Source organism: Lissotriton vulgaris, chromosome 3_1, assembly GCF_964263255.1.
Source record: "Lissotriton vulgaris chromosome 3_1, aLisVul1.2, whole genome shotgun sequence".
NCBI lineage: Eukaryota > Metazoa > Chordata > Amphibia > Caudata > Salamandridae > Lissotriton > Lissotriton vulgaris.
In genome coordinates, this window is record NC_141689.1 from 602,267,003 (window position 1) to 602,339,091 (window position 72,089).

The window sequence follows — 72,089 nt, forward strand, 5'->3', positions numbered from 1 at the left end:
AATGTGTGGCACTTGTGTTTTTCGTACTTCTTTTAACCCAAAATACATCTCTGCTTAAAAAATGGACACAAGGGTGCATTTTTCTCTAAAATATGGTGCCAAATGTCAGTTTTACATTTCTCATAATTTCTTTTATTTAGCGTGGTTTTCCAGAAAGTTTGCATAATTATGAAAAGCAAATTATGCAAACTTCACACGCCTATTCTTTTTAACCAATTTCTTGTACTCCATTCGCATACATATCCTTAAATAAGCTGTTTATTTCAAGCAGGGCCATAGATTCCCCGTATGTCTCTTGCAATCTCCGAATATTCGATGCCACACAGACATTAGTCATCAAAAGTTTAACTAAAGATGATGTCCACCTACCATTAAACCAGAGGAAGCTACCCCTTAGACTTTACAGGGAGGGGGTATGTGCAAGACTTAAAAAGACCTGGTCCCTGTCGCGTTCTATTGCACAAAGTATTATTCACTAACAGAAGGAAAACCTACTGTATGTTAGAGCAGGCAGGAAAACATTAAGCAAAACAAGCAATCTCGAATATTATTCTTTGGGTCACGACACATTATACAATCACATCTAGAAGAATTGATAAAAACTTTTTATTCTTGTTAATGAATCATGTGCCTGGGGCCTCCCTAATGGTTACAAACTAAAAAGAAATTAAAACACTTTGCTCTCTTGAATGAGATCAGTACACGAGGTTAAAAAAAGTCGACGCGGTGTTTCAGTGTACAGTTGTTTCCACCTTCATCAGGACGTTACACTTTCTTTATTAAAATCTAGAAATGAAAAACAATACTTTTAGCGGACTAACATATGTTGTGGACCCTATCTTGTCTTTGCTTGTGTAATTGATTCTAAAATTGCCTGTCAATTGTTATCCTGGCCTGCAACCCTTGCTTGAACCATCAATTTCATTTTTACTTTGTAATAGATATTTAGAACTAAAGGGCTTCAGGGATTTGTCATGGAGCTACAGGACTACTTGGATTTATTATAGATCCTATAGACATTGCCCTATTCAACACATAATTGGATTATCATGCTCTTAATGGTAGATATAATGTTCCATACCTCATTTTATTTAGACGGTTATGTCTCATCAATGTCATAGTCCTTAATGTACTTCAATAAGTCACTTTCAATGTCGATGTTGAAGGTGGTGCCTTTTTCATCGATAAAAAAATTAAAATTAAAAAAATGCTATTGGTAATAGCTTAATAACAAATACCAAGATAAAGTTAGTACATCATTGATATGATACCTTCTGATGTTGGCCCGCACCTCTTAGTATACGTTGGAGCCACTGTCTTACGATATCTAGGTAATCAATTGGGTTTTCAGCTAAAAAAGTAAAATGACATACATAGCTGTATCAAGATCTGTCTATTGAAAAACCTTTTTCACTAATTAGTAGCCTTATCTGAATTTGGCTTACCACTGCGGATCGGTTTAAGTCTTATTCATAGGACTTTGTAATGCCTCTTGATATTGTTCATCTGATTATGGTTGGTCTACTCATCCATTTAGACCTCAGTAGCTGTAAAGATAAAAAGCGGGGGGATTCAAAATTTCGCTCTTCTAGTTTGTGACTTAGGGTTCGGTGTCCGGAGTACCCATCATAGATATTTACTCATTAGCGCTCCATACCCAAGGTTTAGCTTATTTGTTAGATGCACACTATATATATTTTTGTCATAGCGTGAAAAAATGGGCGTCTGCTTAGCGGGAATATTATAAAGGCCCGTGTGCGCACAGTATGGCGACGAAAGACCGTTTCCACTACTTTTTTTTCGTATTTTTTTCGAAACACTGAACAGTATATTTAGGTTTCCCCATTCAGATTTCTTAAACATGTTTAAGGTAAAGGATCACCGTACAAGTGAATGCAGTCTGACATTATGGAAAAGACTGCTTCTAGACATGTTTAATAGCAACAATGTTCAGTCAATTTCAGAATTTATTATATCAACCGTCCAGATTTCTTGAACACGTTTAAGGTAAAGAATCACCGTACAGATAAAAGCAGTCTGCCTCTATGTAAGAGACTTCTTCTAGTCATATTTTGTAGCAGCAATGTTTAGTCAATATCAGAATTCCTTATGACAGCAGCCTCTAGATGGTTAAGTTTATCGGGCATGCTGCTCGCAAACTTTGAAGCGCTATAGTACGGTAGTAAATTATAGTATCCCCGTACGTACCTCCTGTGTAGTTCTTGGCCTCCCTGCTCCAACATATAACCCGGAAGTCTTCAAAAGAAACACTTCCGCCTATGCGTGCTATGTATTTCCCCTGTTTTAAAAATCACCCGGAAGTATTTGGACTAAAATACCGGCAAACATTTCATGTGTTATTATCTTATTAATTGAATCATATCAGATTCCACATTTCTAATGTATTTATCTCCGATTTCCCATTCAGTTGCTAGGTTATAAACCTTTCTTTAATTGTACCCGAACTATATCGGGTAGACACCCATTGCAAAGTCGCGGCCATTTTGGAACAGGAAAAAGGGTTTCAAACTCCGATTGGTGATTGTTTCTCATCACTATTTTAGAGGTTACATAATACATTCTAAATATGATACTAGGGACTAATATTCTACATCCTATAAATAAATATTAAGTTCAATAGGTAGTGCAAGTATGTCTGGAACAATTTAACACATATGTGATAAAAACAAAATACATGAAAAAAGCGGTCTACATTATTGCTCCTCAATATCTAGATGTTGTGATACAATATGGCATTACATGTCTGACTTATACCATAAGTGTAACATACAATGTAACATATATTTTCCATTTTCTATTGGGGCCATACAGTTCCATTCTAATGTACATTTCATTATGATACACAATAGTTGAGAGCTGGGGTTCCTATTTATTCTTTTAACAGATCCTTAATACATTGTCTTTTTGGTTAGATTATAATATGCATTCATTTCCTTACGATATGGTCTAGAGCCAGTTCGATTATTACGAGTGAAGTCTAGTACATAGTTATATGTCAACTAGTGCCTCCATGTAGGCCTTTATAAAAACTTCTTTGATACATATAATAGAATGGTTACAACACATTTCTGTGGTTGCCATGTGAATAATTATTGTGCAGAAACACTTATAGTTTCTATCCATTTCTAGTATAAATTCCATATTTTATATGATAACCCACTGTAGATCATAATCATAAATTTTTCACATCCTACATTTTGAAGAGAAAGTGATAGTTCCTTACTATATTACTGAATTGGTATTTTAATGAATTAATCTTTCCCATTCTTCTTTATTGTTGAGCCCATTTTTGTACGTATTGAAGTAGGACATATAAAATTGTTTGCGTTTTTTCCTTTTAAAACAAAGCTATTCCCTCCTCTCATCCTGTGTTCCAATACTTCGATCCCGCACCACTTGAGCTCATCTATTGTGTGATTGTTTGAAATCCAATGTTCTACAAGGGGTGCTGTATGTTTTTTAGTTCTTATCGCTGATTTGTGTTCTGTAATTCTTGTCTTAAGTTCTCGTGATGTTTCCCCGATATAACCTTTCTTGCAGGGGCATATAATTAGATAGATAGCATACTTTGTTTTGCAATTGATGAAGTGCTTTACCTTGTGTGTCACGTCATTATATGTGACCACATCTCCTTTTATCAAATTATTGCCTACTGGGAGAGTGGCATCGTTGATACTTGACTGTCTCAGTCCTTTCTCTTCCCTATAGGTATATACTAGTCTGTTCCTAATGGTCCTATTTCATCTGAAGCTGAACATTGGTTTGGCTTGGTGCTCCCTTATCTTTCTCATTCAGTAGTTGCCAGTTTCTGTTGAATATATTCTTCACTTGGTTACTGGCACTACTGAAATTAGTGACAAAGATTAGTTGTTGCTCATTTTTTGCTTTACTATCAGTTTTTCTACTGAACAAGGAGTCTCTATTATAATATTTGGCTCTCTTGTAGGCTTGTCTTATTAATTTTCTTGGGTAGCCTCTATTCTGTAATTTCTTTGTTAAAACATCAGCATGTCAATTAAAATCTTTGATGTCAGTGCTGTTTTGGCGTATACTTAAATATTGACCGAAGGGAATATTATTCTTTTGGCTATTGGGGTGATTACTCCTATAGTGGAGAATTGTATTAAGGTCAGTGGGTTTAGTGTACAATTCTACTCTTCATTGTCCTTCCGTATGTTTGATTTTAATATCTAAGAAGTCCACACTTTCCTTAGCATAATTCAAAGTAAATTTAAGATTGACATCCCCCAGGTTCAGCCAATTTATAAAATTATTCAGGTCCTCAGTGGTCCCTATCCATAGGAAGAAAACGTTGTCAATATAACGGGACCAACACGAGATATTCTTATAGAATGGCGCTGCAGTGTTGAAGATATGTTTGTCTACGAATGCCAACATATACAGACATGCCAGACTGGGAGCACAGGTGGCTCCCATGCTCGTTCTTGTGTATCCAAGAAGGTTACTCGCTTCTTTGGGTAATTTCTCCAAGGTTGTTGCCAATTATTACGAGTATAGGTATCTTCCCTGGGTCTATCAAAGAAATCTTTCTGTGTGTAGGGATATACAAATTACAGATTGTAATTAGTTACATCTTGAGTGAAAATGGGGAAGATTTGTCCTCTCATTCAAAGTTCATTGTGGAATGCGTGGAAATCATATTAAAAAACAACATATTCATGTTTAGGAGTGACTACTACAGACAGGTCAAAGGCACGAGCATGGGAGCCACCTATGCTCCCAGCCTGGCATGTCTGTATGTCTGTCTATGACAAACATATCTTCAACACTGCGGCGCCATTCTACTAGAATATCTTGTGTTGGTCCTGGTATATTGACAATGTTTTCTTCCTATGGACAGGGACCACTGAGGACGTGAATAGTTTTATAAATTGGCTGAATCTGGGGGATGTCAATATTAAATTCACTTTGAATTATCCTTAGGAAAGTGTGGACTTCTTAGATATTAAAATCAAACATACAGAAGGACAATTAACAGTAGAATTGTACACTAAACCCACTGACCGTAATACAATGCTCCACTACAAGAGTTATCGCCCCAATAGCCAAAAGAATATTATTCCCTTTGGTCAATATTTAAGGATACGCCGAAACTGCACTGACATCAAAGATTTTAATTGACTTGCTGATGTTTTAACAAAGAAATGACAGAATAGAGGCTACCCAAGAACATTAATAAGACAAGCCTACAAGAGAGCCAAGTATTATAATAGAGACTCCTTGTTCAGTGGAAAAACTGATAGTAAAGCAAAAAATGAGCAACAACTAATCTTTGTCACTAATTTCAGTAGTGCCAGTAACCAAGTGAAGAATATAATCAACAGAAACTGGCAACTACTGAATGAGAAAGATAAGGGAGCACCAGCCAAACCAATATTTAGCTTCAGACGAAATAGGACCATTAGGAACAGACTAGTATATACCTATAGGGAAGAGAAAGGACTGAGACAGTCAAGTATCAACAATGCCCCTCTCCCAGTAGGCAACTTTGCCTCTTGCATGTGCAAAAATTGCAATCATTTGATAAAAGGAGATGTGGTCACATACAATGACGTGACACACAAGGTAAAGCACTTCATCAATTGTAAAACAAAGGATGTGATCTATCTAATTATATGCCCCTGCAAGAAAGGTTATATCGGGGAAACAACACGAGAAATTAAGACAAGAATTACAGAACACAAATCAGCGATAAGAACTAAAAAACATACAGTACCCCTTGTAGAACATTGGATTTCCAACAATCACACAATAGATGAGCTCAAGTTGTGCGGGATCGAAGTATTGGAACACAGCACGAGAGGAGGGAATTATTTTTTTTAAAAGGAAAAAACAATAAAGAATGGGAAAGATTAATTCATTAAAATACCAATTCAATAATATAGTAAGGTACCAGTACTTTCCCTTTAAAATGTAGGATGTGAAAAATTGATAATTATGATCTACAGTGGGTTATCATATAAAATATGGAATGTATACTAGAAATGGAAAGAAACGATAAGTGTTTCTGCAAAATAATTATTCCCATGGCAACCACAGAAATGTTTTGTAAACATTCTATTATATGTATCAAAGAAGTTTGTATAAAGGCCTACATGGGGTTACTAGTTGACATATAACTATGTACTAGACTTCACTCGTAATCATTGAACTGGTTCTAGACCATATCGTAAGGAAATGAATGCATATTATAATCTAACCAAAAAGACAATGTATTAAGGATCTGTTAAAAGAATAAATAGGAACCCTAGCTCTTAACTATTGTGTATCATAATGAAATGTACATTCGAATGGAACTGTATGGCCCCAATAGAAAATGGAAAATATATGTTACACTGTATGTTACACTTATGGTATAAGCCAGAGATGTAATGCCATATTGTATCACAACATCTAGATATTGAGGAGCAGTAACGTAGACAGCTTTTTTATGTATTTGTATGTATTTTGTTTTTATGACATATGTGTTAAACTGTTCCAGACATACTTGCACTACCTATTGAACTTAATATTTAATTATAGGATGTAGAATATTAGTCGCTAGTATCAAATTTAGAATGTAATATGTAACCTCTAAAATAGCGATGAGAAACAATCACCAATCGGAGTACGAAACCCTTTTTCCCGTTCCAAGATGGCAGCGACTTTGCAATGGGCATCTACCTGATATAGTTTGGGTACAGTTAAAGAAAGTTTTATAACCTAGCAACTTAACGGGAAATCGGAGATAAATACATAAGAAATGTGGAATCTGATATGATTCGATTAATAAGATAATAACATATGAAATGTTCGCCGGTATTTTAGTCCAAATACTTCCGGGTGATTTTCAACACGGGGGAAATAAATAGAACGCATAGGCGGAAGTGTTTCTTTTGAAAACTTCCGGGTTATACTTTGGACCAGGGAGGCTGAGAACTACACAGGAGGTACGTACGGGGATACTATACTTTACTACCGTACTATAGCGCTTCAAAGTTTGCGAGCAGCATGCCAGATAAACTTAGTTCAAGTTCAAGTACAAGTTCAAAAATTTGTATAGCGCACTACTCACCCAGAGGGTCTCAAGGCGCTTGAGGGAGGGGGGGTATTTTACTTATCGAATATCCAAGTTTTTAGTGGCTTTCTGAAGGAGAGGTGGTTCTGTGTAAGGCGGAGGTGGGTCGGGAGAGAATTCCAAGTTTTGGCCGCTAAGAAGGAGAAGGATCTACCCCCCATGGTGGATCTATGGATGCGCGGAATTGCGGCGAGGGCTTGATTGGACGATCGCAGTTGTCGGGTGGGGGTGTAAAAGGACAGGCGCGTGTTGAGGCATTCGGGTCCTAGGTCGTAGAGGGCTTTGTGTGCATGGGTGAGGAGACGGAACGTTATTCTCTTGTTGACAGGGAGCCAGTGGAGGTCTTTCAGGTGACCGGAAATGTGATCTTGGCAGGGGATGTCTAGTATGAGTCTGGCTGAGGCGTTTTGGATGCGTTGGAGTTTTTTCTGTAGTTTAGCTGTGGTTTCGGCGTAAAGGGTGTTTCCGTAATCCAGTCGGCTAGTGACCAGTGCGTGGGTGACCGTTTTTCTTGTTTCGATGGGGATCCAATGAAAGATTTTTTTGAGCATGCGTAGGATGTTGAAGCATGATGATGAGACGGCGTTGACTTGTCTGGTCATCGAGAGGGAGGAGTCCAGGATGAAGCTCAGGTTACGTGCGTGGTCCGTTGGTATGGGTGCGGTTCCCAGGGCCGGTGGCCACCATGAGTCGTCCCAAGCAGAGGGGGATGAGCCTAAGATGAGGACTTCCGTTTTGTCCGAGTTCAGTTTTAAACGGCTGTTCTTCATCCACTCGGCTACATCTTTCATTCCTTCGTGTAAGTTAGTTTTGGCGGTGTTTGGGTCTTTGGTCAGGGAGAGGATCAGCTGGGTGTCGTCAGCGTAGGAGATGATGTTGAGGTTGTGTTAAAGCGCGATGGATGCGAGGGGACTCATGTATACGTTGAAGAGGGTGAGACTGAATGATGATCCTTGTGGTACGCCGCAGATGACTTCGGTGGCCTCTGATCTAAAAGGGGGTTCTACCGGCGAGGAACGAGATTATCCAGTCCAATGCTTTTCCTTGTATTCTGACGTTGCTGAGGCGTTGTATGAGGGTGCTATGACAGACTGTGTCGAAGGCTGCGGAGAGGTCAAGTAGGATGAGGGCAACTGTTTCTCCGTTGTCCAGTAGTGTTCGAATGTCGTCTGTTGCTGCGATGAGGCCGGTTTCGGTGCTGTGTTTGGCTCGGAAGCCGGACTGTGAGGGGCCGAGGGATTTTTGGATTCGAGGAAGGCGGCGAGCTGACTGTTGACGGCTTTCTCAATGACTTTGGCAGGGAATGGGAGGAGCGAGATGGGGCGGTAGTTCTTAAGTTCAGTGGGGTCTGCTGTGGGTTTCTTCAGAAGGGTGCTGAGTTCGGCATGTTTCCAGCTTTCCGGGAAGGTGGCGGAGTTGAGGGAGCAGTTGATGACGTCTCGGAGATGGGGTGCGATGATGGAGTCTGCTTTGTTGAAGATGTGGTGGGGACATGGGTCGTTTGGCGATCCTGAGTGGATGGAGTTCATCAGGCGGATGGTGTTTTCAGTGGTGATTGGGTTCCAGGCGCAAAGGTTGTTAGAGGGGGGTTTTGGTTCGCGGGTGGGTGGAGCGGACTGGTCTCCGGGCTGGTTTTCAAAGCTGTTATGTATGTTAGTGATTTTGTTGTGGAAGAATAAGGCTAGGGAGTCGCAGAGGTCTTGGGAGGGAGTGATGTCATTGGTGCCGGCGGTGGGGTTGGTAAATTCTTTGACGATGTTGAATAGTTCCTTGCTGTTGTGGGCGTTGTTGTCAAGTCGATTCTTGAATGCTGATTTCTTGGTGGATCGAATCAGTTGGTGGTATTTGCGGGTGGCGTTCTTGAAGGTGGTCAGGTTGTCAGTGGTTGGATTTTTTCTCCAGGCTTTCTCGAGGGTGCGACAGAACTTCTTGGATTTCTTAAGGTCATCGTTGAACCAGGGGGCTTTTTTGCTACCTTGCTTGAATTGATGGTTTTTCAAGGGTGCTAGTTTGTCGCCGCTGTGGATGATCCGTTGGGTGAGGTTAGTGGCCGCTTAGTTTGGGTCCAATGATTTGGCAGGAGGGTTTTGGTGGAGCGATGTGAAGAGCTGGTCGGTGGTCATTTTGTTCCAGTTTCTTCGGGGAACTGGTTGTGGGAGGTTGTGGGTTGTGGTCTTTTTGTAGTTGAAGTGAACGCAGCTGTGGTCTGTCCAATGGAGAGATGTGGTGTGGTTGCAGGAGATGTGCTTGCTGGAGGTGAAGATTGGGTCGAGTGTGTGTCTGGCATAGTGGGTGGGGGTATCAACAAGTTGTTCGAGTCCGAGGTTGGCCAGGTTGGCCAGAAGGGTGGTGGTGTTGCTGTCGCTTTTCTTTTCAAGGTGGAAGTTGAGGTCTCCCAGTAGAATGTAGTCCTTGGAGGGGAGGGCGTGTGGGCTGATGAAGTCAGTGATGTCTTCGCTGAATTGTGTGTGGGGTCCTGGTGGCCTGTAGATGAGGGTGCCTCTGAGTGTGGCCTTGGGGTCGGTGTGGATCTGGAAGTGAAGGTGTTCGTCGGTTGTGAGGTTGTCGTCGGAACTGGTCGTGATGCGGATGGTGTTCTTATGGACGATGGCGATGCCTCCCCCTGTTTGGTTGGTGCAGTCCTTTTGGATGATCTTGTAGCCGTCCGGGATGGCTATGGCGATGTCTGGAGCTCCAGGTTTCTTTAAGGAAGGCGACGTCCGGCGATGTAGTGTCGAGTAGGTTCCAAAGGTCAATGGCGTGTCTGTGGACCGAACAGGTGTTGAGTAGGATGCATTTCAGGTGGTTAGTGTTGGAGCTCTGTTTGGAGTTAGTGGATTTGGTGTGGGTCCTGATGCTGTCGAATTCGCAGGAGCGGCAGGTCCTTGGGTGTGTCCTGGGGCGGCTTGGTAGCAGTTTGGGAATCGGCCGGGGTTAAGTGCTGAGAGGGTAACGGCGTCGTACGTTATGCGGGCAGAGTGGAATTTGCAGGGAACAGGGGGTCTGGCGCAGGGCGCGATCCAGGCGCGGACGGGCGTAGACGGGCTTACCTTTGGCGCACCTTCGGCGCGCATGGGGCATGTTCGCTGCGCGTGAACGCTGCGCGCAAAAGCGTCTGTCATAAGTGGATAGTGGAAGGGGTTGGGGCGAGGGAGGAGCTGTGGGAGGCGGGAGCTGGGTGGAGGGACGGGCTGGGAGGCAAACAAACAACAAAATGGCATCAGCAACAAGCAACAAAAGCGAAACCAAGCGCAGCAAACACTCAGGCAATGCGATATAGCGCTACGATATAGCGCTATGATGTGGCACAATTTAAATGAAGGCAATATTACAGTCCAGCGCAGCGCTACGATACCAATCTGGCACGATATGAATCAGGCAATGTAGCAGTCCAGCGCTACAAGATCAGGGAGCGTGGGGAGCGACCACCTCTGCAGGAGTCAGGATGGTCACAGCGCTGGGGGAGGCAGGACGATTCCTATGCTATCTGTGGGAGGGAGGATCAGCTGGGAGGCAGGAACGGGGTGGAGGGACGGGCTGAGAGGCAAACAAACAACAAAATGGCATCAGCAACAAGCAACAAAAGCGAAACAAGGCATAGCAAACACTCAGGCAATGCGATATAGCGCTACGATATAGCGCTACGATGTGGCACAATTTAAATGCAGGCAATATTACAGTCCAGAGCAGTGCTACGATACCAATCTGGCGCAATATGAATAAGGCAATGTAGCAGTCCAGCGCTACGAGATCAGGGAGCGTGGGGAGCGACCACATCTGCAGGAGTCAGGTTGGTCACAGCGCTGGGGGAGGCAGGACGATTCCTATGCTATCTGTGGGAGGGAGGAGCAGCTGGGAGGCGGGAGCGGGGTGGAGGGATGGGCTGAGAGGCAAACAAACAACAAAATGGCATCAGCAACAAGCAACAAAAGCGAAACAAGGCATAGCAAACACTCAGGCAATGCGATATAGCGCTACGATATAGCGCTACGATGTGGCACAATTTAAATGCAGGCAATATTACAGTCCAGAGCAGTGCTACGATACCAATCTGGCGCAATATGAATAAGGCAATGTAGCAGTCCAGCGCTACGAGATCAGGGAGCGTGGGGAGCGACCACATCTGCAGGAGTCAGGTTGGTCACAGCGCTGGGGGAGGCAGGACGATTCCTATGCTATCTGTGGGAGGGAGGAGCAGCTGGGAGGCGGGAACGGGGTGGAGGGACGGGCTGAGAGGCAAACAAACAACAAAATGGCATCAGCAACAAGCAACAAAAGCGAAACAAGGCATAGCAAACACTCAGGCAATGCGATATAGCGCTACGATATAGCGCTACGATGTGGCACAATTTAAATGCAGGCAATATTACAGTCCAGCGCAGTGCTACGATACCAATCTGGCACGATATGAATAAGGCAATGTAGCAGTCCAGCGCTACGAGATCAGGGAGCGTGGGGAGCGACCACATCTGCAGGAGTCAGGTTGGTCACAGCGCTGGGGGAGGCAGGACGATTCCTATGCTATCTGTGGGAGGGAGGAGCAGTGGGAGGCGGGAGCTGGGTGGAGGGACGGGCTGGGAGGCAAACAAAAAACAAAATGGCATCAGCAACAAGCAACAAAAGCGAAACCAAGCGCAGCAAACACTCAGGCAATGCGATATAGCGCTACAATATAGCGCTACGATGTGGCACAATTTAAATGCAGGCAATATTACAGTCCAGCACAGCGCTATGATACCAATCTGGCACAATATGAATCAGGCAATGTACCAGTCCAGCGCTACGAGATCAGGGAGCGTGGGGAGCGACTACCTCTGCAGGAGTCAGGATGGTCACTTAACTTAACCATCTAGAGGCTGCTGTCATAAGGAATTCTAATATTGACTAAACATTGCTGCTACAAAATATAACTAGAAGCAGTCTCTTACATAATGGCAGACTGCTTTTATCTGTACGGTGATTCTTTACCTTAAACGTGTTCAAGAAATCTGGACGGGTGATATAATCAATTCTGAAATTCACTAAACATTGTTGCTATTAAATATGTCTTGAAGCAGTCTTTTCCATAATGGCAGACTGTGTACGGTGATCCTTTACCTTAAACGTGTTTAAGAAATCTGAACGGGGAAAATTAAATATACTGTTCAGTGTTTCGAAAATAATACGAAAAAAAAGTAGCGCAAACGGTCTTTCGCCTGCATACCGTGTGCACACGGGCCTTTATAATATTGCCGCTAAGCAAACGCCCATGTTTTCACGCTACGACAAAAAATATATAGTGTGCATCTAACAAATAAGCTAAACCTTGGGTATATAGCGCTAATGAATAAATATCTATGATGGGTAGTCCGGACACCAAACCCTAAGACACAAACTAGAAGAGCGAAATTTTTAACCCCCCGCTTTTTATCTTTACAGCTACTGATGCCTAAATGGATGAATAGACACACCATAATCAGATGAACAAGATCAAGAGGCATTACAAAGTCGTATGAATAAGACTTAAACCGATCCCCAGCGGTAAGCCAAATTCAGATAATGCTTCTAATTAGTGAAAAAAGGTTTATTAATAGACAAATCTTGATACAGCTATGTATGTCATTTTACTTTTTTAGCTAAAAACTCAATTGATTACCTAGATATCGTAAGACTGTGACTCCAAAGTATACTCATAAGTGCGGGCCAACATCAGAAGGTATCATATCAATGATGTACTAACTTTATCTTGGTATTTGTTTTTAAGCTATTACTAATAGCATTTTTTTAATTTAAATTTTTTTGCCCATGAAAAAGGCACCCACTTCAACATCGACATTGAAAGTGACTTTTTGAAGTACATTTAGGACTATGAAATTGATGAGACATACAGCCTTATTCATGAAGGGGCCGTTTTGCGAGCCCCTAATAGCGAATCATAGCGATTCGCTATTAAGGACTCGCAAAACGGTAATCATGTAGGAATCGCATAATAAAATGCGATTCCTACTGATTCCTTATTTGCGATTAGCAAATTGCTAATCGCAAATAAGGAATAACTCGCGATTCATTCCTATGGGCCAAAAGGCCCATAGGAATGAATGGGGAGTATTCCTTATTTGCGATTAGCAATTAGCTAATCGCAAATAAGATTGCGATTTGAAGGGTGCCAGGGGTGTCCACAGGACACCCTGTAGCACCCCTCAAATGAAATTTCACACAGGTGTTGCACACACACATGTCCAAAGGACATGTGTGTGTGTAACATGCAACTCAGAAAAATGCATTTAAATGCATTTTTCTGAGTTTTCGCAATTTACCGCAAGGTCTGACCTCGCAGTAAATTGCGGCAAGAAATTGCGAATTCGCAAATTTAAATTGGATGTTGAATTGCATTTAAGGAATCTCTAATAGAGATTCCTTAAATGTAATTCCTCGCACATTTGCGACATCGCAATTAGCGATTTTTGCATTTGGGATGCTGAATCCCAAATGCAAAAATCGCACTCGCAAAGGGCCGGATTCACAGAATCCGGCCCTTTGCAAGCCGATTTAGCCTTCATGAATAAGGCTGATAGCCCTCTAAATAAAATGGGGTATGGAACATTATATCTACCACTAAGAGCATGATAATCCAATGATGTGTTGAATAGGGCAATGTCTATAGGATCTATAATAAATCCCAGTAGTCCTGTAGCTCCATGACAAATCCCTGAAGCCCTTTAGTTCTAAATATCTATTACAAAGTAAAAATGAAATTGATGGTTCAAGCAAGGGTTGCAGGCTAGAATAACAATTGACAGGCATTTTTAGAATCAATTACACAAGCAAAGACAAGATAGGGTCCACAAGATATGTTAATCCGCTAAAAGTATTGTTTTTCATTTTTAGATTTCAATAGTGAAAGTGTAACGTCCTGATAAAGGTGGAAGCAACTGTACACCGAAACGCCGCATCAACTGTTTTTAACCTCCTGTACCGATCTCATCCAAGAGAGCAAAGTGTTTTAATGTCTTTTTAGATTGTAACCATTAGGGAGGCCCCAGGCACATGATTCATTAACAAGAATAAAAAGTTTTTATCAATTCTTCTAGATGTGATTGTATAATGTGTAATATTCGAGATTGTTTGTTTGCTTAATGTTTTCCTGCCTGCTCTAACATACAGTAGGTTTTCCTTCTGTTAGTGAATAATACTTTGTGCAATAGAACGCAACAGGGACCAGGTCTTTTTTAGTTTTGCACCTTCCATTAAAGCAACAGTGGCAAACGTTCCTTTAGGAAACCTGCATTGGAATCTTTTTATTGCAAAAGCCTTTACCACCATCACTATCCTTGTTACTTATATAGCAATCTAACTCTCAAGCATCCTAGTGTTCTGTACAACGCAGAGCATGAACCTTTCCTGAGTCAGGTACTTAAAAGCCACATATTTATAGCTTTGGTCCATAACCATGTTAGTTATTTCCCAAACTACTCAGCTAAGGATTAGGACAGGGCCCTGCAAGCTGACAGTTTTTTTTTTTTGTGCGAAAGGCTGCTAGCCGTTTGTAAATAACCAGGTCCAAATTTAAGGAATAATTCTGTGTTGGATGAAGGCCACTCATGAATTTCTCAAGACTTATAAGTTGCCCTAATTATTTATTTATTTATAAAGTTTTATATAGCGCGAACCTGACCCAAGAGGGTATCAGTACGCTTTACATTTAGGATTGTTGTGTTACAAGTTACATCAGATACAAGAGCATAGTAAGGAACAGTGCACATAAACAACGATTTAATACTTCGTAGGAGGGAGAGGAGGAAGGAGTAGGGGAGATCGGAAGGAACTATGCCAATGCCTGGATGGTTAGGTGACGGTCAAGGGGGAAACCAGGGCCAATCTCCTCATTAGCTGTCAAGCAGCTCCACTGGTCATATGCCATGTTGCCCAGGTCTCAGCGATCAGGAAAAAAAAGTTTTTAGTTGATTTGATTTGCAATGGTTAAATAGCGCTATCTAGGCCCAGAGATATCAGAGCACTTAACCAGGGGAACGTTGCATTAGAAGGTATGTCACAATGATTATAAAGCGCTGGCTAGACCCATAGGTATCAGAGCGCTATAACAGAGGAACATTGTGTTACAAACTGCATCAGTTGCAATAACGTAATAATTTACAGTAAACAAACTATGAGGTTGAGAGAATTCATAGGAAAGGATGTTTGGAAGGAGCCATAGCAGGGAGACGAGGAAGAACTGGGTCCAATGTCCGGCTGGGTAGGTGACGGTTGAAGGGGAAACCAGGGCCAATCTCCTCATTAGTTGCCTACCAACTCCATCGAGCATCAGCCATGTTGCTCAGGTCTCAACATTCGGGAAAAACTGTTTAGAATAGATTTATAGGCTACGAGGCTATGAAGCTGATTGAAGTCCTGCCACCAGATGATTCCTCTTTGTGGTAAGCGATTTTGTGGTGCCCCACACACGAGCATGTGCTGCAAAAGCTGAGTATCTAGACTGACTTTGATCTATCTGTAAACAGTCAGATCTTGAACTACATAATCTAAAATAGATTTTTGTTCTTCCTTTACTTCTCTCATTGGTCACAGCAATGAATGTGTTCGACATCAATGCTGTTTTATTTGGTTTCCCAGATTATGCTATTGTGCACTTTCAACATATCTAACATCTAGTTATCGGGGAGACTGAAAAATCTCAGGAAATTCGACAATGTTTCCCTTTTAACTTGTGTGCCTTTTGCCTTCAAGCTTTTGTCTGCTGCCAGGGACCTTTCTTTAGGTCCTCTATAAATTCATGATTCTTGCTTTAGACCAGCCGTTTGGGGTTTCCTAATAGTTCCCTCCTACCACTGTGTCAACCCTGGAGGTAGACTATTGCGAGTACAAGCTAAACTACTTTTGTATTCACTTACCATTGTAATTTAGTCTATTCAGACCATGTGAAATTCTGTGAAAACTCAATATATTGCATGACTTTGGCCCTGTGCAAATACTATATTGTCAATTGAGGTGTACGTTCACACTTTGCATGGATTCTAACTTAAAATGATTGTTACTCTTTTCAAAAAATCTTCTTGTTTACTTCATAAGCTTGCACGAGCAAGAGCTTTTTAAACCCCCGCATTTATACATGGGCCACATTAGCCTCTGACACCAGTCTCGTGAAACTAGGTACTGTAGAAGTATATAAAGGTGACAGGCATTTTCCACATTTAAATTAATATTTACCTGAATTTTGATTTAGGATTGTTGCGTCATCTACTTCTCTTTCTGAAACACAAGATGGAATTAATGGACAGGTAGCTTTCTCATTGAGGAGTACTTTAATTGCTCATTCATGTCTGTACATATTTTCCCTAGCCCTAGTGAAGTCATTAAGGAATTTACCAAAAGACAAAACACATGTTAGCTGGGTAATATACTGTGCAAGAAAGACATGGCAATAAATAAAGTTGGTTTGACGGACTATGAGGACTCTCCGGTGACATCGCAAGTCCTGTATTTGTGATCACAGTTGAAATTTGGGGGAATCTCGTTTCCTCTACTTAAGGGGCATTTTATTTGCTGACCTTCCACGTTGCTGAGAACCCTAAGAATGGCACTAAAGACGAGTTGAATACTTGTAATTATGATAGGAGTGTTTTGACATATCTGGCACACTTCAAATGTGTATCCTAGATACCCTATTTCTGCCGCTACCTTCTGACTCCTGATAAACCAGTGGCTGAAGTGGTAGCTAAAGGTGATGAATAATTCTGGGAAGTGCATGTATGATTCTTTCCATTTCAGGGGTGGAAACAGGTCCTGGTGGTTGTTGCTTTCCTATAACTTATGACATGGGTATCATCGAGGCAGTCATAATATGCCCCAGATATCAAATACTGAAAGGAGTATAACTAACATGGAAATTTGCTGTACAATTGGAGATATCATAACGTATACCACACTGTCATTTTCATTGATGAATATCCACTCTTTTGTATTTTGGGGTAATTTTATATAAACCCACTGTTTTTGCACTATCACAATAGCACTGTAAAAGTGATAATGGATCTGGTAATTGTGGACATAGCAAAAAACTTTAGTTTTACACTTTGCAGCTTTTAGGTCTTACTTACAGACAGCTCTAGCTGCCTAGTTACATCAATTGTCAGCACACAATACACAAAATACACTTACATGAACATAGAACAGTATTTTGCTCAGCTTTCTCAAAAATGATCCCTTTCAGTCACTGGCTAATGTGTTGTCCAATCAGAGGTGACTTTGGCTCATCATATTTAGCAGATGTAAGCATTCTAGAAAGTAGTTGCCTGTTTATATTGGTTTTTCCCACTTCCCTTGTCCCATTCACTTTATTTGCTCATCAACCCTGCGCCTGGAGCATCCATTCCTTTTCTCAGGTGTGCAACCCACCCATTCCTGTCTTGCTGCCTGTTGGAAATGACCATCTTCATGTAGGAAATGACCATCTTTTGTGTGGTATTCCCCCAGATGTTTGCTGTGACTTTTTTTGGGAGGGTACCTAGACCTATGTGTCCTTTACAGTTTCTAACCAGGGATGAAATGCCTGTGCACCTTGTTTAAACATGGGGAAATTGTCATCCACCTGACTGACACTCTTAACTTACCTATAAGTCCCTGGTAATTGGTACTAAGTGGACCCATGGACTGTAAGTTAAATAACTGTCAGCTGTAGGCATCTAGTAGAGGCACCAACTTCAGTGATACAGCAACTTTTAAGCAAAAGGCACTTTGCTGCCTAAAGCTGCTGAAGGTCTTTCTATAAATATTCCAACTGTCACTTGGCAAATTACAGCTCCCATCTAGTCAGGTGTAACTGCTACAACGCAAATTTGTGGACCTGAACTCAGCTTGAATGTGTTACTACCTTTGTTTGTAATGGCTAAGGCTTAGAATGAGTAATGTTGATACTTCCTAAATTTGGATTAATTCACCTGCAAATATTATCAGTATTATGGCATTCTTAGTTAGCAAACGTGCCCATAGGAACAGGTTTTCAAGTGTTCCATTGTAGGTCCTCCAGGTACATTTGGTGAAGACCAATGTATGAGAATGATATATTGGCATTTGTCAATGTTGTAGCATTAATGTGTTGGGCCTCACACATTTTTTAAATAATAATGTTTCTCCTATTCCCTAATTAAGCTCAGCTACCATACTGAATCTCTTAGGTCCTCCGATGGATCTTGTTCTGTGCTGAAAGGGAACGGAATACTTGAGGGATGAACAATTATCATACGAGGACCTGGAATAAGATAATTGTTAATATAGATTTACGGGGTGTAAACTCCCAAGTAATCCCACCTCTAGTTTTGTTAAGCACCAACAAATAATGAGACGGAATCAGCAGGGTAATTTATCTTAAATTGTGTTTCTATTTAGATTCAAATAATTTGCATATTACGTAAATTTAAGATGTATCAGATGTAATACGCATTTGTAAGCTCTGGGAGATCTAGAGCTAAAGGAACTAATCTTCTACAGACAAGGGAGATTTATCCTAAGGCGAATGAATTAGTTGGGAAATCAGTTATGTCTTAGCAACCCTACTAGGAAAGTTCAGTAAATTCCAAGTGACCAGTTCCAGTTCATGGACAGAACCATGTACTGGTGTCCACACTGCAGTGCCAATGCCACAGCTGCTCTGATGTGATCCCTTTCATCCTGAAGAACTTCAACTATGCTAGCATACGAGCGAGCAGCATATCTCAGTATTTCATCACAGTCCGTGTTGTTTCTGGAAGTCGAAATTGTCAGTCTCTGTACCACAAGATCGATAGAGGGTGAGACAGCCCTTATTTAGAAATATAGGCAATTATACTCCATCAAAGCCAGATTTACACCCCTTGACATCATCAAATTTGTCAGACCATTCTGTCATGTTGGTCACTCATGATAGGATGAGATGATGTAGTAGGTAAATGTTTTCAAATCCAGAAAAACTAAGTAATAAATTACACAACATTTCCTTGGAGTCACAGTAGTTTAGTCGAACGATTATTTTTGCATTTACAAAGTAGGCAATTTCATGCTGACACCCCTTGTCTGTCCATTCTCAGGCATTTTCTCTAGGATAGTACCACTTTGGATGCAAGTCTAGTCAAGCAAGCTACGAACGTCGAAGAGGGTGATTGAGTGTTGGACCACAAGTGGTAACTTTGCTAAACGTTCCCATAGGCTTCAGACTATTCAGTTCATAAGTTAATACTATAAAAGGAAGCAAATTTGAGGCCTTCATGAAATACAGTTCATGCACAATGAAATTGTGCTAAAATATGAATCTTGCAATACATAGAATATTGTATTAATATCTTCAAATAAGCAATATTAATATCACTTCATTATGAATTGCAGTTAGTTCATGAAAGTATAGGGTACCCATAGAAAACAAATATTTACTAGAATTTCACATATATTTTGTAAATCTCTTTTGCGCTTTGCATGTTATTACAGTTTGCGGATTTAAAGGCACATAAATAAGAAACTTTACAAAATTCAATCATAACATATCCTTGTGTGGCACTTACTTTTCTTATCAATATATGAGCTCATGTTTCTACATTCTAATATTGCTATGCATTTTCTAACAAATTATGCATTTAACTCTCACATAGAAATACTTGTTATCATTTATTTACTACCTTCATCTAAGCATTAGTATACATGCCACTAAAATGCCAGATTTCACACCTACTGATTGACTGTTATATGTTATTTGAAAATTACTTCTAACATTCTGCATGCTTTTACAATGCAGTATCTAAATCAGAACTTCATTGCATGTAGTATTGATATGTGAAGCCTAATACACAGTTTGTAATGTTTATATAAAATTGTGTCATACATCATTTCCGTGTAAAATTGTTGTCAATAGATGAAAGGTAACATCTCTGCTCTATCTTCAATAATATGCAGATAATTTCCCATCTGGTGGATTTACTCCTGTTAAAATGGGGACCAACCACACCCATCAATGACAGTGTAGCGTGGAAGGTGTGTCCAAGAAAAAATAGTTTTTTTCTCATTAAGATATAAAAGATAAAAGGTCCATAGAGAAAACATCAACAGGATAAAATATTCATTTGTCTATATTTGTATCCATACATGGTTGCACATTTAAGTATTCCTGGTAATCAGTGACATTCACAGATTGCCAAAACTGATACATGAGTTCTTGTATGTTCTAGAAAAGTCACACCTTTACTTGAATCACAGTTAGAGTCCTCTGACTGTACAGCACACAAATTCAATTAGGGATATTAGAAAATCAAGATACTGTGTACAGGATGTTGTCGTTAACAAGCACAAACACATGTATCCCCTTAACTGCTGAGGCTTTTACATCTGAGTGCTAAGCCGTGTTTGCCTATTTGGGATACTTTGCACTTACGCCTCCAAAACCTTTTTTGGATAGGGGTGGCGATTTTAAAGGTACTCAGGGCTTTTGATTCTTCTGAGGGAGACTAGAAAAACAGGTTATTTGGATTATTTCAGGACAAATGGGAGAAATTGCGCCACATAAAAGTGTTTTTCTCCAAAAATTAAAGGTATGCTATGCTAAAATCATAATCTACCCAGCTTTCAGGAACAGGAAGAGCTGGGTAATAAAAACATTTTTATTACAACAGATTTGGCATTTTTCTAAGAGGTGGTCCATTTTTCCTCATTTTTGTGCTTTCAACCTACTCCAAGTTTGTGGTGGAAACCGGTGTGAAACCCATGAGGGATGTGGTAAAGCTATACATTTCTGAAACGTAGACAAAATTCTTAATTTAGCAAGGGTGTATTGTGTAGATTCCTAAAGCTTTTCTATAAGAATGTAAACGTTGAAATAAAAAAAAAAACATAGTGACAAAGATTGGAAAATAAAAGCTATTTGTGTGAACGTTTTCATCTGTAACTTCTGGCCATGATTTACAAAACCAATACACCATTATGTCCATTAGACATATCTGGTCTTGGGGATAAATCCAGTTTATACATTCTCTAAGAGCCTAAGTTACTTAGAGCCAACACCTGAGCTGCTCATTAGAATGGATTATCACTGTGTTCAGAGTATTGAGCAATTTATATGATAAAATAAAAAGAGTGAAAAATGGGTATGAAGGAAGCCTATATATTTTTTGAAATGTACATGAGATGGTGATTTTAGAAGCAGTGGTTATTTGTACATCTCTGAATTTGTGGGTACCCACACTAGCATGTAATTCAGAGGACATTTTGCAATATGTCAACTTCGCCTCTGTACTAGGAAATAGTCCCATTGCAGCTTTGTTGAAGATCTACGAAGCCAAGAGTGTTGCGACAGCCTCTTATTGGAGTGAAATATGGGGGCACACCAACACTGACACTCTCCAGGTGGTCAAAAACACATTTTTGAAGTGTTTGTTGGGTATTTTCCACATGGCCTATCTAATATGGTAGTACATGAGGAACTGGCAGTGCCTTATTTAAGTGACATTTTGGCACTCCGTCCCCTAATGTTCTGGTTAAACATCTGGCTGAACCCAGGATTATCGTTGAGCCAGCTGATTTTAAAAGAGTGTATGACCCTTGACCATATCTTGGCTCCCATACATTAAGAGCAGTTTTGAAAAGTTAGGACGCATTGAACTGTACACCAACCCCGGACAAATAACAAAAAAAGATGTGGGGACAACAAGGAAGTCTTTTAGCAGTTTGAGGAAACTGGAGAGGGAAGAGCTGGAATTGCGGAAGCCTAATACCCATAGATTTCTCATGTTAAAGACTACATCTCTAGTTGACCCTTATCTTCTGAGGCTTTTATCTGTGTATGAACGTTTTTTACTGACCAGGTTTTGCCTGGATCTTTTTCACCTCCTGCTTGCCATACCTAGGGGGAGTATTAGAGGTCAGATGCCGAGCCCTCGAGAAAGCCTGGCGCAGAGACCCGACTCCAGACAACATGACCACCCTCAAGCTCGCCACTCGAAAACACCACCAACTGATCCACACCACCAAGAAAACCGCATTCAAGGAACGACTGGACAAGAACGCCCACAACAGCAATGAACTCTTCAACATCGTTAAAGAGCTCTCCAACACCAGCGCCGGAAACAACAACATCACCCCATCGCAAGACCTCTGCAACTCGCTCGCCTCGTTCTTCCACAGCAAGATCGCAGAAATACACAACAGCTTCAGTACACAGCTGACGTACCCTACAACCGCACCAGCGCCCCCCACCACCATCCTCCGCGCCTGGACCCCGATCAACACCGAAGACACCATCCGCACGATGAACTCCATCCACTCCGGATCTCCAACCGACCCCTGCCCTCACCACGTCTTCAACAAGGCCGACTCCGTCATCGCACCCCATCTACGGTACACCATCAACGCCTCCTTCGACACCGCAACCTTCCCGGAGAGCTGGAAGCACGCCCAACTCAGTGCCCTCCTGAAGAAACCGATTCAGAAAAGGGGGTGGTGATGAACAGAGTGTCTGAATTAAGCAGACCACTCTTACCCTGTCCAAAGATCAGGGCTTGACCCATCACCGTTTTTCAGCTCACTGCACCATCCCAGCTCAGAACTTGGCTATATGCAAATTAGTCTGACCCTGGCCCAGTGCATCATGGGAACAGGGCAGACCAAACTACCAAGCCAATTCTTATACTGGGAAGGAAACAAGCTACCGGGGACCGGTTTCTGGCATTTCAGCCGTCTTCGGCCCGGCTTGCTTGAATCCTGATGGTGCAATGAGCTAGGGACTCACATCTGAGTATACCCTTCCACGCTTATGGTGGACAAAAATGATTCAGAAAAGGGGGTGGTGATGAACAGAGTGTCTGAATTAAGCAGACCACTCTTACCCAGTCCAAAGATCAGGGATTGATCCATCATCGTTTTTCAGCTCACTGCACCATCCCAGCTCAGAACTTGGCTATATGCAAATTAGTCTGACCCTGGCCCAGTGCATCATGGGAACAGGGCAGACCAAACTACCAAGCCAATTCTTATACTGGGAAGGAAACAAGCTACCGGGGACCGGTTTCTGGCATTTCAGCCATCTTCGGCCCGGCTTGCTTGAATCCTGATGGTGCAATGAGCTAGGGACTCACATCTGAGTATACCCTTCCACGCTTATGGTGGACAAAAATGATTCATAAAAGGGGGTGGCGATGAACAGAGTGTCTGAATTAAGCAGACCACTCTTACCCAGTCCAAAGATCAGGGCTTGATCCATCACTGTTTTTCAGCTCACTGCACCATCCCAGCTCAGAACTTGGCTATATGCAAATTAGTCTGACCCTGGTCCATCACCACCCCCTTTTCTGAATCCTCCTGAAGAAACCAGCAGCAGACCCCACTGATCTCAAAAACTACCGCCCCATCTCTCTCCTCCTGTTTCTGGCCAAAGTCATCGAGAAGACCGTCAACAGACAGCTGACCCCCTTCCTCGAGACGAACGGATCCCTCGACCACTCGCAGTCCAGATTCCGAGCCAACCACAGCACCGAGACCGCCCTCATCGCAGCCACTGATGACATCCGAGCCCTGCTCGCCAACGGGGAAACAGCGGCCCTCATCCTCCTGGATCTCTCCACGGCGTTCGACACTGTCTGCCACCGCGCCCTTGTACAGTGCCTCAGCAACGTCGGAATCCAAGAGAAGGCACTGGAATGGATCATCTCCTTCCTCGCCGGAAGGACACAGAGAGTCTGCCTCCCCCCTTTCAGATCAGAAGCCACTGAAGTCAGCTGCGGCGTACCACAAGGATCATCACTCAGCCCCACGCTGTTCAACATCTACATGAGCCCCCTCACAGCCATCGCACAGAAACAAAACCTCAACATCCTCTCCTACGCAGACGACACCCAGCTGATCCTCTCCCTCACCATGACTCCGCCACCGCCAGAACCAACCTACACGAAGGGATGAAAGACGTAGCCGAGTGGATGATGAACAGCCGCCTGAAACTGAACTCAGATAAGACGGAAGTCCTCATCCTGGGATCTTCGCCCTCCGCCTGGGACGACTCCTGGTGGCCCCCTGCTATGGGCAGCGCACCAAAACCAACGGACCATGCCCGCAACCTGGGCTTCATCCTGGACTCCTCCCTCTCGATGACCAGACAAGTCAACGCCGTCTCCTCGTCATGCTTCAACATCCTACGCATGCTACGGAAGATCTTCCGGTGGATCCCCACCGAAACCAGGAAGACGGTCACCCAGGCCCTCGTCACCAGCCGACTGGACTACGGCAACTCCCTCTACGCCGGTACCACCGCAAAACTCCAGAAAAGACTCCAGCATATTCAGAACGCCTCAGCACGACTCATCCTGGACATCCCCCGACACAGCCACATCTCCGCACACCTAAGAAACCTGCACTGGCTTCCCGTCAACAAGAGAATCACGTTCCGACTCCTCACCCACGCACACAAAGCTCTCCACAACCAAGGCCCAAGATACCTCAACGACCGCCTGAACTTCTACACTCCCACGCGCCAGCTTCGATCGACCAGCCACGCCCTCGCAGCCGTCCCCCGCATCCAAAGAGCCACAATGGGAGGAAGATCCTTCTCCTACCTTGCCGCCAAGACGTGGAACTCCCTCCCCACCCACCTCCGCCTGACCCAAGACCACCTCGCCTTCAGGAAGCAACTCAAGACCTGGCTGTTCGAGCAGTAGAGGATCCCCCCAAGCGCCTTGAGACCCTCCGGGTGAGTAGTGCGCTATACAAATGCTTTGATTGATTGATTGATGCTAACACCCTTTGGCTGCGATGGAGAGTCTACACAGGACTTGCTACACTTTGTGTTATTTAGTAAATTTTATGAGGTCCCCCGGAAGTTTATTATTGTTTCGATTTTAAAGAGGATGTATTTTAGGCAGGCTCGCCCAACTCTTCTGTACCTACAACTGCTGAATGGTGATTGTATTTTCTTTGTCCATGTTTATTTGACATCTGAGGTATAGTCTAGGGCTTGCCTAGACTAAATGCTAACAAGGGTCAGGGTTCAAGATCTCTTTTAAAATGTATATACACCAGTGGGATGTGATCATTTTATTGGAACGCTTTTTTGCATTTGTATTTTGCATTTTATTCGACAGATTAGCAAGGACTGCTGTGAAAAGTATTTTAACTGTGACAATTTGGGTTGAGATTTTATGAAATTTGATGTATTGATAACTTTTATGGTTTTATTATTAATGAAACCGAATAAAGTTGACTTGATTGAATATGTCTACTTTCTTGCACACTGACCTACATGTGGAAGGCATACCTGCATAGAAATCCAATTGATAGAAACAAATGTTCTACTGTTCTGTATTTCCACATGTCTCCATATAAAAATGGTATCCTGATTGTGTGGCTGCAACACTATACACCCCAAAACATCATCTGGAGACATGATACTTTACCCAGCAGAATCCATACACTTTTTAAAACATGTGTAGCTGTGGAGTTTGGGCCCTAGCTCGGCCACCACCCAGGAAAACCTACCATACTCAGACATCATTGAAACCTAGACAACTATGCGTGTCCATGGTGGTGTGAAGTCTGTGTTTCTAAAATGTTTTTTTACCTAGCGTCCGATGAAAACCTACAAATATACCCAAAGACGCACATTTTCCTCTTATTTCTGTTAGGTAAAGTTCTAGAGTCTTCAGGGATCCACGCAATTCCTACCACCCAGTGTTCCACCATGTCCCCCAATAACAATGGTATCTCAATTTTGTGAGGGGACGTTGTGCCCATGAGAGGAAAAGCCTCAAAACGCAGCATTGACAGATAAAATATTTCCCCCCAAATATCAACCCTTTTCTGCAATGTTGGTTGCTGCTGACTTTGGGCCCTAGCTCAGCCGTCACCCAGGGAACTCAACCAAACCTGCACATTTCTGAAAACTAGCCATCAGGTAGTTCAGATAGGCATGACTTGCATGGCTCTACCCAGAGTTCTTTTTTTACAAAGAAGACCTTGTAAAACTGAGGCAACAAACTTCACATTCCTCAGCATTCTCCAAGGTCTCCCAGTAAATATGGCACCTCAATTGTATTGATGGGCCTAATTCCCACAACAAAAAAGGACCCAAAACACAACATGAAGAGATCCATTTTTACACTCACAACTGACCCATTTTTGCTACTTGTCTAGCTGTGGATTTTAGGTACCAACTTATCCTGCACCCAGGATACCCTACCAAACACAGACATCTTGGAAAACTAGAATAGGGGAGGAATCCAAGGCAGCATTACTTATATGGCTATCACCAGGTTTTTTTTACCCAGATGCCCATGCAACCCTCAAACTGTGTCTACAATGTATTTTTCCCCACATTTCTGTGAGGAAGAGTTCAGGAATGTACAGGGAGCCAAACATTTCCTACCACCCAGTATTTCCCCAAGTCTTCTGATAAAAATGGTACCTCACTTTTGTGAGTGGGACTAATGCCTATGACAGGAAGGGACCCACAAAGCAACATGGAGAGGTACATTTTTATCCACTCAAAGTGGACCCATTTTGCAACTTGACTAGCAGTCAATTGTGGGCCATAGCTCAGCAGGCACCCAAATAAACCTACTAAACCCACACATTCCAGAGGACTGGACACCCATGGGAGTCTTTAGTGACATGATTTACATGGTTCTCACCATCTTTATGTACCCAGAAGCACTTGCAAACCTCAAAGTTTTACTAAAAACACTCATTTTTGTTCAAATGTCTGCAACAAAAAGCCCTCAAATCTGCAGAAAGCCACAAATTCCCTGTCACTCAGCTTTCTACCACGTCTTCTGAAATGAAACCTCACTTGTGTCGGTGAACATAGTGCTCATAGCAGGTCAGCAATTAAAAAGCAACATTGACACATCAACGTTTTCTACTCAAAACCAACATTTTCTTTGCAATATGGCTAGCTGTGAATTTTGGGCCCAAGCTCAGCCAGCACCCAGGAAACCTGCCCTTTTCTGTAAAAATAAACACCCAGGAGAGCCCAGCATGGTCTGATGTGCGTGGCTCTCAAAAGGTTTTGTAGCCAGAAGCCCTTGCATGCCTGAAACTTTATTTAAAGAGATTTATATTCCTCACATTTCTAGTGGGCAAAAAAAGGAATCTACTGGAGCCACAAATTTCCAATTACCGAGAATTCCCCCAAGACTTCCAATTAAAATGGTACCTCACTTGAGTGGGTGGGCCTAACATCCGCAGCAGGAAAGGGCCTCAACTAAAAATGCATTATCCAACAAAAGGTCATGTTGGACTTGTTTGAAAGAGGAAGTCTTGTCTATATGTTAGAGTAATCCACAAGCAAATTGGCAAAAAAAATGTATTGTAACTAATTTGCACGGAAAGCAACCTTGGTTTACGCCACAAATCTATTGAATCAATCCCTGTGCAGTACAATATAATACAATGTGATACATATGAATATAGTGCAGGCGAAGCAGTGCTCACATAGTGATTATATTGATAACGAAACTGAACAATTCCCAGTGGTTATATAAGTTGGTTCAAAGAGATAAGAGTAGTTCAACTAAAGCAACAGTCCCTTTTCCATTATTCGTCAATGTCAACAAAACTGGAGGGATTGTTGATGATTTTACCCCAATTTATTTCTAGGGTATCTTCAGAACATAGTCATCCAACTAACACATCACCTCCGTGTGGTATGTGGATATATCTGGTGTGTAGGTTACACCATCCATACGACTCCAGTTGACAACTCTTCAAGTCCTAAAGGTCTGCTACGTTAAATCTCAGGCACCTTCAGTATCATCATTGCCCTTGGTGCGATTTCAGCCCAAAATGACATGTTGTGTCACATACATGACTGGGAGACCCATCTGTTCCTTTCTAAATCGCCACTCATGTACTAACCGCTCTGAAGGAAGACACATCTATCACACTGTACTCTATACCACTCACTGTGGGTCCACCACAAATAGATTTAAGATGTATATTTATGTGAGAACAAGTTCGATTTGCTTTTGCAAGAAGCAGGTCGCAAGGTCATCATATACTATGTAACAGAGACCTGTGGGTTATACAGTTGAAGTTTGGCAATGTAATTTGAGTTTTCCTATGCTATGCAGCCTTCATTTTCTTGACTCTAGCTGCCCTTCTGTAGTCACTCTGATGTGTGAGAACCAGTTTGATCTGCTTTTGCAAGAAGCAGGTTCATTGATAGGCGCATCTGAGCATGAAACATTGGAATCAAGCACATTGCTAATTATTATTGGGTGGAAACATCTCTGCTTACCAGTACCATCTCCTTCACTCCTTGGAGGCATGTTTGCACCCTGAAGCAGAAACATGGATTTAAAAAATAAATCGGAATGCCACAAGGTGTGTCGGTATATGCATTGGGGCCAACCATTCATGAATTGAGGAATTAACCTGGTGAATAGGGGTTTCTTGCTCACAGATCGCTGCACCTATGCAACACACGAGCAAGAAATTATTTGAGAAGACCCTGCTGGAAAAGAGGCGACTTTCCACTGAGATTTAAAAAAGGATCGTCCAAGGCCAGCACCGGAGGTTCCCTTTAAACCCTCTCCAGCACCAGCCAATGCACTGGATAGGTAATGTGGGCATCCACCCATGCAGAAAGAGTTAACTAAATGTTACTATTTCCAACATTTGTTTACTGATTCCACATGCAATCTTCACATAAGCACCAAGACAAAGTAATTCTTACTCAAAAAGGTGGGATAGTTATGATGATGACTGAATGTTGAGGCACCCCATAAATTAGGAAAAAGGTTAATAGCAATTTTCCATGAAGTTTGTTTAAGGTAGAACAAGTTGCCTTCTTCTGTATAAAATGAAAGGTCTCCTTAATTACTTAAAATAACTTAAGAACTTAAGCAGACTACCATATTCCATATATTATTTAGTGCATGTTTTGGCCATAATAGATACCCTTAAAAGCTCTCACCAATATTAATAGTAGATACATGTATCTTCATGAGGCAAATAACATGCACAACCTTTACTATGTCATAATTTAGTTAAAACAGTATGCTCAATAGCTCTTTTGAAATTTTTTGGTTTCAGTAACATGTGGAACTCCATTAAGCAGCAAAACCATCAAGTAAATGTTTCCTGTTAGAATGTATCTGTCTTTCATATTGCCTGGAACAATTTGTGTGTGATGGGGATTTATTGCAAAATGCTAGTTCTCCTCTTTTCCTGTTATTCAGTCATATGCTTACTGGTGTGTTTTAAGTTATTGTCCTGTTTCGCTATCTATGTCTAGTTAAGCTTAAAGTGTTGGACAGATAATCTCATATTTCTCTCTGGAAAACATTGATATAAAGAATGATTAGTCACAATAATTGTGAGGCATATAGAACTGCCAACAAGCAGTACAGTATTGCAAATCCATAACTAACACACCAGATGCAATGCTAATTCACACCAATAAATAGAACTGCATTCATTATTTCCCATCAGAAAGGGGTAAGGCAAAAGTGATAAGTAAGATCAATTACAACATATGTAAATGCATCCTTTTCATAAAAGGTTAGGTCATGAGTATTGGTTTTGAAGAGAGAGTTATGTTTTGCTCAGCTGTTATGCAAATATAATTTGTCAACCTAACCATAACTTGTGAGTCCTAGTTTTTTTCTGTTTTAAATTGTAATTATAGCAGCACTTTAACTGTGATATTTTGTTATGAATCCCTATGGAATCCCTACATTACACTGCCATCAATTGCTTCAATGTAGTTATGGCTAAACCAGAATTTCTGTAGGAAAGGCATAAGAAAAAAGGGAGATGAAAAGTTCCTTTCAGATTTGAATTCCCATGCGAAGGCTTCAGCATCCACAGAGGGTGGACCGAATGGTATACGACTTAGCCCAAGCCCTGTGACTCATCCTCACCGTGCATGGCTGAAGACTGTTTGCAGAAGGTCTCAGACCCCTGCTGAAGTTGGCCTGCAGGGCCTGGCCAGAGGTAAAACTCTGAATATCACTCCTGCTGCACACATCTGAAGTCCATCAAAGGAGGCCTTGGACGCCTACTGAGGGTGGGGTCCAGGGCCTGGCTGAAGAACATTTCCAGTGACTAAGTTGTAGTACTTATGGAATTAGTGGCACATTCTTTTTGTAACCCACACAGCATCTGGTGAGCTATCAAGGGGCTATGCCACAAATTAGGTTTAACTTGGAATGGTAGACTGCCTGCAGAACCCCAAAATAATGGAGTCAAAGTTTTTTATTATAAAAGTAATATTTTGTATAATTAAAAGGTAGCTCTGAAAAGAGCTGGTGATGCTTTTATTTACAGTATAGATTAAATTTGACATCATTTCTTCAGAGTAATTGTATTGTGATTGGCTATTGCCCTTGAAGTACAACAAAAGTTACATTACACATAAAGCTACAGGGAAAGGAAACCAATAGTTTAATGTTGTGTCTAGCAGAAAGCACATTTTCACCTTCTCAGTTTTGCAAGTGGACTTCATGCACTGCAAAAATAGTCTTTGCAGTACTTGGCTTAAACTGATAAGGTGATACTAAGGGCCTCAATGATTTTTAACTTGCATTCCAATTAAGAGTAGTATGTATGTCGTGAACCATTGACCTGCATAGAAACTGGCAACATGCTCTGACCTGTTAACCTTAAAAACTGGTGCAGTGAAGAAACAGACTTTTTATTATTGTTCATTCGGGTTGTGCCAGATTTAACCAATGCCTGTCTTTACAAAAACTGAAACAAAAAGCTTACCTCTAAATAAATATTACAACCTCACATTGGAGATTCATATGGGGGCAACATTGCTTAATGAATATGAGATGAATTCACTGACTGGATGAAGTGGCATGTGTGGATAAATATGGTTTTGAAGGTTTTCATAAGAATATTTCCAAGACCTCCCATAACGTGTTAGAGAATGTAGTTTGAGAACTATTTTTGTTTTGTTTAAGAGATTTGTGCATTACTTTCTCTGGAACACAATGTAATATTAAGGTTAAAGATCTTTAAATGACAAGTTAGTAAGATGATAAAACAGGAAAAGTAGTTAGTGGGAAACTGAATGACATACTTTCATAGTCAATACTCTAGTGTTGCTTATTGCTGAATGTAGGCCCTGTGTACACTGTGCCACTGGAACTAAGCTATACCGAGCTGATGAGCATTGGAACAGGGTCAAGACTGATTTGCATATGGCGGGGTCTAAATTGATTAGTATGCTCTGCAAAATAATGATGGGCTGGAATGCTGCCCTAGGTAGTCAACAGAGGCTGACCCTTCACTTATTTGTATACTTCAATGTGACACTGTAGGAGGGAGGGGAATGCCCAGACGATGGTCAAGTGCACACTGTACCACTAGAACTGAGCTATACCCACCTTATGAGCCCTTATAAAGGCAAAACCCATCCTGGGTTACTTGTGTTCTTGTTCAGGGAGGATAGTGCCTGGCAGTTCGGTGTGAACTGTTCCCCATGGAGCAGAATCAAGAATGAATTCCATATGGCGGAGTTCAAACTTATTTGGCACAGTATATGACAATGGACTGGAATGGGACCCCAAGTAATTACCATTAACTGGGATTAATTCAGGCATTCCATATGTCTCTTTTTTGTATACTTCATTGTGAGATCCTAAGTGGGACTGTATGCCCAGACATGACATGACTCCTGTGCACACTGTGACACTGGCTGATGAGCCCTAATAAAGGTGAAACTGTGCTGGGTTGCCTGTGTTACAGACCAGGGAGGACCTGGTCTTGCAGTTCTGGTTGGACTGTTCCAATTGTAGCAGGGTCAAGACTAATTTGCATATGGCAGGGACCACACTGATTTGGTATATTGTGCAAAAAGATGATAGTCTGGAATGTGGCGTGAGTAAATATTACTGGCTGAGATGAATTCAAGCATTTAATCAATCACTTTTTTGTATATTTCAGTGTGATAGATTGGATGGGTATGACCAGACGTCTGTCGAGTGCAAACTGTACCAATGGAACTAAGCTCTACCCAGATGATGAGCCCCAATACTTCTTCCGAGTATCATCCCATCTAACCACTACAGAGACCCGTTGCCTTCTTCTGTCTTCAAAGAAATCAAGAATGTCGGCTCCAACAAGATGTGATTCGCCTGATGGAGCAAAATTTGGACCTGCAAGCCCATACTGAGGACTTAGAGAACAGATCTCGACTAAATAATATTCGGATTTGGGCTGTTCCATGGAAAGGTGAGGGAGCGGATCTCCGGGAGTATGTGGGAGCTCTTTTTCGTCAAATCCTGAACGAGGAGGACCTGCAAGTTATTCAAATGGACTGGGTTCACCGTGTGGATTTGCCGCGGAGGCCCAAGGCCCCTAGGCCCCTCCCCCTGACATATTGGTATGTGTGCATGACTTTCAGCTCAAAGAAAGGATCCTGAGGAAAGCATGCAACCTTAATCCCCTTCAATTTAGCAACCACCACCCTGCACTTTTTCAAGATCTTGCAGCTTCCACCCTTGTCAAATAGAGGGAATTGAAGCCTGTCACTAACTATCTGAGGGAGCAGGGTATTCCCTATTTCTGGGGGCACCCCTTCAGGCTTATTTATAATTTTAAGGGCAAACTGATTCAGGTCCGCTCTCTGGAGGCGGCCCTTGACATTTTGGTACTGGAACGACCCACTCCCCCGCCTGGGGATGGCAGCTCTTCCAGCAGACAGCGACGACGCTCCATGGAGTGGCAAAGGTTCGGTAAGCCTGCTCCCGCCGCAAAACCTGACCTATCAACGAGCCTGCTTGAAAGGGGAGCTGCGGTTGCTTCTGTGGCCCTGGTAACGGATGCTTCGGGGGCACCTGCGGGTAAAGGTCCTTAGCTAGGCCCTAACTGGGCCAGTAGCTGGTGCCGGAGAAGATTGTTCACTCGACGTGGATGGGTAACACTTTTGTGTCCTTGAATGGAGTTGAGTCCTGTATCAGGAACCTGGTGAGTTGGTTCCATGTTCCCCTGCTATTGGGGCCTGTTTAACGGACTATTGTTTGCTCTTTTCAACTGTGAATGTTGAGTCTTGTGTTTCTGGGGTTTTATTTGTCTGGCGGAGAGGGTGGGGACGGGGGCTGGGGGGTTTGGGGTTGTTTTGGGGGCTCTGCATCAGCTTTGGGGGAAATGGGTGAGAATCCGGGGGACAGTAGGGGCAATGTAGTACCATGGGATCTCCAGAATGGGAATGTACGTAGGTGTTCTGTCCCACTTGCTGACATGCTGAGTAAGGAGTTGAAGGTAGTGAGGCTCAATTTCAGAGGCCTTAATAGCCCAGTGAAACATGTTGCTGTTTTATCCCTATTGAAAAGCGCAGAGGGTAGCGTGTGCCTGCTTCAGGAGACCCATTTCCTCTCTAAAGATACTCGACGCATGGCAGACAAGCTCTTCCCGCTACAGCTGTGGTCTTCGGGGCCTAATAAGAAGAACGAGGTTGTCATTCTTTTTAGTGCGCGTGCACACTGCAAAATCGTCTCCCAGGTGGTGGACATTAAGGGCAGGTTTCTGGCTGTGCATGTGCAATGGGGTGAGACACAGTTCCCTGTGGGGTCCATTTATGCTCCAAACACGAATCAGGAGTCCTTTTTACAGGCAGCGCTCTCGCAGGTACTGGTGTCACCTGATGCCCTGGTTCTGGTGGATGGTGGTCTGAACATTGTAATGGAGGCAGAGGCTGACAGATCAGAGCAGCGGTCCCAACAGGCGGGGGCAATGTCCTGGGGGGGAAGCAGTGGCTGTTGGAGGGTTGCATGATGTATGGCGCGTTCAGCATCCCCAGGAGCGCGACTACACCTACTACTCAACGGCCTATAAGACTTTTGCTCGCCTGGATCACTTTTTAGCTACGTCCTCGCTTATGCCCCATTTGTCTGTAGCAGATATTATGCCGCGTTCCTTATCAGATCACACACTTATCTCCATAGTCCTCACTTCTAGCGGTGCTAGACTGCCGTCAGCGGGCTGGCGCCTTCGAGATTCCCTGTTCCACTCAGAGTCGATGGTGGAAAAGATACGAGAGGTCATCGTACATTACCTTGTCGAAAATGAGGTGGGGGAAATGCCTCTCACATCGGTTTGGGAGGCCCTGAAGCTGGTAGTGAGAGGCTAATTTATCGTGATTGCAGCAACATACTCCCGTCTGCCAAGCTGAATTGGAGGGGGAGGTGAGTGCCCTGGAGGCGATCCATAAGAGAACTGGGGTGCCGAGGGTTTGGAGGGAGTTAGAGACGAAGCGACGCATGTTGAAACACCTTGACATGGATAGAGCCATGCATGCCTTATTGCGCCTGCGCCACAAGTTCTACCTTTGTGGTGACAAGGCGGGCGGATGCTGGCACACAGACTCCGGGCACGCACTCAATTGACCACTATGAATGCTGTTCGGGACTCGCGAATGTTGGAGCACACCATAGGAGCACACCACAGATCCTCCCATTGTAGAGACCTTTCGCCAATTTTATCGGACCCTGTATCAGAAAGAGGGAGTGCCCGCTAGGGGAATCACGGACTATCTTGACTCGTGCGGAATTACCCCCCTACATTGGGATTCGGCGGAGAGTTTAGACTCGGCGATCCGCATTGAAGAGGTCATCTCGGCCATTGCAAAACTGAAGGTTGCGAAATCACCGGGCCAGATGGCTTTTCTGCTATCTTTTACAAAACTTTCTGTAGGGAGCTGGCTCCTCTCCTAACTCGTCTTTTTAATTATTCTCTTGACACAGGGGCGGTGGCTCCATCCATGGCAGAGGCGGCCATCATGGTCATTCTAAAACCCGGGAAAGACCCTAAAGAGTGCAAATCGTACAGGCCAATCTCGCTGCTTAATATTTACGCCAAGCTATTTGTGGGTTTGCTAGCGGCAAGGCTTAGCCCCTTGATGGACGGGATCATCGAGCCCGACCAGGCGGGATTTATTCCTACACGGCAAGGAGGAGACAACACAAAATGGTTGCTCCATCTCATGGATGTGGTACATCGCTCGCCGACACAGGCTTTCCTGCTCTCCATACATGAGGAGAAGGCCTTCGACCGCGTAGATTGGGACTACCTGTTTGCAGTGTTCAAGGCATTCGGGGTGGGGGAAAACTTCCTGCGATGGATTCAGTGCATTTATGCAGCCCCCCAGGCAGCAGTGCGTGTAAATGGCTGTAGGTCTGCTCTTTTCCCCATTACGAGGGGTACGCGACAGGGGTGCCCCCTCTCCCCGTTGCTTTTTCCGCTCTATATGGAGCCCTTTGCTCAGTGCATTCGGTCGAATATGGACATCACCAGGATTAAATTTGGGGCTGATTCGCATACGACTAGTCTCTATGCGGATGATGTCATTCTAGCACTCACCCATCCCCACTCCTCTCTGGGAAGCTTTGAGGGAGTTATCAGAGTTACAGAAAGTGGCGGGCTTCAAAGTTAACTTCTCCAAATCGCAAATCCTCAACCTCTCCATTCCTGAGCCGGATGTCCTTGATCTAAGGGAGAACTTTGAGTTCCAGTGGGCACCGTCTGACATCTCGTACTTAGGTGTCCGGCTGGCCCCTTCTATTGCTAAAACAGTGTCCCTGAACTATACAATGCTGGTTGACCAGGTTATCCAAGCCCTTTTGGACTGGTCCGGTCTTAATTTGGCCTGGTATGGGAGGCTGGCGGCTCTGAAAATGACTGTACTCCCCTGCATACTGTACCTTTTTTAAATGCTACCGTGAATCCCTCCGCATGGCATCCTCCGGAAGCTGCAGGAGCTCCTCAACAGGCTCTTTTGGAACAATAAACGTCCGCGACAGGCAATGTTCGTAGCGGTTACCCCGAAGGTGGCCGGAGGTCTGGATTTTCCTCTGCTGACAGCCTACTTTCAAGCAACCACCCTTAGATATATAGTCAAATGGAACAGGCCCATGTCTAGTAAACATTGGAACTTTATGGACCAGACTGTGGCAGGTTGCAACATCTGGAGGGAATTATGGCTGCAGTGCAAACACAGAGCCTGGGGCCTTTACTCCTCCCCGGTGACGTCCCCGACCCTCAAAGCATGGGATCAGCTGGCGCAACGCAAAGGGTGGACTATGTTCCCCTCCTCAATGACCCCTATCGTTGACAATCCGGACTTTCCACCGGGCCGGGCGTCCTTGGTCTTGCATCGCTGGCGAGAGGAAGGCTGAAAGAGGGTAGCTTCCCTCTTTGACTTAGATGGTTTGATTCTGTTCACCCGGCTATGCACGGAGTTCTTCCAGTTGCCGATGGCTGATGCTTTTCACTATTCGCAGGTGGCACATTGGGTCACCCAGCCAGCTAACGTTGCCTCCATATCCCGGCCTTTGACGGCGTTTGAAAAATGGTTGGTCTGAAAGAAAGACGACCGGAGACTCATCTCGGAGCTATATGCGATGATTGTGAGTCAGCCCAGGAGGCAAAGTATATCTGCGTAAGTTAGATGGGAAACGGAGTTGGGACATCCGTGGACTAAAAGAGAGTGGGAGCACGCTTTCTACCACGCGCAGCACAAGTCTTCTAACACTGTGGGCACAGAATCAGCCTACAAAGTAGCTGCATATTGGTATTATACTCCAGCGCGCATTAAGGCATGGGATGCCTCCAAGTCAGGCCTCTGCTGGCGGGGGTGTGGTCTCACAGGGACACTGGCGCATTTGTTATTGCACTGCCCAATGTTACAGAGGTATTGGACCACGATCTTGATTAGCTAGGTGCTGCGTTTCAGATTAGACTCCCACGGTCGCCTGAGTATACTCGCCTGGGGCTTCCCCACCCTAAATTCTTTCCCCTGCGCTCGCTGAGGGGTAGACCTATTGCGCTGGCCCTGTTAGCTGCAAGGCAGGTGCTCCTGGCACACTGGAGTTCCCCAGCTGTACCGACCCTCGAGATTGGTTCCAAAGGCTTTGGCACATTTTAGCGATGGAACGGCTCTCGATGGGAATGGATGGGAAGGGGTCGGAATTTGCTAACTATGGGGCCCCTTCTTGCAGCTCGTATCCAAAGACATCCGAGAAGTAACTTGCCCGAAGTATTCACAGATCCTGCAACTCATTCCCTTGGAGTCAGCAGGAGCCAAGCCTGTGAACTGAATTTTATCTGGCTGAGCTAGTGGATCCTGGGAAGTGAGCTGAGAAGATAGAAGCTGATGCGGAGCAGGGTGGGAGTGGGAGGGGCGTTGTTTTTTGCGGTAGGGGAGGGTCAGGGGGGGTGTTTCTGATGTTGTCTTTTATTCGTTACTCGATAAAAGGCGGAAGCAACTACATAGGTGGGGCAGTTCCCAAGTTCGTTCAAACAAGGGGTCGTCCTCCGGGATGTAGGCCCAGACGCTGTGTCATTGCACTGAGGTTATGCCCTGCCGGCACGTTGATGTAGGCAGCTGGGCTGTGTACCATACTACATTCCAGCATAATAAAAATGATTGATTCTAAAGGGACTTTGCTACCTGCAAAGTACTTTACGCTAATTACTCTACTTTGTTACATACGCCTTGTTTGGTTCATGGGTAAGAGAAAAAAATGACTGCACTCTATAAAGACCATCCTCATTCATGTTTAAATTTAAATTCGCCCCACGTTGGTTATTGCACCCAATCGAACAATAATGAAATAGGACAACGTTTGAAACATCTAAGTATCCACATATTGAGAACATCAAGTTCCTAGCAGCATAAGCGGATATACTGTGATTCTAACTAGCGATAGATATGTGTTTATTTAAAGTTCATAAAATTGTTGCACTCGATTCATATGTTTTGTTCGTATGGTATGTAAGTCACAAGAGTATTATGCGAGCTGTAGTCAAAGGGTGTTGAAGGCAGCTGGGTGATTAACTCATGCACGTAATAGTGGGTGGAGCACATTCATTTAAATCTCGTAACCGACCGACGGGGGTTAAACAACTGTTCCTGGTGCGCATAGCGCAGTGAGAGTAATGGCATGAACAGCGAGAGCAGGTACGGGTAAACAAAGAGGTTCAGTGATGCATTAGTAAGCTAACTCGGTCAGAGTAAAAAAGTAATAAGAATGTGAATAAGTAATGGGAGGGGAGCAAATGTAGAAAACGGAAGTTTGTTTGAAAGCGGCATTGGGGAAATAACCGGATATGTGAACATTGAACAAACTCGACCTAAGGCGAACGTTGAGAAAATGCTTAACCAATGTTTTATCAAGCAAAGGCGTCAGTTATGAGAGGTAGAATGAAAGGGATTTCATTTGGGGTACGAAATATGTTGGATGTTTTTAGAAAAGAGGGTTTACTTTGAGAGTCTGACTTTTGCACTTTTGTGCACATGATAAATTCATTGCTTTTGAAAAATGTATTGAGCACGCATAAATCTGAGTGTAAGGCTAATCGACATTTTGTAACTATTGTTTCGCAGTTTCCCCTGACGAAGGGCAAATGTCTTGCCCGAAATGCATTGGGTCTGAATAAAGAACTGCTTCTCGGAACTACTATTTGCTTTTTATTATCGTTTTCCGGAAAAGAGGCTTGGATGGGCACACGTGAAAATGAGAAGTCTGATAAAAACGCAATTTGCGCAAGATGTGGTCTTGGAATGAGACGAACAAGAATGAAAATGAATGAAAAAAAGAAAAATGTTGTTTAAAATTGAAATAAGCGGTTTCACATTAACATACCTTAAAGTGGTATATGGACATGGGACTAGTACCCCACATAGCAGTGCAGCTGGGAGTGGAGCGTGATTGTAGCGCTCCCTATAACATGTTGCACTCTATAAAGAGACATACTTCCAACCAATCAGCATCTTGCTCTGCTCACACTATTTCCTTCATTAGTTCCCCACAGCTGTCTGAGGAAATTGCGCAATTGGTGTCTTCTCGGCCTGCAGCTTCGCCTATCACCGCATCTAAAGCACAATTATCTTCGTCTACCAACAAAAGAATTAAACAGGATCTCCCTTCTACACCGAAATCTATGTTTCCCGTTTCCTTGGATATTGATTTGGAGGAGATACGTGCCCTAAGACTGTTTATTGAGGAAACAAATACCCATCTACTGACTCTGGATAATAAATGGTCACCTATGGATTCCCATTTATCCTTGGTGGAACAACAGATCAGTGATGTACAGGATTTATCTGCCAGAATTACACACTTGGAGAAAGAGGTTTTATAACTAAAAAATTAAACTGAGGACTTCGAAAAGAGAAATCAACGCAATAATCTCCACGTATATGGCCTTTCTGAAGGCCTCAAAGTAGATGATCCTGTTACTTACTTCACCACCTTCCTCCCACAGCTTCTAGACCTCCCCACGACAACCAAATTAACCATTCAATATGCACTTAGACTGGGTTTGCGTCTTTCTTCCTCATCTGCTCCATCCAAACCTCGCAGAGTAATTCTTTTATTTATGGAATTCACTGAACTTTTACAAGTCATTAATGCAGATAAACTCAAAAAACAGCTTTTTTGGTCTGGTGCAAGACTGTTTATCTCTCAAGATGTTTCAACTGCCACTGCTAAATGAAGAAAGGAATTCTTGGACCGTCACCCTGCTCTTCTTTCACTTGGTGCTTGTTATGGCTTATTCTACCCTTGCTTTAAGGTCACCTTTTTAAACAAGACTTCTTCATTTGAGGATCCTGCAGACCTAAGGGGATTCATTCACTCCCATTCTACATCCTCAATAGAAATTGCTGGTCCTTCCTCTAACTCCTGACTTTCATAGTTCTCCTGTAAGGTTTGATCTTTTTAGCTTACATTGAAGCTTGTTACTGTGGCTAGTTGCCTTTTTGTTCACATTGCTTCCCTATAGCTGTTTCAGGTTCTTTAAAATTCAATATGTACCCCCCTCATGTTCCTGCTCCTATTTATGTTGTTGCGGCGTCACAGTGTGGTGCGTTGCCCCTTGTTGGTTGTGCTGTCTTCGTATGTCTGTTGAAACTCCTCATTTTACAGTCTGTTCCCCTGTGAAGGTACATATATATTACAGTCGTCAGGTTCTGACATATACTGTCTCTTCTTGTCCTTCCTTTTCTTCCCCTTTTCCTTCTTCCTCTCTAGTGATGTTTCCTCTTTCCTTTTGTACCTTTCTCTTTCCATTTGTATGCCTCTTCAATGTGGTTCTGTACGCTTGGTATCTTCCAGTCCGTCATTCCTTTCCCTTTTATTGACACTAATGCTGTATTTATCTTTCTCTCTTTCTCCTTTTCCTATTAACTCTTATCATTACTTCATTGTCGAACGTGTTTCTCTTTATATATTTTTGATCTTCCACATTCATAGCTGTTTCTTGGAATGTGAAAGGATTTATTAACCCAATCAAAAGACAGGGGGCAGATTTACAAGCCCCTTGCGCCTCTTTTACGCCACTGTTGCATCACGTTTGTGACGTAGCAGCGGGGCAAAGCCAGCACCATACTGCGGGGTATTTCAACGTTACGCATATGCGAGATGCATCACGTTGTAAAGCCCTGCGCCACATCTAGGAGTTCCGGCACAGGCGGGGGCATTCCGGTGCAGGAACGCCTCCTAAAAGTGGCTGAGTAAAATCTACAAGATTTCACTCAGTCACTATTAAGGCCATGCTGCGTCAAAACACTGCGCCTACTTGAAGCAGGCGTAAGGATTGACGCAGCATGTTAGACATAGGGCACCCCAGAGCCTTTCTGGAGCTGCGTCGCGCCTGCAACGCAACTCCAGCAATGCGCCACCTTTCTGACGAGGGATGCGACACGCATCTGCCCATTCGTGCACCACGATGCGCTGCATTGTAAATGCGGTGCATCAGTGGTGGCGTAAAGGTGGGTCGATGCAACGCAACTCTTCTGGGGCTTCCCTGCTGATTAGCAGAGATGCGCCAGGAGTAGTAAATATTCCCCCAGGACTTTTATCTCATCTTGCTCCTTTGAACACCAATTTGGCTTTCTTACAAGAAACTCATCTCACTGAAGCAGAAGAATTAAATTTTAAAAAGGGTTGGGTTGGTTCCGTTTTAGTCTCCCCCACTCCCACCAAAAGAAACAGAGTAATTCTTTTGTGTCATAAAAAATTTTAATGTAAAGTTTTATCCCAAGAAACTGACAAGGAGGGGAGATGGTTGTTAGCTAAATTGCTCATTATTAATATCTCTTTGACTGTATTTAGGGGCAGATTTATGAGGCCCTTGCGCCACGTTTACGCCGCTGTTGCGTCACGCAAGGCGGCGTAAACGTGGCGCATCCCTACGAACGATTTACAACGTGACGCATCTAAGCAGATGCGTCACGTTGTAAAGCCCTGCGCCGCTTGTGGGCGTTCCGGCGCAGGGTGGGCGTTCTGGGGCAGGTGCGCCTCGCAAAAGTGGCTGAGTGAAATCTATGAGATTTCACTCAGTCACTTTTAAGCCAATGCTGCGTCAAAAGCCTGCGCCTGCTTGAAGCAGGCGTAGGTCTTGATGCAGCATTGTTAAAATGGGGCACCCCCGAGCCTTGCTGGAGCTGCGTCGCGCTTGCGACGCAACTCCAGTAATGCGACACATTTCCGGCACAGATGCGTCACGCATCTGTGCCGTTTTTGCACCATGGTGCGCCGCATTATAAATGCGGCGCACCATGGCTGGCGGAGCTGTGGCGCACTGTGGCGCATGTTAACTGGCGCATCCCTGGGGATGCGCCAGTTAACATAAATCTGCCCCTTAATGTTTATGGTTCAATTCAACCAAACTATTCATTTTGGCTCACTGTTGCACAAAAATTTATTCAATTTAGAGATGCTCTCTTTATTTTAGGAGGCAATTGCAACCATATTGTTGACCCCTTTATTGAACGCCAATCCAAGTTATGCTTCATTCCTCACAAATCCCATAAACAATTTTTTAATTCTATTTCTCAATCACAAACTCATAGATACATGAAGGTTACCTCGCCCAGATGCTATTGACTTTTCATTTTTCTCCCCACCTCATGATTATTTTTCTCGATTAAACTATATCTTTCTTTCCCAGTCCTTAAATCAAAATCTTAACTCTGCCTCAATTGAACCTATTGTCATTTCTGGTCATGCTCAGGTTGTTGAGGATTTTGACTTGCTCCCTCCGCATCCCAAGTCTTCTTGATGGCGCTTTAATAATTCTCTTTTACAGGACCCATTTTTCTCTTCTTTCTTTACATCTTTTGTTGAAGAATTGTTTGTGTTAAATAGTGATCCAAGTCTTCCTTCTGATGTTTTATGGGATTATTTTAAAGCCACGGCTCATGGTTTTATCACAGAGTATGTCTGAAAAAAAGAAATGATTCCTTTAACAACACCAATCTACAATACAAATAATAAAGCCATAGAGCACAAATGTTACACTTCGCCATCAGATTCTATTATGCAAGAGCTTGTCCATGCAAAGTTGAATTTTCATAAAGCAACATCTATATTACTCCATAACAGTGCTCCCTACTACGGTGGTCGTAATAAGGTCAGTAAGCTTCTTACTAATTACCTCAAATTTAGGAAAGATTGAACTTTAATTGACTCCATACACTCTTCAGATGGGAAGCTTTTCTACAAGGATCAAGATATCCGAGATATTCTACAAAGATGTATATACTCCTGAACCCCTCCTACTACCTCCCTTATTTAATCCTATCTTAATAATATTTGTGCCCCTTCTAATGGTCACCTCAACTTCTCTGCTCTTGAATCTGACCTTTCACTTTAAGAAATTGCCTGTGCCTTAAAAGTTCCAAAAAAAGGTAAAACTCCTGGCCCAGCCAGTTTCACGGTTTAATTCTATCTACATTTTTCTACTATACTACTTCCTAAGCGTCTATATATTTTTCAACCTTTTTTTCTCTCTGGCAAAACGGATGGTACTTTTCAAGAAGCCATGATCTGTTTGATTCATAAAGAGGGTCATGATCCTATGTTTTGTAAAAATTATCAGCCAATATCCCTGGTTGATGTGGACTATAAAGTATTTGCTAAACTACTTTCTCTAAGGTTGGAACCCCTTATGCCTCCTGTCAGAATCGGTCCGTTTGTGGGCCGCTGTCCGCGCAATGCGTGGGGAACGGAGGCCTTGTAGGAACAGACTACAATCCCCAGAGGGCCATGGGGGTAGTAGCGCGAGATGTCAGCGCGCTAATCCGGAAACATAAACCCCAAACACGGCACAAACGGAGCCGATAATTCAGGTTAGACGCCAAAGAATATTGCTGTGCAGGTCTGCTAAAGTCAACCGTGAGTAAAGGATACCGTGTGTTTCCGGCTGGGAACTCTCGTCGCCAGAGACTCTGTTTGGGTATTCTTGCTGGATACTTGCAAAGATACGGGGAGTGGCGGACACGGCTGTGTCTGTCAATTTCACCTCTCGTGATCTTTTTCCCGGAGGCTGAGGGTTGTGTACCGAGGGTTTGGGAAGCGCGGCTGCGCTTCTATTTTGGGAATAATCCTTGGATTCAGGACACAACTACTCGTTGAAATTGGAAATTATTGATCTGTTTGAACTTCAAGGAATCTTGGTGTGAGATTCAAAACTTTGGACACAAACTATTACGTGGCATTTCTCTTTTATGTCAAAACACGATATATTCTGGTGTGCTGAACTGATTTAGTTGAAAGGTGCAGTTAACCTTCAACTTGGCGTATTATTCCTTGTTTCTTTTATGTTCCACAACTTGTTTGTGCTTTCTTTTCAAACTGCAGGAGAAGAAACAGGGGGGTACCTTGTAACTAAAGAGTGGATTAAGACAATTCCTGGTCAAGTATGGGTATGTGAGGTGGAAACAGCAGCTTATGCTTTATGGTACATTTGTGGAGTATTACACGTGCCTGTGTGTTCTTTCCCTACTAGATGATTGCCACTAATAGGACCTTCCCTCGATCTCCTGCAGATAAAGCGTTAGAATTTTCCTTTACAGGTAGGCCTGAGTAACAGTGGGGAAGGAAAGAATCTTGTCGATTTGCTATAGAGTGTATTGGTGTGACAGAGTAGATAGGGAGGGGTGTGAAACTAAATCCTGTGTTCTTTGTCGTTCCAGATCTCCCTCCCCGCTGTCCCCTTCCTTTCCCGCGATTGCGTAACCCTCCTACTGGTCTGAGATTTATGCTGGGTCACGGGTGGGTTGCGTGATCGTAGGTTTGGTACTTTCAGCACAGCTCCGAGGAGAAACGCATCGGACCTTGACAGAATTATCGGCCCAAGGAGACGGTCCTCCTCTTAGCTGTGTTGAAAGAAAATGGCCACTATGGATGACGTTTTGGCTGCCCTTGCATTGGTACAGACGGAATTAGCCGCCTCCAATCGAGAGGTTGCTGCTTCCAGAGCAGAGAACGCTCAGATTAAGGCCCGTTTAGATAGCCTACATGCAAATCCATTTAGTGCAGGAGCTAGTACATCCACACCTTCCTCTGTAGTGGTAGAAATGCCCACCCAAATTCCACTAGCCCCCCCTGAGAGATTTTTTGGTGATAATAAAAAAGTTCAGGTATTTATGACGCAAGTACTCCTACACTTTATGTGTAAACCTAAAATGTTTACAACTAACCAAGCCAGAGTGGCCTTTTTGATTTCATATTTGGGTGGGGAAGCAGCGCAGTGGGCAGTTCCCATAGTCAGGAGAGATGATCCCCTGTTACACGACTGGGATGAATTCCGGTTGGAATTCGAGAAAACCTTCGATCGCAGAGCAGAAACATTTTCTGCAGACCGGGAGCTGTTGGTCTTAAAGCAGGGCACCTCCGATCTGGTTTCCTATCTGAACAATTTTCGCCGCTTGGTGGCTGAAACCGATTGGCCCGAGGCCAAGCAATCTGCCTTATTCTATCAAGGATTAAACGACGACATGAAAGACGTGTTGGCACATATTGACCCTCAACCCCGTACATGTACCGCACTCATAGAACTCGCTCTGCGCCTGGACCACCGCATAAGAGAACGCAGAGGGGAGTTACGTAAGAAGGAACCGGTGGTGATGGGACATGAGAGAACAGGGGGGAACAGTGAAAAATCTACCTCCGCTCAAGAAGCGATGGAGATAGGAGCGGTTCGAGCAGCACTGTCCTTTAGCGAGAAAGAATACCGCAGAAAAAATGGACTCTGTTTATATTGTGGAAAAAAGGGGCACTATCTGCGGGAGTGTCCGGTGAAACCAAAACCCGGAAGGTTCAGGACTGGCCAGACCGCAGTGAGCACCGTGGAGGAGAAGTCGGGAAACTCCAAAGCTTGAGTGTGAATGGAGGGGAACCCTCAAGCCAAACCATAATCCCTTCAATTACCGCCTGTTGCGATCAAGACAAGAACCACGTCTTTCTATCTATGATATTGATAATGGATACTGGAGAGCAAGGAGTAAAAGCTATGGTGGATTCCGGAGCCACTGGTGTTTTCATGGATTATGCGGAGGCAGAGAGGTTGGGCATTCCGCTCCTTGAAAAGAAACACCCGGAACCTGTATATGCAGTGGATGGTAGCGAACTGATTGCCGGACCCATCAGATACCACACTCCCGAATATCGGTGCATTAGCAAGGACTTGCATCAAGAAACCTTGTCATTTAATATCATCCAAGCACCACAATATGGTATCATCTTGGGTCTTCCATGGCTTCAAAAACATGAACCATCCATTCATTGGACGTCGAAGACGATCAATTTTGCCTCTGAATATTGCAAAGAACATTGTATGGTTTCCGCTGTTAGCCCTTCTCAGACCCTGGCCAGGGTTTTCAACATCGCTACTGCCGCCGAGAAGGAGGTGCAACTCCCGTCGTGTTATGCTGAATACGCCACAGTGTTTAGTGAGGAACAGGCGGAGGCACTTCCCCCCCACAGATCCTTTGATTGTCGCATTGACCTTGTTCCTGGAGCGGTAATTCCGAACGGTAGGCTTTACGCGCTTACTGTCCCAGAAAATGAATACTTGAGGAAGTATCTGGACAAATATTTGGCTTTGGGGTATATACGCCCCTCTCGGTCGCCGGCATCGTCGCCCTTGTTCTTCATTCCAAAAGCCAACGGGGACAAGAGGTGTTGCATCGATTATCGCGCCTTGAACACCATCACGGTAAAGAACCAATACCCTTTACCGCTGATTCCGGTCCTACTAGAACAAGTCCGAACTGCCAATATTTACACAAAGTTAGATCTGCGAGGAGCCTACCATCTGGTCCGCATAAGAAAAGGCGATGAATGGAAGACCGCATTCAAGACACGGTATGGGCTCTTCGAATACCTTGTGATGCCCTTTGGATTGTGCAACGCCCCCGCCGCGTTTCAATACTTTCTTAATGAAGTATTGAGAGATTATCTAGACCTCTTCGTAGTTGTCTACATTGACGATATCCTCGTATATTCCACCGAGACGAGTGAACATCCATTTCATGTGAAAAAGGTGTTGGGTGCCCTGATGAAACACCATCTCTATTGTAAAATCACAAAATGTGAATTTCACGTTACCACCGTCGAGTTTCTGGGAGTAATGCTTACCCCTTCAGGCCAGGTCATGGCTGAACGAAAAGTACAAGCCATAAAGGACTGGCCTTGTCCCAGTAATGTGAAAGACATACAGTGTTTATTGGGGTTTGCGAACTTCTATAGGAGGTTCATATGTGGATTCTCTGCCTTGGTAACCCCATTGACCCGTCTAACAAGGAAGAATGTGCCGTTTCACTGGAACAAAGAGGCACAATTAGCGTTTGATGGATTGAAAAATGCATTCATCAAGGCTCCTGTTCTGAGACATGCCAACCCCTCTTTGCCGTTTATAGTTGAAGCAGATGCATCTGAAGTCGCCTTGGGGGCGGTGCTATCACAGCGACAGGAAGACACCGGCATGTTACACCCAATTGCATACATGTCCAGAAAGCTCAACCCTGCAGAAATCAATTATACAATAGCCGAGAAAGAGCTCTTGGCTATAAAAGACGCTTTCGTTGAGTGGAGGCATTGGCTTCTAGGAGCAGTTCATCAGGTAACGGTTTACACTGACCATCGCAACTTGCAATTCATTAGAGCAGCACATCATCTGACGCCCCGGCAGTTACGCTGGATGCTCTTCTTCGAAGAATATCGTTTTATTGTCACTTTCAGACCCGGAACATTGAACAAAAAAGCAGACGCCTTAACCCGGCAGGAACACCCAGTATTACACACGCAGACCCCCGAAAGATCAATAATCGACCCTTCGAAGGTGGTATGTGTGACTCAATCCACCGATTTTGTGCAATCTTTGCGTTCAGGGATCCAATCATGTGTCTGGAGAACCTGGCTTAGATATCATCCGGAATGGCGATTGAGACAAGGTGTGGCAATGAAAGGGAAACAAGCGCTAGTGCCCACAAAGACCTTACAACGTCTAGTATTTCAGTGGTGTCATGAAATACCTAGCGCCGGACACATGGGATACGTAAAAACTTTGGAAAAGGCTTTAAGACAGTTTTGGTGGCCCTCCATTCGGCTAGACTTGAAAAGATGGGGAAACCAGTGCTCACAATGTGCCAGGATGAAATCAGATCGACAACAACCTCAAGGCCTTCTGCTACCTTTACCAACCCCTGAAATGCCCTGGGAAAGCATATCTGTAGACTTCATAGTGGGTTTGCCTAAAGACCAGGGAAAGACGGCCATCATAGTAGTTGTGGACTTTCTTACTAAGATGGGCCATTTTATCGCTTGTGATAGGGTGCCTACTGCAGGTCACTTAGCTCATCTCCTTTTAACACACATAGTTAGGTTGCATGGGCTACCGAAAGTGATAGTGTCAGACAGGGGGGCCCAGTTCACTGCAGGGTTCTGGAGAGTATGGTGTGAAGAGTTACGAATCTCATCTTCATTATCCACCAGTTTCCATCCGCAGTCGGATGGTCAAACTGAGAGGCTGAACCAGTCATTGAAACAGTACCTCCGCTGTTATGTTCAAGCTGACACAGATTCTTGGGTGGATTGGTTGTGGGTGGCGGAGCTGGCCTACAATAGCACTTTACACTCTTCCACAGGTCATTCCCCTTTCTTTAGCAATTATGGTCATCACCCTAGGGTTACTCCTCTGATTCTCCCCAGACCCTCGGTTCGATTTCCTGATGTCAAGACACGATTGTTGCGCATTCGCAAGATACTTCTAGCGACACGCAAGAATCTGGTCCAAGCCAAGGGGAGATACAAAGTTCAGGCGGATAAACACCGTAGGCCGAGTCCTGTATACAAACGTGGGGATCTGGTGTGGTTAGCCACTAAACACATCAAATTCCGTAGATATAGTGTGTTCAACCCTAAGTTCATCGGGCCTTATAGGGTGGTGCGAATGGTGAATCCTGTGGCTGTGAAGTTACGTTTGCCTGCTCATTTGCACATTCACCCTGTGTTCCATGTGTCTCTACTGAAGCCTTCCAGAAGCCCTGTTCATCGTCCTCCCGTCCCTGTGTGGGTGCAGAATGAATCTGAGTATGAGGTGTTGAGGGTGTTGGACTCCCGGTGGGTGAGAGGGAAGCTGCAGTATCTGCTTTCATGGAAGGGGTACGGGCCTGAAGAGAATTCCTGGGAGCCTGCGGGGTCTGTGCATGCTCCTCGGTTGGTGTCCTGTTTTCATCGCCGTCATCCAGAGAAGCCTGCTCCTGGACAGCGCCCCTTGTAAAAGGGGGGTGTACTGTCAGAATCGGTCCGTTTGTGGGCCGCTGTCCGCGCAATGCGTGGGGAACGGAGGCCTTGTAGGAACAGACTACAATCCCCAGAGGGCCATGGGGGTAGTAGCGCGAGATGTCAGCGCGCTAATCCGGAAACATAAACCCCACACACGGCACAAACGGAGCCGATAATTCAGGTTAGACGCCAAAGAATATTGCTGTGCAGGTCTGCTAAAGTCAACCGTGAGTAAAGGATACCGTGTGTTTCCGGCTGGGAACTCTCGTCGCCAGAGACTCTGTTTGGGTATTCTTGCTGGATACTTGCAAAGATACGGGGAGTGGCGGACACGGCTGTGTCTGTCAATTTCACCTCTCGTGATCTTTTTCCCGGAGGCTGAGGGTTGTGTACCGAGGGTTTGGGAAGCGCGGCTGCGCTTCTATTTTGGGAATAATCCTTGGATTCAGGACACAACTACTCGTTGAAATTGGAAATTATTGATCTGTTTGAACTTCAAGGAATCTTGGTGTGAGATTCAAAACTTTGGACACAAACTATTACGTGGCATTTCTCTTTTATGTCAAAACACGATATATTCTGGTGTGCTGAACTGATTTAGTTGAAAGGTGCAGTTAACCTTCAACTTGGCGTATTATTCCTTGTTTCTTTTATGTTCCACAACTTGTTTGTGCTTTCTTTTCAAACTGCAGGAGAAGAAACAGGGGGGTACCTTGTAACTAAAGAGTGGATCAAGACAATTCCTGGTCAAGTATGGGTATGTGAGGTGGAAACAGCAGCTTATGCTTTATGGTACATTTGTGGAGTATTACACGTGCCTGTGTGTTCTTTCCCTACTAGATGATTGCCACTAATAGGACCTTCCCTCGATCTCCTGCAGATAAAGCGTTAGAATTTTCCTTTACAGGTAGGCCTGAGTAACAGTGGGGAAGGAAAGAATCTTGTCGATTTGCTATAGAGTGTATTGGTGTGACAGAGTAGATAGGGAGGGGTGTGAAACTAAATCCTGTGTTCTTTGTCGTTCCAGATCTCCCTCCCCGCTGTCCCCTTCCTTTCCCGCGATTGCGGAACCCTCCTACTGGTCTGAGATTTATGCTGGGTCACGGGTGGGTTGCGTGATCGTAGGTTTGGTACTTTCAGCACAGCTCCGAGGAGAAACGCATCGGACCTTGACACCTCCCTTGATTGGTAAAGAATAATGTGGCTTTGTTAAGGGTAGACTAACCTCAGCTAACTCTTGATTATTCCTCATTGTTCTAAACGAGGTATCTTCACAATGTTAATCAACGGTCGTACATCTACCTACTGGAAGAGTTGAGATTTTGATCAATACCTTATCACTATCGATCTAAAACCCCGGTCTGGCCGACTGAATCTTTATTGCCTGTCTTTGAGGAAAGAAAGTGCATCTCTTACCAAGTTAGTTTCCCCAATAAAGGACTCTGCTTCAAAGGATCACAAACAACTTCTAGCTTTCAAAGATTTATTATAAGTTGCAGGTACAAGCATCTCAAGATGAGATTCACTAAATACACGGGCCCAACTACGTACACGTGTTCTCTGAAAGCCCTCAGACGAACAACGGAAACTATCAATACCAGTTCTAAAAACAATAGTGCCGTTAGCATAGACACATATTGAAATCTATCGCTCATTTACAGGCGGAAGGAAATTACAGGTTAGGCTTTCCCTACTCTGTTCTAGATGGTATCCCTACTTAACCAGGTCTCAACCTATCAAAGGTGTCAGCAGTGAATGACTCCCAAAGGAAGCCACCCACTCTCGAACTCTTGGTGAAAACCTATAGATCTCCAATCATGACCCCTCTCTGCCTACCCATCCGCTCTCTAAAGGGTCCTCAGGCGTCTGCTCTAACTCCACCCAGGGGTGCTGTCCCTAATACAAAATACAACAACATTTAGGACGCCCCTCGTGAGACGCCCCTCACGTGGTGTAGCTTCTGGCTTTTTCCATGATGAGGCCTTGTGGTTAGAGTCGACCTTGCTTCTCAGACTCGTCTCCGGCCCGCTGATACCCCTTAAACATTCCGGAACCCTCCTCCGTGTCTGGTCCATTTCTTGAACAAGCTTCTATTCATTACATTTAATAATTGAATACCCCCTTTTCTCTTCCAGACAGACATTCTGCAGCCTAATCCCATTCTCATGGTTTTCCAACCGCATTGCAACATTCCTCAACCCAGACTAATACGTATAAATCAACATTTAAAGTTTTCCAGCTCTACTACATTTTATAGCATTCAACTTCTTCTTTAATTATTAGCATGTTAGTACTCATATTCTACTGATTTCGGTAAACACATCTATAAATCAAAAAGCCTACTCATTAATACTAAACATTAGTGCAATCCAAATTGTGCATTTTAATCACCTTCCCCCTCCCGCCTTGCTCTGGCCCTGAGGCCTACCACATTTCAACGTTTCCGTATGCCATCGTACATTTTAGCAGCTACACAACATGGATTCAGGAATAATCACGTTTAATAAAATCGCATTACTTCACACAACTCTGTATTAGTTCCACTTCTATTTAAACTTCTATATTAACTACATATTTCAGAATATAACTTTGGATACTATCAGCACTCATGGCATTTCTCTTCATGATTTGTGCTTACTACGTGTAAGTGTGATGTATTTCTACATTTTGGTCAGTTTGCGCTCTCTCAGTTCCCCCCTTTGATGACCTCTCGGGGTCATCATTAACATTTAAACTGCAGTGATTGCTAGCATAACTCGTTTCTGTGTTTCCAAAGCCCTCAGACTCCGGTACTGACTATCTTGTATGGCAGCCAATCTCTGCAGCTGTTTGCTCCGAGCCCTCTCTGACCTTCTTGATCTGTACCATTTGAATACCCTCACCAATCCCCACAACACGATCCCACAGATCAATATTATGATGATAGGTTTTAGTATTTTCCACACAAAGCTTTTGCCTAACGTGGTGAGCCAACCTCCAGCGTCACTTATCCCTTGGCCCACCTTCTCCCAGACATTTTCTCTGCTCAGGTCTTCGATCTCCTTGTGAATATCAGTTATGTTCCTAATAACCTTTTCAAGGGGCTTCGAATTGTCTGGAATGTAAGTACAACATTCTTGGACCTTCAAAGCCTTACAGACTCCGCCCTCTTTTGCTAATAGGACATCTAAGGCAAGACGGTTCTGAAGAACCATAGCCCTTATCGATTGCATCTCTCCTTCTACCAGCATTAAGGACTGAGCAGTACTGGCAGACAACCTGTCTACGACTGTTGCTAGTCGTCTAATTTTAACATCATTAAGGATTAATCCTAGAAAAGGGAACACAGCTCCAAAGACATCTCCAACCATTTCTACACCTCCTACATCTCTCCTTCCCCTCGATGATGTCTTGCCCTCGATGATCTCTAAGTCTTGGGCATGGTATATTTTAGGGAAGATAATGGCCAAGTAACATGAGCCATACCAATTATCAGGTAGCTTCACGTAAGCATTTCTTCCACATACGAAATATACATTTGGAATCACTTGCATTCCCTTCAGGAAGTCCTTGGTGTAGTACTCTAAATTGAAAGCATGTTCACAGCTATCTTCTCCCACGTATACATTTTCATAATACGTTTTGGCTCTGTGAAGACATAACTTTCCTCTCTCCGTTCTATCTAAAGCTATTGGACCACTACTACCCTTTCTTTTGTGTACCTTTTCTTCATCGGTCCAATCTGTTTTCCCTTGACCTGATTTTTTCAAAATCTTTTGTCTCCTATTCCGATCATCCACCTGCCCTATGAACTTTTTCTCGACCTCTGACACCTTGCATGTCAGGTTATTTCTGCGGGCATGTGAAGTATCTAAGGTAATCCAAGGAATGAAAAACTTTGCCAACCTGTCTTCACTCTTCCAGTAGTCCCATTTATTCATCTGTTTATAATTTGGGACTTCTGGTAACACTGCGTCATAGTTGGAAAAATAGTATTCAAAACTATCTCTCCCATAAAATATACTAAGCAACAAGCTACATGTAATACCATATGTCAGCGGGAGGTGATGATAACGAATGCCTTCATCTACAGACGCCGGCAACTGCATGCAGACATAGCAGTCCTTGACCTCCATGGCATCCACATATTCATACAGTAATTTTGCATAAGCATTTGACCTAAAGTCACCTTGGGACTCATCTACATGTAACCTGCGGGCTTCTGCAGCTAATAACGCTTTCTCTTGTGTGTTTTCCCCTTTCCCACCAGCAACGGTGGGTGTAAGCGCCTCTACAGATTTCACATCAGTTACCTTTGCCTCTTCCTCTCGTCCCTTTACATAGGAGACTGTCACTACTAGAGCTATTAGTATTATCACTCCTACTATTAGTGTACCTATTATACATTTTGCTCTGCGGTTCTGGGTACCAGCCTCCATTTCGTCAGATAGTGTGGTTCTCTCGTAACTCAGCACAAAGTTCCTTTCTTTCTTTCTTTCCTTTACAGTCTCTTTACTCCTTTCGTCTTGAGAACCACGCAACTGGAAGCTGACAACCTTTTCCGCCAAAGTTCTTTACAGTTCAATACAGACAACCCTAGCCCTTCTCCATCAACTCAGGGAAAGTCCCTAAGATTCTCTGCTTCCTAGGCGCTAGGTAATCTTCTTTTCTTCACGCTTATTTACAAAGTCTTTTTAAGCATCCACTATCAGGCGCTCGCCTGCAGCTTCGACAGCAAAATTCAATATTTCCAGACGAAGATTGTGCTCTTCTGCGGCTGATATCTTTGAACCGAAATCAGGGAATTGCAATTCTGTGAGAAACATGTCCTTTATCTTGCTGAGGCGGGGAGGACGGGGGAGCATGAATGTCAGTGACCCTTCTTGTTCGACACCGGGCACCAACAATCTTATCTCCACTGTCACGATGGGCTCAGAACTGGACACCACCACCGCTCTGATCCTCCCCGTCACTGGTTTCGAAGCCATCTGTCGCCAGATATGTCCACTCAGGGGTGGAGTATCTTCTGTTAGGCACCCGCACTCTTCTTGACCTCCTCAACTCCGGTGCTTCAGCGCCCTGAGCACCGTCTTCTGGGTCTGAGTCTTCTGATATCGGAGGAAGGGTTCTCTCCAGCGTTGACCTTAGGCTAGAGCTCCTTCTCTGCGGCCAATCAGCTTCTCCGCGTACCCTTCTACTCCGTCTTCTTCTTGTTGGTTCACGCTCTCTGTCAGACCTGTCAGTGTCTGACTCGTACTCCCAGCTACTTTCTCCTTCAGTAGCGTTGTCTGTTTCGCTGTTGTACTGACCGTCCTCAGCTTGGTCAGACTCGTTCCCTGCTTCCGCTGGCACCTCTACAGCTTGGCTAGCCCCCTCTATGGCTTCTCGGTCCGCTGCGGGACGTCTATCCGAGAGAGGAGCTGTTTCTATCAGAGGTGCTGGAACTCTCCGCGTGTGCGACGCGTGGATCCAATTGGGCAGGCCTCCCACTTTCACGGCTGTGTTTGTGGTCAGGATGATCTGGAAGGGCCCACGCCAACGAACATCCAAGCAGCTGCTTCTCACGTGCTTCTTCACCAGGACCCAGTCCCCAGGAAGCAAGTCATGACAAGGGTCCTGGCACGATGGTACCTCGGCAGCCTGCACCTGAAGGGACACAGAATGAATGGCGTCAGACAGCCCCTTACAATAGTCCAGGATCATATCATCTGTGATGCTAATCAATGCAGCAGTTGGGACAGAAGGTAACCTCATAGCTCTTCCCATCAACACCTCGTGAGGAGACAAACCCGTTCTCCTATCCGGGGTACTACGGAGGCTCATAAGGACCAATGGCAGCGCATCAGGCCAACTCAAGGATGTTGATGAACACACTTTCGCAATTCTGGCCTTGATGGTGCCATTTATTTGCTCCACAATTCCTGAAGCCTCTGGTCGATAACTGCAATGCAGTTTTTGGTCTATATTCAAAGCTGCACAAATCATTTTCACAAGCGAGCTGTTGAAATGCGTTCCCCTATCTGATTCCAAAGAGGCCGGCACCCCGAAGCGCGGGATAAGCTCCCTGAGCAATATCTTAGCTACTGTGAGGGTGTCGCACCTGCGTGTAGGATATGCCTCAACCCATCTGGAGAAAACGCAAACAACCACCAGGATATAACGGAGGCGGCTGCACCTTGGCATTTCAATGAAATCTATCTGCATTCGATTGAATGGACCTCCTGACCTCCCTATGTGGCTCAGTGCAACTGGTGTCTTCTTCCCTACATTCAACTGCTGGCACGTCACACAACGCTGGCACACTGCTTCGGCTGCTACTCTGAACTTGGGGTTGAACCAGGTCTGTCTAAACACTCTCAGCATAGCATCTCTTCCTAGGTGGACAGGACCATGTATTTGTCGGGCCATTGGGCTCACCATCTCATTGGGCAACACTGCTCTGCCATCTGCTGAAACCCAGAAATGGGCCTCCCCCACCACACATCCTGCCTTTTGCCATGTCTCCTTTTCACAGTCAGGAGCATTTTCTTGCATCTCCTTCAGTTCGTCCCAAGTATCAACAGTTTCCAATATCATAGCTAATTCAGTCCTTACATTTATTCCACCCACTTCCACCTCGGTGAAAGAGTACCCTGTTTCCGCGCAATACCGTGCGACTTTGTCGGCATATCTATTGCCTTGTGACACGAAGTCCATATTTCTGGTATGTGCGGTACACTTCACAACTGCGATACCTGCTGGACATTGCAATGCCTCTAACAACAGGCGCACAAACTCTCCATTGCGAATGGGAGAGCCTGAAGAGGTCATGAAACCTCTTTGAGACCATAACTGCCCGTAATCATGAACTACCCCGTAACCATATTGACTGTCAGTGTATATGGTGACTCGGATTTGATTGCTTGCCAGGCAGGCACGCGTCAGGGCAATAATCTCGGCTACCTGAGCGGAGTGTACTCCTTCCAGGCATCCAGCTTCCACTACTCCAGTAATTGTACAAACAGCGTAAGCTGCTCTTAACTGCCCAACTTCGTCTCTTACACATGAGCCATCGACAAAGAAAATTTCATCTGGGTCAGTCAGTGGCTCATCTACGATGTCGGGTCTTGGTTTGGTGCATAGTTCAGTCACATCGAGGCAGTCATGGTCTGTACATTCTTCATCATCCTCAATATCATTTGGAAGTGGCATTAAGGTAGCAGGATTTAAAACAGAGCATCTCCTGAGGGTCACGTTCTCTGCAGCAAGAATGACTTGCTCATAGCGCGTGAGCCTGCTATTCGTCAGATGCTGAGTTTTAGTCCTGGTCATCAACAATTCAACAGAGTGGGGCACATGCACCTCTAATGGGTGCCCCATTACGATATTCTCACATCTCTCAATGCTGACACCTGTTGCAGCAACGGATTTGAGACATCCGGGCAACGCTGCGGCTACTGGGTCTAAAGTAGCCGAGAAATACGCGACTGGTCTACGGGCATTCCCATGGATTTGGACTAACACAGACAGCGCGCATCCCTCTCTCTCACAACAGTAGAGCAAGAATGGTTTATCGTAATCTGGCATTCCCAGAGCCGGAGCACGACACAAGTCCTCTCTCAGCTGCAGGAACGCCATCAAACAGTCTTTGTCCCATGGTACCGGATCACTCACCTCCTTGTGCGTCAGTTTTTGTAAGGGCTTTGCTTTCAGTGAAAAGTTTGCAATCCACTGTCGGCAATATCCCACCATTCCTAGAAACATCCTGACTTCTCTCTGCGTTTTAGGCGCATTCATCTTCATGATGGCCTCTATCCTGTCTGGTGACACCTTCCGTTTCCCTTTTTCAATTCTGTGTCCCAAGTACTGTACCTCTGTCAGGCAGTACTGCAATTTTCCCGGGGACACCTTATGCCCATTTTCGGCTAGATGGTTTAACAAAGCAATAGAGTCTTCCCTGCAAGCTTCCTCTGTCTCTGACGCCACAAGGAGGTCGTCTATGTACTGGACCAGAACTGACCTCTGGGGCAGTACTAGACTTTCAAGATTTCTCTTCAGGAGCTGGTTGAAGATCGATGGGCTTTCTGTATACCCCTGAGGAATACGACACCATGTTAGGACGCGACCTTCCAGCTTAAATGCGAAAAGAAAATGGCTCTCTTCGTCCAAAGGGATCGAAAAGAAAGCCTGGCAAAGATCAATTACCGTGAACCATTCTGCTTGGAACGGTATCTGAAACAGTATCACTGATGGATTCGGTACCACTGGACAACACGAAACGACTATATTATTAATCTTTCTGAGGTCCTGTACTATCCGAAATTTCCCATTTGGTTTCTGCAGACCCATAATCGGGGAGTTACATGGACTACCCACGATTTCCTTCAGTATTCCCTGCTTAATCATGGACTCAATCACGGGTTGTATACCTGCAATCGTTTCTGGTGTCAATTTATACTGAGGTGTTCTTGGGAACTCAGCATGAGGTTTCACTACGATTTTCACTGGGTCTACTCCTTTCACCAACCCAATCTCTTCCCCAGTGAAATCCCATACTTCCGGGGCAACGGTCTCTCTCAGATCCCAGGGTAGCTCGTCTACTGTCAAAGTGGGATACAGTTCCACACATATTCTGGAATTGGCGACTTTAAAGTCAGCATCATCATCATTAGTCAATACCTCCACGCCCTGTGGTGTGCAATATATGGTGCAATTTAACTTGCACAAAAGGTCTCTTCCTAGCAGACATACAGGACTAGAATCGCAAACCACAAACTGGTGCTCATCACTGTACTTCCCTATTTTCACCTGTACGGGTTCCGTCAGAGGACTGGTCATTCTCCTGTTAGCGACCCCCACCACTTGTATGGTCTCTCCAGACATAGGCAGGCCTGGCACGGCGGCTGACCTGATCGTGGATCTGGTGGCTCCTGTGTCCACTAGAAATGTCGTGGGGAACCCTGCCACTTCGGCCTCAACATAGGGTCCCCTCTGATCTACCTCCAGAGCTGCCCCGAGGGTGCAGTCATCCCTTTCTACCCTCTGTCCAGTTAGTGGGTCCACATAATAGCATTCCTCTCCCCCGACAAACAGTGGCATCTGTCTATAGGTCTTACCCATAGTCCCTAATCTGGGTGGCTGTGGGAACTGAGCTCGGGGAGGTGCCCCCCCCCCTTTGAGCACCTTTCCCTGGTACTGCGTTACCCCTCTTGCAGGCGCACTCTGGGTCACTTCCTCTTCTACCTCTTCGTCTCCTATCTCAACATTATAGGGACACTCGCGTTTCCAATGTCCCACCTCGTTACACTGGTGGCACCTAGTTGTTTTCTTTAAGGCAGTTATATCTATCCTTGGTCTAAAGGTGGAGTTCTCCTCATTGCCTTTGTTCTGACTGTACTGTTTCTTTCCTCCAGTACCTGTTCCTGGTTGCTGTTGCTGCTGTCCCCCCTTCCCTGCTGCCTGCATCTGTACCACCATCAGTTTCTCCTTTAGTTTCTTAGCCTTGGAGTCTATCTCATCACAGCAGTACCTGGCATACCTCAGTATTTCGTCTAGGGGTTTATTTTGCCAACAGATCAAGTGTTGTTGTATCATTAAACTAATATCCGGTCTCAGGCCCAAGACGAATTTGGACACAAACTGCCCTATGTCCTTTGGATCCATTACATCCAGACCGCTATACTGTTTGAACGCCTTCAGCAATCTCTCATAGTATTCGTGAACTGTCTCTTTGGGTTCCTGTCTTGTTCGGTCAATTTTTACCCAATCTATGTCTTGCATTGGCACTTTATCTTTCAGCCAAGTCATTACTCTCTCGAACTTTGCCATCACACTCTCGGACGGCCCATTAGTCTTAGCATCTCTCTCGGGCTCTATGGTGGGCCACTCAGCGCTAACCTTGCATGCGGTCCACAAATCTCCTGGCACTACTATGTCAAACAGCGTGTTCAAATCTATCCATAGGACCTTTGAGATTTTTACGAATCTCTCAACTTGCTTATACCACTCCACTGGGTTTTCCCGCAATTTGGGGAAAGAGGTGGTAAAAGCAGCCAAATCCCCCCTACTCCAAGGGACGTGGACATAGGTCCCATTTGCGACTTCCCTCAAAGGGTATGTCTCTACTCCCTGCTGTCCTCCTGGTGTCATCCCAAGTATGCTTCTCCTGACGGTCCCTCTCTTGGACCACCTCTCTTCCCACTTATCTAGGGCCCTCCATGTCCTTATTCCAGTGATCAGTTCCCTTATGTGTGTTTTCAATCCGATGGTTCGCCTCTCATCTAGGTCTCGGTCTGTGTAATGTAGCCTGTGGTTGCCCTGTAAGGCTTTGGTTCTTGACAGGTCTACCATGTACTTGCCTGCTAGTTCCACTAATTTCTCATGGGTTGCTCTCGCCTTTCGAGTTACGTCCTTTGCCATGAACAGAATTTCACCCTGCTCATACATGTCTATTCTTTCTAAGGGCAGGGTACCATCTACCATGTCATCCAGATCTGACTTTAAGCTGGAGACATCGAGCCTTTTGGCTTTTATTTCTGCTCGTAATATCTCCTTCGAGGGAGGTTCACAGGTGTCTCTCCCATCCCAACTCCGGGCCCTTCGTTTGGGTTCGGGAGAGTTGGGGAGTGCTCTCTCTTGTTCCCATCTCTCCAGATCCCATGCTCGGCCATCCGATCTTGGAAGGTGATGAAACACTGGCCTGTTACCCCCTAATTTACTCTGCCCGTTCTCTCCTCTTTTCTCACAGTAAGCCTCTCTGTTATCCTCCCTTCGATCACCATTCTCTCTTGGCCTCGTATCACTCAGTATCTGATACGATCCTTCCTGGTTTCCCATATTCCCTGGGCTGCGCTCATGTCCGTCATCACAGGGACTATGGTGCGGCCTTTCGCAACTCCCACTCTGCTCTCTATTGTCTGGCACGCAGTGGATACACTTAAAGCTGTCTCTGTACTCCCGAGCCCGTCTGTCTTCATCACTACATAGTGGGCGAGACACCCCTCCGTTTTCCAGGTCTGATCTACCTCCACTCCGGGCCCAATGGGTGCCTCTCCTGCTGTCCTTCTCCCTCCTGTCCCACTCCGGACTGCTCTCTTCAGCCCCGCAGTGAGTTCGGGCTCTGTTGTCCTGCCTTTCCCTTTCAGCTTCCGCCACTATGATGCTCTTGTGAGCCTCAACTGCCTCATCCCATTGCTTCATGTACTCGTTTAACTCTTGGAAGGATTTCCGTCCTGGTCCCCTCATATCCTCTGGGTATCTAATGTTCCCCAGATCCCCTGCCGTGGGTACTGGGGTACTCCACTCTCTTGGTATCGGCAACTGGCTTGGGGAGTTGATCGTATCATTCCTCCTTGCCATCTCTGCTCTTTCTCTGTCCCTCCGTACCCGTTCCTCCCCCCTAGCTCTCTCAGGGTCATATATCGATACTATAGGACCTATGGTAACAGGTACCTGTAGTGCATCAGGTAACGCGTAGGATGTGGCACACTCCATTTCTGGCGCTCTTTGCACCACAAACCTCCCGACCACCTGTTGCACCTGGCTAGGCTGGGACAGTTCTTTCTTTGCAGCAGGATCCCATTCGGAACTGGGAAGTGGCCCATGCTCTCCTGCATTGCCCCCCCCTTTCTCGGCATCTCCTTCTGCTCTGTTATACGGAGGCGGCCTGTCTGTCAATAATCTGTTTATCAGGCTATCCTCTGTCTCGCTCTCGTCATCCTCTTCTAGGGGGCTTTTATTTCCGGGCATCTCTAACACTGGATACAATTTGTTTACTTCCATGTTATGCGCCCTCCATCTTTTAGCATCCTCATCCCACTTGGCATCCTGCACTGCTCTTACCGAGCGTCTCACTCTTTCCTGCCGTCTGTTCATGTTCTTTTCATGCGCTGCCCTAATCCATGCATTAAGGGCTTCAAACTGTGTTGGTCTAGGCAAGGGTCTCGTAGAGGTCATAATTGCTTTTAATCTGTGTAGCACCTCTAATCTATACGTCCCGTACTTCGGGAACGTAAGTTCCTCATTTCCATCTGTCATCTTACTCCACTCTGAGATCCACAGAATCGTGTGCAGCCCAACATTTACCCCCATGTAATGAGCTGGCGTACCCTCCGGCGGGGCTTCTTCCCCTTCATACGATCCCCTACGTTCTCTTTTAAACAGCGCTTTTAACCTTTAAAACACTTCATAATTATGCGCAAGATTTCCAGCTTGAATACTCTGTTTACTTCCTGATGACAATCCACCAATCCTAGCGCAGCTTTGCTAGCTGGCCTATCGCAGCGCGGTCTTTCACCGGCCGGCCAATCCCAGCGCGGCACCTTCTGACGTCACTAGTCTCCGCTTCGCAGCAGCACCCCTCCTTTCTCAACTCTCCTCGCGGTCATGCATGCGTCCCATTCATACTCCGAAAAATGACTACTTCCGACCAAGCGGTCACTTCCCTCGACTGTACGTCCACAGTCTATCTGTAATTATCAACACAACTGACGAGATGTCTGTCGTCACTCTGATAGGTTCTTTACGCACACAGTAACTTCCGACCAGCGTCTGTTACTCGCGCACTCACTTCCCCCTATCTGGTCCTTCGGGCGGTCACTGGTACCTCATGACCCCCCTTCACCCTGGTTAACAATTACTCTGGGTGTCCGATACACCCGAACCACTTAAGCTCTCCTTGAGCCTAAGATTTTCACCGGTTGCGCGCGCTCACAACCTGTTCCACAGTCTCTCTACAATCATTCAACTCCGCCAGACATTACAACATAGATACAATACAAAACACCGCAATCTTAACACGCATGACCCTTTATACTCACTCTCGACCGATACTGCTGCTTTTCTGCCTCACGTCATCCGGTCCTTCTTCCGCGGGCGGTTCTTCCGATCATCGGTGTCTAGGGGGCTTGGGGTAATCTAACCTGGCCTAGATCACCTTCCTCAAGAAGGCAACCATTCTCTATAGCTACCAACTGGAAGAGTTGAGATTTTGATCAATACCTTATCACTATCGATCTAAAACCCCGGTCTGGCCGACTGAATCTTTATTGCCTGTCTTTGAGGAAAGAAAGTGCATCTCTTACCAAGTTAGTTTCCCCAATAAAGGACTCTGCTTCAAAGGATCACAAACAACTTCTAGCTTTCAAAGATTTATTATAAGTTGCAGGTACAAGCATCTCAAGATGAGATTCACTAAATACACGGGCCCAACTACGTACACGTTTTCTCTGAAAGCCCTCAGACGAACAACGGAAACTATCAATACCAGTTCTAAAAACAATAGTGCCGTTAGCATAGACACATATTGAAATCTATCGCTCATTTACAGGCGGAAGGAAATTACAGGTTAGGCTTTCCCTACTCTGTTCTAGATGGTATCCCTACTTAACCAGGTCTCAACCTATCAAAGGTGTCAGCAGTGAATGACTCCCAAAGGAAGCCACCCACTCTCGAACTCTTGGTGAAAACCTATAGATCTCCAATCATGACCCCTCTCTGCCTACCCATCCGCTCTCTAAAGGGTCCTCAGGCGTCTGCTCTAACTCCACCCAGGGGTGCTGTCCCTAATACAAAATACAACAACATTTAGGACGCCCCTCGTGAGACGCCCCTCACGTGGTGTAGCTTCTGGCTTTTTCCATGATGAGGCCTTGTGGTTAGAGTCGACCTTGCTTCTCAGACTCGTCTCCGGCCCGCTGATACCCCTTAAACATTCCGGAACCCTCCTCCGTGTCTGGTCCATTTCTTGAACAAGCTTCTATTCATTACATTTAATAGTTGAATACCCCCTTTTCTCTTCCAGACAGACATTCTGCAGCCTAATCCCATTCTCATGGTTTTCCAACCGCATTGCAACATTCCTCAACCCAGACTAATACGTATAAATCAACATTTAAAGTTTTCCAGCTCTACTACATTTTATAGCATTCAACTTCTTCTTTAATTATTAGCATGTTAGTACTCATATTCTACTGATTTCGGTAAACACATCTATAAATCAAAAAGCCTACTCATTAATACTAAACATTAGTGCAATCCAAATTGTGCATTTTAATCACCTTCCCCCTCCCGCCTTGCTCTGGCCCTGAGGCCTACCACATTTCAACGTTTCCGTATGCCATCGTACATTTTAGCAGCTACACAACATGGATTCAGGAATAATCACGTTTAATAAAATCGCATTACTTCACACAACTCTGTATTAGTTCCACTTCTATTTAAACTTCTATATTAACTACATATTTCAGAATATAACTTTGGATACTATCAGCACTCATGGCATTTTTCTTCATGATTTGTGCTTACTACGTGTAAGTGTGATGTATTTCTACATTTTGGTCAGTTTGCGCTCTCTCACTACTTTCCTTTACAGTGTGGAGTTCACCAAGGAAGTCCTCTTTTCTCTCCTCTTCTTTTCATACTAGCTCTTGAACCCTTTTTATCTTTTATTCTTAATAATAACTATCTCTGGATTTCCCTATGGTGATCATCATTTTAAACTTTCTGCCTATGCGTAGGATATATTACTTTTTATTTCCAACCCCAAAGTATCTATTCTTCACTTATTGCAAGAAATGTCTTCATTTTCTCTTGTTTCAGGCTATAGGGTTAACTCGGATAAAACACAAATCCTCCCTCTCACCAAATTTTGTGTTCAGCATTCCTTCTCTTCTACTGGGTTTTTGTGGAGCGGATCTAAATTGAAGTATTTAGGAATATGGTTCACTAACTCCATAGCTGCTTCAGTCAAATTATTTATGTTAGAAGCTCTATCTCGTATTGACAAACTCCTTTCCTCTTGGAATCCTCTATTTCTCTTGTGGTGGGGATGCCTTGATTCAATTAAAATGATGATTAATCCTTTTCGATGATACATTTTGTTTATGCTCCCTATTCTTATTCCATCTATTTATTTTAAGAAAATAAACTCTCTTTTCTCCAAATTTCTTTGGAGAAAAAAAGCTCTACATTATCCTTATCACATCTCCGGAAGCCAAAATCTAATGGGGGTGTTAATTTTCCTGATTTACAAATTTACCATAAATCCTTTTGCCTCTATCAAGCTTCTAAATGGCTCCTTTCAGAATCCTCCCCCTTCAGACCCCTAAGGCGTACTATTGAAAACAATGCTGTACCGAAGGTTTATGGGGCCTACCTGTAATGTACACTGAGGGGCCCCCACTCTGGATTTTATCTGGAGCATCAGCACTGAGTACCGTGCCGAGGGTGTCCTCTGCAGCTGGGGGCCCACCCGCACCGCGGGGGATGCAAGGGCCTGTGTTATGCTCCTGATTGAACACTCCTTGCTTGTGCCCTTTTCCACAAATGAGGCTCTGGCCTTTTCATCCAAGATTGTTCAAACTACTCTCCTCTTATTCAAATACATGTGCTCCTTGTTGAAACCACTAACCCAACCAAAGATTAATTCAAGAGAATCCTTTTTCCGTTTGCTGATATGGCATAATCACCTCATTGCCATTAATAATAGACATCTCTTTTGGAAATCCTGAAGACTGGAGGGGATCATTTGGATCCATGACCAATTTGATGGTATAACCCCTTGTTCATTACCTCAATTTCAAACTACTCTTAAATGTCCCCATTCTTTCGGGCATAAATGTTCCATTCATATGCCAATCATTCTTGTTATTTTGTACTCACTCCCTTTAATTCATTCCTCTTCTGAAGAAAATTATCTTCTTAAAATTCTTACAGTTCTTCCTAAAGCCGCCTTAATTTCTAAACATCTCCCGGCCCTACCCATGCTAAGAGTATGGTGGAACTTGCCTGGGAAGCAGATTTGGGTTGTGCATGGAGCATCAGTTTCTGGGAAATGTTTTGGAGCTGATCACCCAAACTCCCAAGCTCTGCCTCTTTTACTCAATCTATGTTCTCTCTATATCATATATTTTGGGACATTACCAGTTTTAGTAAAGGTAGTAAACAAGGGAAGGCATCAAAAGGCTACGCCATCCCAACAGAGGCATAAAGAAGAGAAATATGTCTATTTTTCCTCATTATTACCCCTTTCAATGTGTGCTGCAGTCTGCAGCACACACACGTAGAAAGAGGAAAGCGACTTTAAGGATTGTTCGTGTACATTAAGGTGTCCCTTCCTGCACAAAAACAATCTTTCCTGTTAAGCATACACCCATGCACCATGGCACAAGGATGCCTCTGTTGGCACTAGGCAGCTCACAGTGTACCAGCGCTAAGAGAGGGCAGGAATGCAGCATATTTTTGTAATTATGGCGCATTCCACTCCTCTTCATTTGATGCAGTGCAGGGCAGCTAGTTGCTTGCTGCAATGCGTTGTGTCAAATGTTAGTAAATCTGGCTGTGAAACTGTTTTTGTATTTGACTGTAATTCGAGAGCAAAAACATGCTCATGTGCACTGATAGTGTATAGTTGTGAAAAACCAAAAACATCTGAAATGCGGAAAGAGGACACTCTGGAAGATTTGCCATGGTACATCTCCACTGCAGCCACTGACCAGGAATTTGATCTCTTCTCTGTTTGCAGCCACTACCAAAAAGTCAGGTAACAGAGACCAAACAAAATAGTCTTTCATTTGTCTTTACAGACGGAATACAGAAAGAAGTCAGCAGGCACTTTAAGGGAGGAATCCCAATAGCCCCCAAAAGAGAGACTGATGCCCATATAAGGGCTCTAAAAGAGCCAGCAGGGGAAGAATACCGGAGGATGGAATTGCACTGTGAAAAGCTCGAATACATCAGAGAAAGGCAGCTTGAGTTTGTAGACGCATTGAGCGTGAACCTCGTCATCGAGTCCCGGAACACAGAGGATTCGGACGAGAAGAGTAGAATGCTAAAAGACTGCCGTCAAGAAGAGGAGCCTGGTCAGTCCAGGTGTGTGCTTGATTACTGGGAAGAGTGGGCAAATGCGAGGGTAGCAGGCGGAACAAGGGGGAACGTTGGGTCAGTGTAACTTTCCTTTCTTAATAGTCAAGTGTTTGAGCGTCTATAAAAAAAAAGTATCCCATGTTTATTTTAGTAGTTTCAGGACTGTAGAAAAGAGGATGCTTTTCTCATAGACTTTTCCAAGAGCTCACTAAACCCTCATTTCAGAAAGCGATTGAAGATATTTCTTTTTCTTTTTAAGCGTCTGTTTGTTTACCATTGAAAAATCTCTGACACTTGGTGTTGGGATAGGAATAAATCTAACATAGGTGATTTCCCTCATAAACAATTTCCTAAATATTAATATCCAACTACTGAACACTCACCTGTGACATAACTTTTTCTTGCAGGAGTCAACATCCTTCCTGCTGGTCCTGGCATTGTAAAACCTGCAATAGAGATGATTAATTTGGAGTTCATACTATTTCACTGATTTTCGGTCAAAATAAACATAGAATACTAGTAATGTCAGCTCTCATCAATGCGCTAACTTAGCACATGGTGAAGAATGTAGCAGTCTTCCATTGACATGAAAAAATTGAGAATGTAATGCAATAAGTAGTACAAGGTCAAAGAAAACTTGAATGGGCTCTCAAGCGACGAATGTCCTCTGCAAAAGCAGATCATGAGATCTTCCAAAATACAATGAAGTCACAAATAGAGACAATTCATCAAGTTGCTGAAGATCAAATGCAGCTAACATCTCACCTTCAAGGGACTTGTGCCACATAACCTATAGGTCCTAATGTAGCGTTTTAGAAATATGTAGTGGTGGAAGATCCAGATGCATTCCTGCTAAATTTTGAAAGGGCTGCCATAGCCTGTGTATGGCCAGTTGACAAATTACCTTTCTGCCCTGCTCCTCTGTTAAAAGTGAAGCCCGAGCAGCATATCAAATTGCCTAAGCTCATGTAAATACTCCTTATGCAGAGATTAGGAGAGCTATCTTAGATCATCTGTGAATGGATGCTGAATCTTATAGAAACAAATTCTGAAAAGAAAGAGGGACTCCAAGAGATAACCCTAAAACTCTATTTTCCAAACTAAAAATTTCACCTGATAAATGATTTAAACCGACAGAAAGTAATAAGGAGGAAATTATTAATCAGATTTATTTAGAACAATATCTGGAAGATCTTCCTTTACCCACGCACAGGTGGTAAAGACAACATACACATCTTATGGCTGAACAAGCAGTGAAAATCACTACAAATTTTTCTAGGGCCCAACCATGCTTCTATGCATGGGAGAACCATCAGCTACATGCCCGCTCCATCCTTTATACTCGAGAGGGTTAAATCGTTATTAGAGTTTAAATGTTGGCAGGCTGCAATCCAAGGTGATTTGGTCCATGCCTCCTAAATTCTACGATGACAAGTAGTTAATATCTGTTGTGTGTATGGAGTTGTTAGAACCTATCCCGTAGCCAATGTCTCCATAACTACCTTGAAGGGACAGACAATCGAAATAGTGGTAGAAGTGTTACATAATCTCCCAGAAGATCTTATCCTTGGTACTGACAATCCAGACTTTCTTGAGATGTTCTTAACCAATGTAGATTATGTAAAAACTGATAAGGAAAATCCAACAAAACGAGTCCTTGAGAGGCCCTAATCACACCAAACCATGAATACTAGATAGAAATTTCAAGTAGACCCAATTGAATAACAGCACATTACAGAATTATTGGCAACAGGCAAAGGATAATGGAACCAGCCCAAAAGAAAACTTCAGCAGTTTGTTATAAAAAAGGCTTGCTGTATAGGGTAGGCAAGAGGGTGACAATCCTCAACTTCTAGTACCACACGAAATCCATGAGCAAATAATATTTTTTGCTCATTCACACTTAATGACAGGTCATATAGTAACTCTTAAAACAACACAAAACATTCTTAGACATTTCTATTGGCCAGGAATTTAAACTACACTAAACTAATATTGTCAAGAATGTGAAGTCTATCAAAGGAAAGTCCATATCAACCTCCTCCATTCCCACTCCAACCCCTCATTATCACTGGGAAACTATTTGAATGAGTGCTAACGGGTCATATCGGTCCAATACACAAGCCGAGCAAAGGAAATCAATATGTAGTAGTAATTATAGAATACTTTACTCATTAACCCAAAGCGCTTCCATAAAGGAGACTCACAACTAAAAACATGGCGGAGTGTTTAATCGAGCTGTTTGCCCGAGAAGGATTCCCTAACGAAATCCTTACAGATATGGGGACATCCTTTCTCTCCCACCTTATAAATCAGATGTATAAAACATTAAACCTATCTCATATCAAAACATCTGTCTATCAACCACAAATGGATAGACTATTGGTGAGGTATAATGAGACCCTCAAACTTACCTTAAAAAAATGGTTAGTGGGGAAGGGAAAAATTGGAATCAACTCTTACCTCTCGCCCTCGTTGTGATACGAGGACAAGTTCAAAGCATGTTAGGTTGTTCTTCATTTGAACTCTTATACAGCAGACAACAAGTACTCTACTCGAAATGGCTAAAGCAGTCTGGGAACAGGATACAAAGGAGGAGACAGAGGGCCTCTTAGACCTGGCTGAAACAACGTGCATCCACGGAGCCAGAACGGGTGGAAGAGCCTACTTCTACATTGTGGTTAAGACCTGGAATGAACTCCAGCTCAACATCAGATGCTCCCCCACTCAGCACACCTTCAGGAAAAGCCTCAAGACCTGGCTCTTTGGCTGATTCAGAGCAGCAAGTCCCCCCCCACCCACCCCTCCCAACCAGCACCTTGAGACCCACTCGGGTGAGTAACCCACTTCACAAATCCCTGATTGATTGATTGATTATGCATAGAATTCACAGCAGTAAAAGTTGTTTCAAAATTTGATGCATACCCTTTACCAAGAATAGATGAGCTGATTTAAAAATTAGGAGACGTGAACTATAGCACTACCTAAGATCTCACAAAAGGTTACTCCTTAGAAAAGAGTATCAAAAGAAAACAGCTTTTTCCACTACTGATGGAATGTTTAAATGTACAGTCTTACCTTTTAGACTTCATAGAACCCCAGCCACATTTCAAAGATTAATGAATAAAGTGTTATAAAATTATTCGTCTTATTCATCAGCCTATCTTGATGATATAGTTATCTTCAGTAAAACCTGAGAGCAGCATCTCATTCACTGTCGCAATATTCTTCAAGAATTGCGAGAGGCTACTCCGCACATTAATGCAAAGAAATCCGTAGTACACTACAACAAAGTCAGATAGGGTATGTCTTAGGGAATTGGATGATAGAACTGCAAGGAGAGAAAGGGAGAACGTTCATAGATACCCCTTTTCCTAGAACCAAGAAAGAAGCAAAGGTCTTTCTAGGTCTTCTTGGTTCCTATAGGCGGTTCATACCCCAATATTCAGAGATAGCAGGACACCTAACGCATCTACTGGAAAAAGGAACACATAAGAACGACCTTCAAAATCCTCTTGAAAAAGTCAGGGCAGCATTCCTACTACTCAATTCCGGCATCACCTCAAGTCTAATATCAAGAAGCTCTTCATCTTAGTTTGGACTAGGAGCCATCTTATCCCAAATCAATTATGAGGGGGTTGATGCACAAGTCCTTTTCATAAGTCATGAACGTTTCCCCTGTGAACAAAAGTACCTTGTGATAGCGAAGGAATACCTAGGAGGAAGGCCTGAAAATGGGGTATGCTCAGACATGAGTCCTTGCTCACTTGCTCACTTTGCCACTGGATTCAAGCAAGCCTGGCTGAAAACGGCTGTGATACCAGAAACCGGTCCTAGGAAGCTTGTTTCCAGTCCAGGGAAGGCATGGCTTGGCAGTTCGGGCGGGACTGTTCCCATGAGGCACAGGTTCAGACTGATTTGCATATGGCCATGTCTGAACTGGGGTGGCAGAGTGGGCTAAAGAAGGGTGATGGATTAAACCCAGATCTGTTGACTGGGTGTGAGTGTTTGATTGGTTCAGATGCTTCGTCCATCACCACCCCCTTTTGTACTGCTTTGTTCGCCATAAGTTGGCAGGGTATGCTCAGACGTGAGTCCCTTGCTCACTTTGCCACTGGATTGAAGCAAGCCTGGCTGAAGACGGCTGTAATGCCAGAAAAAGTTCTAGGAAGCTTGTTTCCGGTCCAGGGAAGGCATGGCTTGGCAATTCGGTTTGGACTGTTCCCATGAGGCACAGGGTCAGACTGATTTGCATATAGCCATGTCTGAACTGGTGTGGCAGCGTTGGCTAAAGAACGGCGATGGATTAAACCCAGATCTGTTGACTAGGTGTGAGTGTTTGATTGGTTCAGATGCTCCGTCCATCACCCCCCCTTTTGTACCGCTTTGTTCGCCATAAGTTGGTAGGGTATGCTCAGACGTGAGTCCCTTGCTCACTTTGCCACTGGATTCAAGCAAGCCTGGCTGAAGACGGCTGTAATGCCAGAAACCGGTCCTTGGAAGCTTGTTTCCGGTCCAGGGAAGGCATGGCTTGGCAGTTCGGGCTGGACTGTTCCCATGAGGCACAGGGTCAGACTGATTTGCATATGGCCATGTCTGAACTGGGGTGGCAGAGTGGGCTAAAGAACGGTGATGGATTAAACCCAGATCTGTTGACTCGGTGAGAGTGTTTGATTGGTTCAGATGCTCCGTCCATCACCACCCCCTTTTGTACTGCTTTGCGTACTTAGGAGCCTGCAATCACAAGGCAGCCGCATGGCCCCAGCCTCAAAATGAGTGCTGGGTTAGCCGGCTCCAACCAATTGGTTAGATTTGCAATGCACAAGGGAGGAAGTCCCTCACTTTCTGCCTGAGAGCACCAGTAGAAGAGAGTGACGGCGACTGGACCTTGTGGCCAGCAACATACTTCTGGTGGTTTTTTTGGGCTTTACATCCCACCCGATGTCAATGTTGCTGAGCACTACTGATTTTTAGTAGGTTCAGAACTATAGAAAACACGCTTCTGATAGACCTGTACAAGAACTCATTAAATTATTATTTCAAAAAACGATTCGAGAAGTTTCTTTTTCTTTTAAAACAATTGTTTGTTTACCTTTGAGAAATCTCTGACACTTGGTGGGGGGATAGGAATACATCTAAAAGGGGTGATTTCCCTCACAAACCCTTTCCTAAATATTAATATCCAACTACTGAACACTTACCTGTGGTATTAGCATTTTTTCATTGTGAATTCTACAATAAAGAAGAGAAGATTAATTTGAAGTTCATTCTATTCCACTGAATTTCTGTCAAAATAAACAAATAAAGACACACGTGTCAGCTCTCATGAATCCCGCACATTTTGAATCCCGCAAATTTAGAAATAGCTTCTCAAGACTGGTTTTTGCGTTACGTCTCTGAAGCAGTACACATTTGTCGGGGCTTCTGGTGACAAATTAGCTCTCTTGCTTTCTGACAATGATGCTGTACTTATTTTATGATAGAACGCACGCGCTCTTTACCAGTATACGCGTGCGTGATGCGTGAGCCATTTCTATGGTTAATGTATGTGTTGGCGGTCTAAGGCAGAGTGCGGACCTCCCTCTGGAAATCACAGGCCGTAACCCTGGCTGATAGCCGAAGTAACACGAGCGATGCAGGAATTGTCACCGCCAGCATAATTGCTGTGGCTCTTTTCAAGCAGCCTGGGGGTTGTCTTTCTTGTGGATATTATTCTTTTTCCTCTCCAATTGTCAGTGTCCAATCACAAAGAACATGACCCTTTGGGCATCTTCCTTTTCACTTCCTACATGCTCGCCTAATGAGGAGACAGCTGCCTTCCTCGGTGACAGGGCAGCCGTTCAAGCGCCAGTCCTTCACAGACAGCACCGAGCCAGGCTCTGTCGGGAGAATGCATTTTACGCGTACTTTTTATTACTGATAAACGCTTTATTTTTTTACTGTCTTTTTTCGTAATCTAAATTGAACTTCCAGCTGCAATTTAGGTGTGTGAGTATGAAATGCACAATTAGGGACATGCAGTTGTACATCAAATCAAGGTTATGATTAAGCATAATGAGGATGTTGTGAACTGCATGACAATGCACATGAAAGCTGTATGTATGAATATTTACAGCCCTGACAAGTTCCATACTAATTATATGAAATGTATCCTATTTCATTGGTATATCAGGCTTGTAAGATAGTTAGACACGTGTTTTTTTTGTTTTTGAGCTGCACAGATTTATACACCGTTCTTTAACTTTGTATACCAAGTGGTGCAGGTTGTTTTAATTCACGACAATGAAACACCAGCTGCCCACATGTGACTCCTTTTAAACTGGAGTTCATTCTTCATAATTATGTGGAGGTGTGTTTAGTTTGCAATTAATTGTGAAAGGACAGGGAATATTTTTGTTTGGTATCTGCAACATATATCAGAAAGCTGACCACGTTGCGGGATTGCTTTTTTACCTGAAGCCCTCTCTAGTCGCCAATAACTCTCTTCATGAGCTGGTTTCAGTCTCACCCTTCACAAACTATGAAGAGACCCTTTGATCTCCTTCATATTCCTTCTGATCCAGAGGAAATGGTGCGCTACGGTAGGCAATTGGCGGCCCCCACTCCCAGTGTGTATTTTAGTAACATTACAAAACAAGCACTGGCAAAGA